The following is a 60,948-nucleotide window of genomic DNA, read 5'->3' on the forward strand; positions in this document are numbered from 1 at the left end:
ATCGGTCAACTAAAGGATCCCTTTCAAATTGCACTCAGAACAAATACTAAAGAGGACCGGAAAAATTAAATCCAGGGGTACAGGTGTCCCTTCTATGGCCTCTCACTCAGTAGTGATTGCAGTTAAAAACATCTTTAATAGAACCATGATAATAACACAAAAAAGTTGCAATGAATAAAAAACAGGGGGAGGAAGCTGATCCCAGGTGTAAACGGCGTTCCACCTCAAACTTAAATAAATAGGTGAACACTTTACATACGGGTATAGCAGTTTTCTAGTTCTGGTTTATAAAGAGTTTAACCAGAAATGTACTATTCAATGGTGAAATGGATAACTGCTAGTAGCAGTTTAGCAATTATATAGCTATTATATATAGCTATTAGCAATACTGATGTAGCCAAGGTTTGTAACAACTGTAATATGTATCTGACTAATTGCATTGATCCTTAGTTGCTGAAAACAAACTATCCACCACTTGCTATGGATTGCCTCTAATTCAGTGAAATTCACAGTGTATATTAAAGGGTACAAAATAGATTGATTTCCCAGGTAGATATTTATAACCACTAGGGAGCAGCCTTTGTGGATTCACAAATCATTGCCCACCAAATATAGGCTGCATATTATAGCACATACACAAATGAATACTGTGGATACATGGTCACATAGTATATATTGCTGACAGGTAGCCACCAATCCTATCCACAGAAGGGATAACCTCAATCACGATAAATGTATCAGTGAGGAGGTACATAACAACCGCCATACAACCAGTTTTACAATCGCCGTATTCCCCGATCAGCAGCTCCCTCCACCAGCGTCACATGGGTGACGTCATAAAACAGACAACTGCCTGTTTCGCGTGAGTGTCACGCTTTTTCAAGGGCGGAGTCTCATTTTAAATATACTCTGCATAGCGATTAGCATATCTCCCAGCCAGGTATCTCAGGTGTGCTCCTTTTTCAGCATAGGCATGTTTCCCTAATTTCTTTGGAGGGACATATAAGGAGATATACTGTACAGTAGAGGCAGCGATTATTCTAACAAAAACCAGTGGCAATTCCCCAAAAGACCCAGGTACACCCAGGTACATTCTGAATACATGCCTTAAACTTTCCTTAAACTAGCCCCAGCATTTCTGCATTGATTAATGGCCCATCAGATTAACAGCGGGGGTCCCTGGCAGTCCCATTCAAACTGAATTGGACTGCCAGGGACCCCTGCTGTGTTAATCCTATGGGTCGTTAGTCAATGCAGAAATGCCTTAAACGTGCCTCAAACTAGCCCAGAACATACCCAGCACATACCCAGAATGTAACCCGGCTAGTTTACAGCAAATGTTAGAATAAACGTTGCCTCTACTGTATATACAACTGGTGACACATATGAAATATAAAAGTCTCCCCTATCTCCCCTTAAAGTTCTGTCCAGATTGTATTCAATGAAGAATCTGTCGGGATTTTTTTAGTACCCAATCCGCAGACTGATTTTAGTGGGGTGGGGGACGGATTTGATCAAAATGATTTGTGGAATTCAGGGAAACGGATTTGGACTATTCCACCCAGCCCTAGAACAGATAAGATAGCCGAAGTCCTTATTTCTTATAAAAACTAGACAAAAAATGATGATAGTCAATGCCTCCCATTGATGAAATTGTTTAAGTGCTTCTAATTTATGATTTCTAATCATTTTTATAAGGGGCCGCATGGCCACAGAAGTCCAGGAATACCCCTGTTCTTCAGAGATTGCCTTTCAAACTTCCATGCCAGAGAGTCAACCAATAACTCCTACAGTATGTTGCTGGGATGCGTTGGTGGAACTCACATATATTTCAATCCCATCTCATTTCAAATACGGCAGCGCTATTGATTGACTAACTATGAAATTGTCCTTTCATTTTTTTTGTCCGAGCTTCGAACCTTCTATTAAAATGAAATATTTGAAATATCCCTCCGGCTACATGAATTACTGAGTGCAACCAACTATACATTTTTGCCTATTGAAATTGAGATGTTGTTGACGGATTCTCATCCGATTGGCCTTCACCAGGCACCAGAATCAAGTTGGCATCTTCAGCATAGGTGCACCATGAGCCCCACTTGCATTTCTACTTCATAACTTTGTATATACATATATATCCCCCCCCCCCCAAAAAAAAACAGAAAATAGATGCGCACATTCCAAAAATAGGAAGTCCTAAGTCCTGAATAACAGAGGTTGAGTGGGTTTAACTTCTGATCCCGTTAGGTTTGACACCATGCTCCATTCCTAGGGTGCCTTAGACTTGTTAACCCCATAACACTTTGTGTGCTGTGGGAAGCAAGTGGAATCACATCCTGCAGTTTGTAGAGTTTTATTTCTTTTCAAATAAAGTATTTCAATTCAGTATGTGTCTGGCACTCTGTCAAATGGCACAGTGAATATCTCTGTCCCTGTTCTTTTATACCGTAGCCACCTTTGTACACATCATTCATGTAGCACCAAATTGAGTGCATATACCTCCCCCTGCTTCCTTTAAAAGCAGACCACTTCCACTTCCTGGTTGATAGTTTAATGTTCCTTGTGGAACACACCTGAGATCCCTCTGAGATATGCTAATAGCTAGATTAGCTACATGTGTGAGCAGTGAGCAGCTCAAAACTAAGGATATGACAGTGCAACTACCCATCAGCTGGTTTAGCTCACACTGCAAGAGCTGTGGGCAGTGGCGGATTTCCTAGGGCGGCAACATTCTGGGGCGGCAAAAATGTCCGTCCCCCATATACTTTTGCCGCGCTCTCGAGCCTATAGGACCTAATAGGAAGTCATTATGCTGTTGCGGCCGCCTCTTTACCTGCTTCCCGCAGTCTCCTTCTTAATTGCAGCGTGACGTCGCATTACCATGTCAACGCGGCGCCGTTCGACGTCACGTTGGTGACGTCCGTGGCATCATTTGAGCTGCGGTTCAGATGGAAACGGAGGACGGCAGGTAAGGAGACGGCCGCAACAGCTAAGTGCCGAGGGGCACTTAGGGGCTGGCTGTGGCCTAGAAAAGCAGCGGCGTGCCGCTAAGGTAATGAAGCTGTTTTAATGTTAATTTTAAGAACAGAGTATTGAAGCAGGGAGTCTCCTGACGTGAACCTCATTAATTTCTGCTTCGGGGTCCCCCTGCTTCCTGAGTTACAAGCCCCAGTATGGGGTGCCGGTATCTCCCTGCATTGTTTAAATCTCCTGTGTCACTTGACCGGGACATTTAAACGCAGAGGAGATACCGGCACCCCATACCGGGGCCTGTAACTCAGGAAGCACGGGGTCCCCGGGGCTGAAATTAATGAGGTTCAGCTCAGGAGGCCCCCTGCTTCAAAACCGTGATATTAAAATTAACATTAAACATGAGCAATCTCCTGTAAGAGCTGTGCAGGGAGATGCAGCTCTCTCAGTGCTGCTCTTCCAGGCTACAGTTTAAGCAAACACAAGTATTGCGATAAGTATTGGGATTTACACAAAAAATAAAATTAATGCGATGTTGTATTTTTTTAACGCCCTATAAAAAAATCGTGATTTTTCTTAGTGAATACCGTTTTGACACACATTTCTTATACTGTGGTAAGAAAATGCAAACCCGTTTGGCAGTACACTGAACTTATCAAAGTTTTGTGAATAAGCCCCTAAGGGAGCTACTAACAGTCTAAATAGCTTGATGAGAGTCTAAAACATGGGTCGCCAACCTTTTTTTCAAGTTTGCCAATAAATGGACACACATTTTTTGCCAGCCCACTGACCTACTGCAAGTTTAAATTAAATTAATAGCTAAACCTAAACTAAATACGGCAAAAGTAAACAAGGATAATAAAAACATTCAAATAATACAAACATTTTTTTATTTAAAAGAGAAGAAAAAACTTGAAATCTTGTGTAAGGGGGTCACTCCCGGTTCCCCTGATCTTCCCTTGCCCCCTGCCTTACCCCTGTGGCAGTGGGGGAAGGGAACGGTGTCTTCTCCCGGTTGGCGCCGCCATGTTGGGTGGCGTCGCCACGTTGGGGATGCTTGCGCATGCACAAAGGGTTGCGCATGTGCAGATAGCCGCGGCGGCCATCTTAGTACCAGTAGGAGAGGAGCGGAAGAGCGCGCGCGGCGCAGCGGGCCCCAATAGTTCGCGCAGGCGCAGGGAGGCAGGCGCAGGGAGGAAGGCGCAGGGAGAGCTAGAGGCGGCCATTACATTGTCGCGCGTGCAGTACCCATAGCACACGAGGCCCTAATGTCAAAGAGGCCCCTAAGGGACTACAACTCCCAGCAGCCTCTGGGTACTGCCCTTTCACCCAGATCACATGCAGCCAGACAGCCAGTAGAGTTTGCAGCTTCTCTTGCTGGAGAAGGATACATTGTTGCGCACAGACCATGCGAGTCACTTGGATCCAGGAAGTGATTGGGGAAGGTTGTGTACATAGAGCAGTGCTCTGCTGTACTAGGCCAGAGAAACCCCAGGCCCCAGGTAGGCCCCACTCCCCACTAGGTTTAGTGGGTAAGTTCATAGGGACGGCCCCTTATGTAGGGACCCTGCCCTTAGCTGAGTGTGAGTTTAGTCAGGGACACAGCTGCAGTGCTGTGTGCTCTGACAAGAAGGGTCAGTGTTGCAGTGAGTCATTCTCTGCAGAGCAGAGACAGAGACTGTCTGAGCGGTGAGTTTGCTCAGAAGGAGACCCCCATCGCTGAGGCTTCGGCGCTGGACACAGACGGGTCCTCTTCCACAGTTCTGCGGTACCCGGTTGCAGGAGAGCCGGGCAGGTATTATCCCAAATCACCAAGTGCACCACCTATACACTTCATCTTAGTGGGCAGCGCTGCCCCACACGTGGGTGGGGTTGTGGGACTCTTGGGACATTTCTGTACAAGGACTTTGGGAATATAGTGTGGGGTTAAGGTCCTGCGAGGTGTGTGGATAGTTGTGCTTAGTAGTGTTACAGGGTGACACTGATGTTATGCACTGTTGATGTCATATGGTTGATGCATGTGTATTGTGTGATGTTATTATCTGCATATAGTAAATTGTTATACTTATACTCCTGTGTATGTGGTTACTATATGTGGGTCGTCTGTAGGGAACATTCTACACTCCTAGAATCCTACACAGGTGGAGGCGCTGTAAGTAAGATCGTTCCAGAGGATTCACCCCAGGCTCTCACTGGCGGAGGCTCAGGCCTCCTGTGAGCCTGACAGGTATATTGCACCACACCTGGTAACATATACATTCCCCCTCACATACACTCTATATGCGATTGGGTGGGGGAACACTTAAAAAATAAAAATAAAGAAGAATCTGGATTTAAAATGTCTCAATGTGATTTCTGAACGTGCATTTCAGTCTCTTAATATTAGGATTGATTTTCGAGGTTGATAACAGAAGAAGATGGTGCTCACATGAGCGTCTGTCAATAAAGGAAAGAGAAGAATAAAAGACAAGCACGGCCTTCTTAGAAAAATACAAAGATATATTGTGAGCCTCATTAGCCCCAATTCTCACTTGCGTCATAGGCAAATTAGGGCAGCATCAGAGAGGGACAGATAGGAGAAGAGCCTTTATAGTCACCACTGAAATGCAGGCGAGTCAGACGTTACGGTGAGTATACAGTATGCAGTGCTGCAGTTGCCGGCACATGGCAGGGCTCCAGGCGTTTGCATGTATTTCTCCGTTCACTTCTGGACTCCTCACGTTGGCAGTCTGACATCACGGATGACAAATTGCCAAAGGCTGGTGTCTCCTCACACCTCCTCTGAATTAAAAACAGCACAACCTAGCAAACCCTACGCGTTTCGCTTGTCCAAAAGCTTTGTCAGGGGAAGGTGGCTGTGAGGCTTATCCCCTTATATACCTTTGCCAATAATCCTTACAATATGGCCAATCATACCTACAATTACTAAAGTATAATATCAACTATATAATGAAATGCATCTAAATAGAAATTTGACTAAACACATGCATCATATGATGATATAACCCATATTGTTTTAGAAGATGGAAAGTTTTTCTTTGTAGAAAATTAGCATAATATCAGACAAGTATTGTAAGGAGAGTAATTCATTGATTATAAGGTTTACATCATAATGCATATATTTCAATAAAAAATAATAATTTTAATAAACACAAATTACAATTGTAAAAATACATAATAATAATAGCATGTTGCGGTATAGCGCTGCTAGTTGTACGTAGCGCTTTAGAGACATTTTGCAGACACAGGTCCCTGCCCCGTAGAGTTTACAATCTATGTTTTTTTTGTGCCTGAGGCACAGGGAGATAAAGTTACTTGCCCAAGGTCACAAGGAGCTGACACTGTGAATTGAACCAGGCTCAGTGCCAATTAGTGTCTTTACTCACTGAGCCAATGTGCAAACATATAACTGTAACTATAATACATTAGATACTCTATTATAGAAAAGGGACAATATCTAAATGTTCATATACAGTAATCCACAGGGTACTTTGGTGTGCAAATCATAGATTCACTGCTGTCCTTTTTGCAGTAGTACTCTTTTTCGATCTCCACCTCTAATATGAGGAGCCACTTGCTCCAAAACCCATACATTTAAATTGAGCTAAGTCACAATCATGGGTAAGCAAAAAGTGCCTTGGCAAATTATGTCATTTTTTTGCTTTGTAGCAAGGGCTTTTGGGCATTTTTAATGTTTTTAATGTGTTTTTTTTATTCTTATGTGAAGTTCTCGTTTGGTTTTACCTATATATTTCAAAGCACAGGTATTTTTATATACTATAAATTATGATCTACAGTTAATAAAAGCATTAATTATATTAATCTTGCCCGTTGGTGACAAAAATAATTTTTTTGTGTCCATGTATTTACATGTGACACATTTGTTACACCTAAAGTTTCCTAATGGTTTATTGGTTAACCAGTTTGTAGACTAAAAGGGATGTGTGTCTAGAGAACACACGGAAAGATCCCCACTAGGGCGCACCGCAGGCCTGAGTATTATTAAATCCTGGTCCTTAGTGCGCTAGACATACAACATAAATAATTTTATTAAATCACTATTAAAATTTGTTTAAAAACCATTGAAGCTCCTAGTGTCTCCAGAGTGTTCAAATTCTACGTTAGGCGAGATATAGTACTTATGTTTTGATATATTCCCTTTGACTGATTTTTGGCCTCTTATGAAGTGCCCTAGGTGAGGTATTAATATACCTTTATATATGCCTAATTTTGATAAGAGGAGGTGAATCAGTGATATTAACTTCTTACGTATACAGAGACCTGCCAGATCTATCTACTCTATATTCAGAGTGGGTATACGTAATATTTATCAGGGAGAAATCATGACTAAAATGTTTGTCATGATATCAAAACATGGTCATATAATAGTAATGTTAAGAAAATCAAAAATCCAATGGGTAGTTAGTATATGTATATATACACTGCATCCGTGTAAAGCCGTAACCCATATAGCCGTACTGCTATTTTCAAAGTTTAATCCAGTTTTGAACTTGCCTTGTTGATACTGATATTTACATTCATACAGAGTTGAGCTATCCCCTGATATTCACTTGGACACTGTGGATAGTATCCCAGTTTATTGCCAGATAGAGTTGTTCTCTTCTGACCTACTTGAGGTTACCAGGTATGTGGGGATAAATAAGAGTATAGATAGTAACACTGTAATTCCAGCAGTTGGCAATATCACTTATTTGTTAATATTTAATAGCTGTACACTTAGGTATGCTAATATCTAGTGCAGTAAGGTGTATCTTTATACACACTGCTGATGCTAGGTATATGTCTGTGATGTTGAATAGTTGGCAGTGATCATGTGGCCTATGATTCTAAGTCACTACTGCCTGACTATAACTCAGTAGAGATGAGATGTATATATACTGTTCTCACATTGATGCTTGTGCCTATATATAGTGTGTTAGTTTTACTTTTGTATATTTTGATGTTAATGTCATCTGTTTAAACTTGTCACCAAGGTCACGTGATACTGGCCGCCCATATACTCCCGTTGCTAGCTCCAAGACCAGCGCTGATGTAAAGTCTGTCTTATGCCTGTGCTCAGTTATTCAGACAGTAATAGTGTATTGAGCTCGGTGAGTACTTCAGCTGTATTGCTGTTGTTAGGACCCGTTGCAATTATCACGTGTTAATAGCCGCCTGCGGTTCACCGTCGTTGGTGCAGAGCTCGGCGCTAAGGTAAAGTGAATACTTTTTTCTTAACCATGGGCACACATCCGGCCATATGTTGTGGTTTTACTATATTATGACAGCGTATCGTTTGTTAGGACTCGCGACCTAGGTCACGTGATGCTAGCCGCCTGTGTATTACTATCGCTGATTCCAAGACCATGCTACGTTATGTAATATGAAGCAGTCCTAGTGTCCCGCATTCTTAGATAGGAATAAAACATTGATTTTGCTGTAGTGCCGAGTGATATACTAGTCACGATGCCCCACAGGCAGCTATGAACATATGTAAATAGTAGCGCGTTCCATCAGTAGCTACACCGCCATTGTACTTACTGAGCATAAAATACAATGATTGTTGGAGTTATCGAACACTAACACAAACTAGCTCCTACATCAGCGCTGGTCTTGGAATCAGCGATAGTAATACGCTGAAAGTACGATGGGAGAGGTAGGATGAGATCCAGGATAGAGCTTTGTTCCGAATACCAAGAGTATGGGAAATGTGAAGGAGAAGAGGGTGGTCCACGGTGTCAAATGCTGCAGAGAGGTCGAGTAATATGAGCAGAGTGTAATGACCTCTGTCTTTGGCAGCATGGAGGTCTTCAGTTATTTTAGTGAGGGCTGTTTCCGTGGAGTGAGCAGTGCGGAAGCCAGATTGTAGAGGGTCTAGGAGAGAATAGGTGTTGAGAAAATGGAGCAAACGAGAGAATACAAGACGTTCAAGGAGTTTAGAGGCAAAAGGCAGGAGGGAGACAGGTCGATAGTTAGAAAGACAGGTAGGGTCAAGCTTGCTGTTTTTGAGTAATGGTACTGCACCGACACACTTTATTCGAGCAAATACCAAGTATGTACCTGGCAGATACCTGGAATGCGCCGCTCCTCACCTCTGACAAGCCCCGTTGCGTTTGCCTTCCCAGCCTGGGTTCATGCCTGGCTGACGGGCGGCTGATCTGTTAAATGATAATGATTAGGATTTAATAAGCTGCAATGCTTCGCGTGTCTACCAGATGGCATAAATTCATGAATTGTAATGCAGTATATATATATATACTGTGCAGTATTGCAGCCAGCGGGAATAAAATGCTTCAATCCCTGCCTGGAAAATACCTCAATGCACTCGGGCAGAAAACAGTCACAAACCTCAATACACCCGGGTATACCCGAATTCGTGGGACTAGCCGAGCTCGAATAAAGTGTGTCGCCAGTGTATGACTGTTGCATGTTTGAAGGAGGATGGAAAGGTTCCAGAGCAGAGTGAGGAGTTAAAAATGTGTGTGAGCGTAGGGATTATAGTAGGAGCAAGAGGTTTTAGGAGATGGGAGGGAATGGGGTCAAGAGGGCAAGTGGTAGAGGGAGAAGAGGCGATCAACAGCGACACATCCTCCTCTGAGACAGTGGAAAAAGAGTCAAGGAAGGCAGGAGGCGAGTTAGGAAGAGGTGTAGGATGGGAGGAAGAAACAGAGGGGATGTTCTGCCTTATGGATTCCACCTTTTCCTTAAAATAGTCAGCAAAGTCCTGAGCGGAGATGGAGGAAGGAGAGGCAGCTGAGGGTGGTTTGAGTAGAGTATCAAAGACAGAGAACAGTCGTCGTGGGTTAGACTTGTGCATGTTGATTAGTGCACCAAAGTAGGCTTGTTTAGCTTGCGAGAGGGCAGAGCTGAAACAGGATAGCATAAATTTGTAGTGAAATCAATGTGTTTCTTACCTTTTCCGTATTCACCCTTGTCCTACACCAACTCTTTACCCTCAACGCAATGCTCAACAGCCTGATGCGAAGAAGTCCATGATCCTCTGTTGATTTAAGAAACATCTCCGGTAAATTCTTTCCTTCTCTTCTGTCTTCTCTTCTTCGTAATCCAAGGGGGCCAGGAGATGTTTCCCCAACATCTCCTTGGACGCAAATGAGATGGGTACAGATCTTGTATAAGGCTGGAGACGGCACATTTGAGTGTCAAATAGTACACACCCTATCCGATTGATTGGTGTACCATATGACAGTTTAAATTTTTTTTAAGGATGTGACATCATCATAAAGAGAGGGAAGCCAGCCAATCAGGCTTCGCTCCCTTTAAGATAACGTCAAAAAAAAACCCAAAAAAACCCATCACATGGTACATCAATCAGTTGGATTGGAAGATATACCATGTGATGCCTTTCCTTTTTTGGAGTGCTGTGACATCATCAAAAAGGGAAGGAGGCATGCTACCTGGTTGACTATCTTACGTCTGTAAGAGATGTGTGCAGAGGTATGCAATGGAGACCGTTTTTAAGGTGAAATTAAAATAAGGCTTTATTGCGCCTGTCCCTTTTAACACAGCAAAACATATGAAAACAACAAATGCCTAACCCTGTTTAAGGGCTAACTTACCTCCCCAGTCCCTTTCTCCAGGGCTGGAGGGATAATCCCATTACCACCCTATTCCCCAAAGTCTCAAGAGATACCTTAAAGCAGGTGTCCCTTCATGTCAGTCTCTGGTAGGTTCCTGGGTCCCCTGTGTCCAGGAATATAGGTCTTTGGGTGTCTTGATCTCAGCAGAGCCTTTCTGCTCAAGACCTCTTTCCTCTTGTCAGCACCCTTGTGTACTGAGGAAAATCTCCCTTCTTGTCAGCGATAGTAATACACAGGCGGCTAGCATCACGTGACCTAGGTCGCGAGTCCTAACAAACGATACGCTGTCATAATATAGTAAAATCACAACATATGGCCGGATGTGTGCCCATGGTTAAGAAAAAAGTATTCACTTTACCTTAGCGCCGAGCTCTGCACCAACGACGGTGAACCGCAGGCGGCTATTAACACGTGATAATAGCAACGGGTCCTAACAACAGCAATACAGCTGAAGTACTCACCGAGCTCAATACACTATTACTGTCTGAATAACTGAGCACAGGCATAAGACAAACTTTACATCAGCGCTGGTCTTGGAGCTAGCAATGGGAGTATATGGGCGGCCAGTATCACGTGACCTTGGTGACAAGTTTAAACAGATGACATTAACATCAAAATATACAAAAGTAAAACTAACACACTATAGGCACACGCATCAATGTGAGAACAGGTTATATACATCTCATCTCTACTGAGTTATAGTCAGGCAGTAGTGACTTAGAATCATAGACCACATGATCACTGCCAACTATTCAACATCACAGACATATACCTAGCATCAGCAGTGTGTATAAAGATACACCTTACTGCACTAGATATTAGCATACCTAAGTGTACAGCTATTAAATATTAACAAATAAGTGATATTGCCAACTGCTGGAATTACAGTGTTACTATCTATACACTTATTTATCCCCACATACCTGGTAACCTCAAGTAGGTCAGAAGAGAACAACTCTATCTGGCAATAAACTGGGATACTATCCACAGTGTCCAAGTGAATATCAGGGGATAGCTCAACTCTGTATGAATGTAAATATCAGTATCAACAAGGCAAGTTCAAAACTGGATTAAACTTTGAAAATAGCAGTACGGCTATATGGGTTACGGCTTTACACGGATGCAGTGTATATATACATATACTAACTATCCATTGGATTTTTGATTTTCTTAACATTACTATTATATGACCATGTTTTGATATCATGACAAACATTTAGTCATGATTTCTCCCTGATAAATATAACGTATATCCACTCTGAATATAGAGTAGATAGATCTGGCAGGACTCTGTATACGTAAGAAGTTAATATCACTGATTCACCTCCTCTTATCAAAATTAGGCATATATAAAGGTATATTAATACCTCACCTAGGGCACTTCATAAGAGGCCAAAAATCAGTCAAAGGGAATATATCAAAACATAAGTAGTATATCTCGCCTAACGTTGAATTTGAACACTCTGGAGACACTAGGAGCTTCAATGGTTTTTAAACAAATTTTAATAGTGATTTAATAAAATTATTTATGTTGTATGTCTAGCGCACTAAGGACCAGGATTTAATAATACTCAGGCCTGCGGTGCGCCCTAGTGGGGATCTTTCCGTGTGTTCTCTAGACACACATCCCTTTTAGTCTATGTACTTATCCCTGGCAGCACGCGACCAGAACTATTTATTTGATAAAAGAGTTAGAGCGAGGTTTTCCACTTCTATGTAACCAGTTTGTATCAATATTTTTTTTAGGGACTTCTTTTTGGAGTGATGTGACATCATCAAAAAGGGACGTTGTAACAGGAGACTTATCCCTGTTCAAAAATGTGCCTCTAATCCAGCAGTGTGGTGGTTAACTGCTGGTAGACAATTAACCAACACCACCTGGCTGATTAGAGGTGTCAGAAAAAGCCTGCCTCTGAGACAGGAAGGGAGATTTTCCTCAGTACACAAGGGTGCTGACAAGAGGAAAGAGGTCTTGAGCAGAAAGGCTCTGCTGAGATCAAGACACCCAAAGACCTATATTCCTGGACACAGGGGACCCAGGAACCTACCAGAGACTGACATGAAGGGACACCTGCTTTAAGGTATCTCTTGAGACTTTGGGGAATAGGGTGGTAATGGGATTATCCCTCCAGCCCTGGAGAAAGGGACTGGGGAGGTAAGTTAGCCCTTAAACAGGGTTAGGCATTTGTTGTTTTCATATGTTTTGCTGTGTTAAAAGGGACAGGCGCAATAAAGCCTTATTTTAATTTCACCTTAAAAACGGTCTCCATTGCATACCTCTGCACACATCTCTTACAGACGTAAGATAGTCAACCAGGTAGCATGCCTCCTTCCCTTTTTGATGATGTCACAGCACTCCAAAAAAGGAAAGGCATCACATGGTATATCTTCCAATCCAACTGATTGATGTACCATGTGATGGGTTTTTTTGGGGGTTTTTTTGACGTTATCTTAAAGGGAGCGAAGCCTGATTGGCTGGCTTCCCTCTCTTTATGATGATGTCACATCCTTAAAAAAAATTTAAACTGTCATATGGTACACCAATCAATCGGATAGGGTGTGTACTATTTGACACTCAAATGTGCCGTCTCCAGCCTTATACAAGATCTGAACCCATCTCATTTGCGTCCAAGGAGATGTTGGGGAAACATCTCCTGGCCCCCTTGGATTACGAAGAAGAGAAGACAGAAGAGAAGGAAAGAATTTACCGGAGATGTTTCTTAAATCAACAGAGGATCATGGACTTCTTCGCATCAGGCTGTTGAGCATTGCGTTGAGGGTAAAGAGTTGGTGTAGGACAAGGGTGAATACGGAAAAGGTAAGAAACACATTGATTTCACTACAAATTTATGCTATCCTGTTTCAGCTCTGCCCTCTCGCAAGCTAAACAAGCCTACTTTGGTGCACTAATCAACATGCACAAGTCTAACCCACGCCGACTGTTCTCTGTCTTTGATACTCTACTCAAACCACCCTCAGCTGCCTCTCCTTCCTCCATCTCCGCTCAGGACTTTGCTGACTATTTTAAGGAAAAGGTAGAATCCATAAGGCAGAACATCCCCTCTGTTTCTTCCTCCCATCCTACACCTCTTCCTAACTCGCCTCCTGCCTTCCTTGACACTTTTTCCACTGTCTCAGAGGAGGATGTGTCGCTGTTGATCGCCTCTTCTCCCTCTACCACTTGCCCTCTTGACCCCATTCCCTCCCATCTCCTAAAACCTCTTGCTCCTACTATAATCCCTACGCTCACACACATTTTTAACTCCTCACTCTGCTCTGGAACCTTTCCATCCTCCTTCAAACATGCAACAGTCATACCATTACTCAAAAACAGCAAGCTTGACCCTACCTGTCTTTCTAACTATCGACCTGTCTCCCTCCTGCCTTTTGCCTCTAAACTCCATGAACGTCTTGTATTCTCTCGCTTGCTCCATTTTCTCAACACCTATTCTCTCCTAGACCCTCTACAATCTGGCTTCCGCACTGCTCACTCCACGGAAACAGCCCTCACTAAAATAACTGAAGACCTCCATGCTGCCAAAGACAGAGGTCATTACACTCTGCTCATATTACTCGACCTCTCTCCAGCATTTGACACCGTGGACCACCCTCTTCTCCTTCACATTTCCCATACTCTTGGTATTCGGAACAAAGCTCTATCCTGGATCTCATCCTACCTCTCCCATCGTACTTTCAGTGTCTCTTCTGCTAACACCTCCTCTTGATCTCTCTGTGGGGGTACCCCAGGGCTATGTCTTGGGACCTCTACTCTTTTCTCTGTACACACTCTCTCTAGGTGACCTAATAACATCTTTTGGGTTTAAATATCACCTCTATGCTGACGACACACAAATATACTTTTCAACAACCGACCTTGCACCTGCTGTACAAACCAAAGTTTCTGAATGTCTCTCTGCTATATCATCCTGGATGGCCCTCCGCCGCCTTAAACTCAACATGGCTAAAACAGAGCTCCTCATACGTCCTCCCAAACCTGGCCCTACTACCTCCTTCCACATTACTGTTGGAACTACGATCATTCACCCAGTAGCCCAAGCACGCTGCCTAGGGGTCACACTCAACTCCTCTCTCACATTCGCCCCTCACATTCAAAACATTTCTAAAACTTGTCGCTTTTTCCTCCGCAATATAACAAAGATACGCCCTTTCCTCTGTTGCTCGACTGCTAAAACTCTGACTCAGGCCCTCATTCTCTCCCGTCTTGATTACTGTAACCTCCTGCTGTCCGGCCTTCCTGCCTCTCACCTGTCTCCCCTACAATCTATCCTAAATGCTGCTGCCAGAATCACTCTACTCTTTCCTAGATCTGTCTCAGCATCTCCCCTCATGAAATCCCTCTCCTGGCTTCCGATCAAATCCCGCATCTCACACTCCATTCTTCTCCTCACTTTTAAAGCTTTACACTCTTCTGCCCCTCCTTACATCTCAGCCCTAATTTCTCGCTATGCACCATCCCGACTCTTGCGTTCTGCTCAAGGATGTCTTCTTTCTACCCCTTTTGTATCTAAAGCCCTCTCCCGCCTTAAACCTTTTTCACTGACTGCCCCACACCTCTGGAATGCCCTTCCCCTCAGTACCCGACTAGCACCCTCTCTATCCACCTTTAAGACACACCTTAAGACACACTTGCTTAAAGAAGCATATGAATAGCACTGTGAATATTGTGAACACATGATACATAAAGCTTGGCCCCCTGCAGACGCACTTACCAGAACTCCCTCCTACTGTCTCTGTACGTTCTCCCTACCTACCAATTAGACTGTAAGCTCCTCGGGGCAGGGACTCCTCTTCCTTAATGTTACGTTTATGTCTAAAGCACTTATTCCCATGATCTGTTATTTATATTATCTGTTATTTACCACATGTATTACGGTACTACTGTGAAGCGCTATGTACATTAATGGCGCTATATAAATAAAGACATACAATACAATACAATACAATTTAATTGTGTATTTTTTTTTAGGCTGCCCATTTATTGCCAATATGCTAATCTATGCCCTTTCTTGGTATAGATAAGCACAGAGACACTCAATGCATTTTTTGGCAAATGTTTGTTTAATTTCATTGTAATGTATTGTATTTTTTGTAATTTTTTTTAGCTTGCTTGTTTTTATTTAAATGTCATGTGTGTTATTTTGTCTATTTTTTTAGCTTGCCCATTCATTGCCATTGTGGTAATCCATTCCCATGTTTGGGGCATGGTTTACCACTGTTATAATCAATGGGTAGAGGGGGTGCGGGTAGTTGCCCTGGGGAGGGTGATTAGGCCTCCCAAATGGGTAGTGGGGGAGGGGTGTTAACCCTTTAATTACTATAGTAATTACTAACCGCTAAAGTGATCGAGGAGGATGGGGATTAGGATGGCCTTCATCCTGGCAGGGGTAAATCCAACTTTCATTTACTTTATGCTGGCTGGCTAATGTTTTATTTTTAATGGACAAATGTGCTATTATCCATATCTGGGTAATAGGAATTTTGCCCATTAAATTGTGTGTCGGGGCGGGGGGGAGATGTATTTATTTTTACTGTAATGCACTGTAATGTTTTTTTGAATAGGGAAAATAACTTTTAGCCATCTTTGGCTAATAGCACTATTACCCATTTTGGAGTAGTATTGTTGGTACAGGGGGTGGGTGAAGGTGGTAGTTGCCCCTGTTTGGTGTTTAGGCCTTTTGGGAGGGTAGCGCAAGAGTTTAACCCTTTCAGAACCTTAGCGGTTGTAACCGCTAAGATAATTAACTGGTTAACTTCTACTGCCGCCCTCCTGCAAGTTCTAAACACCCACCATGGGGCAACTACAAGCTTCACCCACCCCCTCTATCAACAACAAAGCAGTTTCTGCCATTTAACCCCTTCAAAACCTTAGTGGTTAGCTGCTAAGGTAAAGAAACTGGCTTTAATTTTTTTATAAAGGATTGAATCTGTGGGTCTCCGGAGCTGAAATAAATATGCGGGTCAGCTCCAGAGACCCCCAGATTCAATCCTATGCAGTAAAAATAAAAGAAACTCCTTGATATGCAAATCACAATTCTGATCTCGCCATCCTTTGGGTCGCAGGAAAAGATGCAAGTTTTTATAGTACAATATGCATATCGGCGTTTAGTGAATAGTACAGTAGTTGTTGGCAAAAAAAATACCGCACTACTTGTTATAGCCAGAGTGTTTTAGTTTTAGTACGATATTGCCCTGTTATCAAAGCATTATGAACAGCTACACATGCAACATCGCTCTAAAAGGGCACTTATCGTGCATTAATGCCCTTATCGAAGTTTAGTTTTACTGCTGTTGGAGATATCAGTTGCTCAAAATGGACAGTGCCCTTCATACTCCTTAAGACAGCAGGAGAGGTTGCCAGGGTAGCATCTTACACCAGTGAAATAATACACAGGGCAACAAACTCACAAAATAAATGAAATAATGAAAGAAAATTAGACAGATTAGCACAACATGGACTACTGTACCAAAGTTATCGTATGTCTTAATTTCATTAGGGGACTCCTGCCTTACTGGGTTAACTGTTCCTTATTCAAGTCTGTAATGATATGATGGTAGAGTGTTTCAGCTTTGACAACATTATAGTAGTTTCATTTTTTGTGCTACTATGTGTAGGATCCAGTTGAACGTAGCTTCCTTTTTCTGTGCTTTGCCCCCATTGGTATGTTTATACTTCCCCCTGGCTGCGGTTACTTTAGAAGTGCACATTGCTTATATCATGTCATAGTATAGAAGAAAACTCAGACCCAGCATCTCTTTGGAGCTCACACACATTTCATTTGGCTCTCTGCACAATGCTAAATCGTGCCGCTGTTGGAATTCTGATCTTTCTTGTTCATTCAACTCTTGAAGAAAGTGGTTATCCCCCAGATGGTGAGTGGTGGCAAAAATTAATGTCAATGAAAATGGTTTGTTTTCATCACAACATTTAACCCTCTTAATGCAATTGTTTCGATTTTATTGCACTGCTTATTCTTTCTACTCTTAAATCTACTTCTGTGCACTATTTTTTAATATGGATTAAGTCTCATTATAATGCTTAATTATAAAGTCTGAGTGAAAATATGCATTATTATAAAATTGCAATGATGCGCTTTCCATGCCATTAATTGATTAATTATATATATATATATATATATATATATTGTTGTTGGTTTTTTTTTGCAAAATTGAATGTAACGTTTAGCTCATTCTTTTTAAGTCATCATTTATTTTTGTTGTTATTTAACATTATCTTACATTGGAGTTCTTTTGAGTTGAAAATGACCAGAAATATTAATTGAGAAACATTTTATTCTCATAAAAAATTAAAAAAAATGACAAAATACAAAAAAGGATGAATAGATATTTTGGTAAATGATCATCTTAAAATCAGCATGAAGTAAGTATTGATTAATCTAATTACATATCGACCACAAACTCTCACAAGCTACACTCAATTTAAAATCTAAATTGTGCAACAGAATTAGGCTACTACTGTAGCTATTATTTTTATTTGTAACGCTGACCTTGTGCAAAATGATCCATTGTTTAGTGCATTACACTAAAAAGTCACTGTGATCTTCATCAAAAGAGATCAGTTGATACTATATTTAGCAATGTGTGAAATTAAAAGTTCTCAGACAGCATTGGCTCCTATTTATGACAATGATAACGTGGATCAAAGCTGTTTCTGAGGGGCAATTAACTATGGTTCAATAGCTGTGCGTACGCATAGTGCAACGCGGAGTAAGTCAATAGCAGATACCACCATATCGAGTGCGATATCCCGCATCGCGTTTTGATGACTCCTGGCCCATTTTGCTCATAGTCATAACTTAAACTTTCTCTTAGTCATGTCATGGCTCATAATAAGCTCTTCCCTCAGAATGACCAATGTGGACAGTCCTATGTTTTTATATTAGTGAAAGGAATAACAGTAGGGTTTTTTTTTAACATCCGGTTTTTAAATGCTTTAGTTTAATGTAGAAAAAAAGATGATACAGTTTGCTATATTAGTGTACGGTGCGTCAATTAAATATAATAATAATATAGTGAATTTGCACTGGGTATTATGAAATAAATAATTGGATTGTGGAACTAATGTGATTTTATTCCAATGTGTATCATAAAAAAGTCTGATGTTTCCACTGGGCATTAAAACAACTATTATATTGTGAAACTGACCTCAGGTGGTTAGTGAGGTTTCCACAAAATATTCAGTGTGTTAAAGATCGCCTGCCTGTCAGACAACTGACTCATGCATCATTTAGGTGTCATGTCTAACAGTTTCCCCGAGTGGGAGTTTACAATCATTATACATAAATAGAAACATATTGCCAGTAAATACAGTGTGATCCTGCCCTAAAGCTCCCTCTCTTTCTCTCCCCTAGGAAAAAATATCAAATTAACTTAAACATATCAAAGTTTTGGTGCACTATGCAGCCTTTTTAAACTCTCTATATATATATAATATATATATATATATATATATATATATATATATATATATATATATATATATATATATATATATATATATATATATATATATATATATATATATACTGTATACTGTATATATATATATACTGTATATATATATATTCAGAATATAAAAACTCAGGAATGGACCAACCTTTCCAAGTTACCTGAAGATATTCATGAGCCCTAAAGCTTTCTTTATATGTAACCTTTGGGGGGGGGGGGGGTTGCCAGATACAGTATGAGAGTCCCCGGGTATTTCTCTACATTCCCACGCGATGTACTTGTCTCAGTTTTTGCATCATATATCCCAGTATTGTCTTGCATACTATTGTCTTTATTCGGTGGATTTAGTATTGAAACTTTTCTAACATGCAACCTAAAGTTTAGACATGTAACTTGGCTTCTTCGAGAACTTAAAATGTAGGTTATTATGAACCAATGTGTACATTTTTGGTATGCAAGACAATAATGACTAAAGAAAGGAAGAACTGTACTATGAACCCAAATCAGAATGGTAACTGAGAACACTGCATGTACTTACAAGTATAATCAATACATTTTTCTCTTACGTCACCCAGATGATGAAGAAAATGAAGGAGAAACACTGGTTGAATTTGACTGTGTCGCCCAGTTGAAAGTAGAGAGCAGTCAATTAATTTGCTTTTTGACCGGCAAACATGTTGACATTACAGGAAATATAGTATTTACTGCATGGTAAGAAACCATTTGCTTACTGTTAACAGCAGAGCAATTCATCATAACACAAATCCATATACAGTATATTACAACTGTATTAAATGCACAGATGTGATGCAGATACAGATAACAGCCGCGTTCGATGTAACAGGATATTTACATAGCTTCAGCGAGTTTTCGTGTGGACGGAAAAAGGTATCCTTCTGGTATTGCGTGCTACATTGCAAATGCTACGTGAAGTACTGTAGTATTCCAAGAATGTGGCCCATATAATGCTGAGATTGATGAGGACCTTTATTTTAGCTCACAGAAATATTACAAACAAAAAGTGCCCATCCAGTGACAAGCGTAATAAGTGCTTACATCTAATCATGTGCGATAACATGCAATAAATGACTTCCGGCGCCCTAGAGTTAATTAAAAGTCCAGATAACAAGGATAGGCAAATATGGATCAAACCATGTATTAGAGTCCAGTTTGGTAGATCCGGATAAGCCTCAGATGACTATGAAATGATCCTCAGGACATGTGAAGATAAACAGACAGAGAAATCATAGTGTATACTGCTAGACTACTATATAACTAACCAAACATAAATGAGAATCAAGCAATACACCATCAACAAACTAGACTGACCATACTAGACTAACAAACATATACTGTAGACACATAAATGCTAGTGAGCTGCTGAAAATGAAGTACAATTTAATAAAATATAAAAAAGTTAAATAGTAACATTGTCACATCCAAACCAAAACTTATACCTCTTTTTCATTGAAACAAGAATTCCATTTTCAAGTACAGAGATGACCACCCAGTATCACACAGAGTATTGTATCATTGTTCCAGGCGGGAACTGAATTCACAAGCTTGTGTATTTCAGGCCAACACCTTTAACAAGCTAATTGCACTTCCTCCCCATTCTTGCTAAAAAACTTAAATGGACTTATATAACAAGATATCAAAAAGTATTGAGATGTCTTAATTTTCTTAACAGGAATCCAGATGTGGCTCTTTTTAATTGATGGTGTTATTTGTGATTTATAGAAGGCTGGAATGCTTTGAGAATAATTTATTGACCCAATCACAATGACTTCTACTTCTAGTTCAGCACAAGCTTGCCCATTGCTCATCTTCACCTTACACTTCATATGCCAACAGTGAGGAAAATTAAGGTGTGTGCTGTTGCAGGTGAAGCAATAGCCAAAGTGATTAGTAATCAATCTGAATGCACTTTAGCATCCCAGTATCAAAAATAACAACCCAAATTAAACATCCTGACTCAAGGGAACAAATTACAGACCCCCTTACTTTATTACTCAAAGGTAATTTCATATAGCTCCTGCAGGGCCTTTTTAAACATTTGAATGCTAAGTTTTTTAAGAAATACTGTTGTAGATGTAGCCCCTTGTAACTGCAGGCAGCCGACACACTTACACTGCCCGTTGGTTGCAATAGGAAACTACAACTCCCAGCTTGCTGAGCTGCAGCAGGGAGCCATGTCCGAGGTAGGACGTGACTTGTGGTTGACAGGGCCTCAGCCAATGTTATTGGACCCTGGAGAGGTGGGGCTGAGAGAGGGGCTTTAGGAGTCCCTATCATCAGCTGCAAGGGGGTATAGTAGCTGCTACAGCAGATCTGCATGAGCCTGGATGACTTCAGGCTTGATCGAATGACCCGCTAAAAGAGAGCAGTCATTGACTGGAGGGAGAGCAGTACAGCGTGCAGAGAGTACCAGCAGTTCATCACCGGGTAGCTGTATGGAGTAGCGATTGCCGTCGGAGGGGACCCTCAATGGTTGAAGTTAAAGTGCTAGCTAATTATTTTGTGAAGGCCTGCTACACTTTGTTGCATTAAAGAGCTCCGATGGTGTGGCGACACCATCACATAGACCTAGATACCCAGGTATTGGGTAGCCGTATCATCACTAACACTGACATACACCTGCGCAGCGTTTAAGTGTAGTGTTATGTTGATGTGCTCTTAAATGACTGTGCTGATCCTTTGTTAAGGATCAAGAGGATCTCTAGTATCTATCTTAAAGTATCTATACAATCCGTTATATTACGCCCGCATTGTGTTTGTTTAGCCATTAAGGACTCGGGCCCCACGTCCGCAACAGGCATCAGTCTGGGGATACTAAAAAGAGGTGTTGCATAGTTACATATAGTTACATAGTAGATGAGGTTGAAAAAAGACATATGTCCATCACGTTCAACCTAGGCTAAATTTAGACGACAGATACTTACAATATCCTATATTTTTATTTACAGTATATTACATTAATATGTGAGCTTATTGAAAATAAACTTATCTTCTGTGTGAAAATACAGATTCCTTGTCTGAATAAATTGGTCTTGCAGTTTCCAAAGGATTTATTCTACTAGAGGCAGTTACAATAAGCTTCAAGCCAATTCCGTCAGGGGCAGGTTAAAAATGGAGAACAGTCTTGGGCTATGTATTTCTTTTCTGTTCTGACGCATATATTCTCAAACAGGATTCATATAGTAATTCCTAGCTACTAATTTATCCTATACATACATAGCTTGTTAGGATGAAACAAAAATATAATTAAACGATCCTTGGAAAAGTCTGGGCACAAAGACTATACTCTTATCTTGGCCTTGGACAGACTTCATCATGTACCCAAAATGTGCTATAAACAATTCACTTGATCGAACTTTCCTACAAATCAATTGTCTTCCTTAAATGTGTTTTTCTTATATTTCACAATCTTTCTCAGTTCAGTCTGAGGAAACAAAATGGATTCTAACAGACAACATGGATTCCGAATCATTTGATTTCCATTTACACTCATTCTGTTTGTGTAAAGTGCTGTTTGGCCAAGCTCTGCAGTGTAGGTTACAAATCCCTTAGCGTTTCATGCTTTTATTCTATTTCCCTGAAGTGGTTTTCATGACTTTCAATGAGTGTGCTTCAATCCTCTGTAAAAAAAAAAAGAATAAATGCTTTAAAAAAAAGCACTTGGATTGCCAATTTAAGAAGCAGCTGGTAACATCTACATACACTGACAATCCAGGAGTTTATTGTGTTATGGAGTAGATTGTAGTAACGAGACTGTCTTTGAAATAGGTGAACTCGGTTGAAATCCTAGTCTAAGCTGTCTATGTGACTTTGGGCAAGTCCCTGTATCTTCTTGTGTCTCAAGCAACAACAAATCTTTAATATATAAAATTGAAATTTGTGGGGTTGTTGCTAGATGTGGTGAATCTGATTGGTCCGTGGGTCTGTCACTCAGCCTCTGGCCAATCAGATTGGTCCGTATCCCCGCCCCGCACGCCTCTCATTGGCCTGCGTGGCTCTATGATGTCACCCAACTGCCACTCTCTTCTCCTCCTCGCCCGCAGCTCACCTTCCCCCTCGGCCTCCCCCAACTGCCACACACACGCACAACCACCCGGCCACTGCCCTCTTCACCCAGCGGCCCGGACCACCGGCTCCCCCCCATCCATCACCCCCCCAGCTCACCTCCCCGCCGTCTCCCCCCATCACCCGCATCTCACCCCCACATCTTCCAGCCCGTACCCTCACAGACTCCTGACTTGTGGCAATGCTCTGCGCCAGCACGGGTGCAGGGCTGATTCCCACATTCCGCTTCCTGACTGGGCAGTCCTTCCACTCCTCCGTCCAATCGTGCAACGGCGGCCAGCGGGGGGGGAGTAGATAGGAACAGGGCAATGGCGGCCGCGCGGGACATGCCCTTCCCTCTGGTCCTCTTCCCCACGGCGCTCCCTTGCTTGCCCGCATAGGGAGGGAGATGGGCGCGGGGGGTGGGGTGGTGGTGCGCAGTCACGGCTGGCGGGAGGTGGGGTGCCGCCTGTTCGGATCGCCGGACATTCCACTCTCCCTACCCCCCCACCTCCTGTCCACTGTGTGTGTGTGTGTGTGTGTGTGTGTGTGTGTGTATGGGAGACTGTGAGTGTGTGTGTCTCACTTTGTGTGTCACTGTGTGTGTGTGTCACACTGTGTGTGTGTGTGTCACACTGTGTGTGTGTGTGTGTGTGTGTGTGTGTGTGTGTGTGTGTGTGTGTGTGTGTGTGTGTGTGTGTGTGTGTGTGTGTGTGTGTCACTGTTTATGTGTGAGACACTGTGTGTGTGTGACACTGTGTGTGTGTGACACTGTGTGTGTGTTTCACACTGTGTGTATGTGACACTGTGTGCTGCGCAGAGGGGGGGGACCAGAGCTGCGCAGGGGGGGCCAGAGCTGCGCATGGAGCGGACCAGAGCTGCGCAGGGGGGGGGGTCCAGAGCTGCGCAGAGGGGGGGGGCACGAGACTGGAGTTGCGCTGGGGGGGGAGCGGAGAGAGAGGGGAAGCGGAGAAAGACTGGGGGAGCGGAGAAAGACAGGGGGAGTGGAGTGAGGAGGGAGCGTGAAATTTTAATCCCGGGCAACGCCGGGTCTCTTAGCTAGTAGATTATAAAATCATTGGACCTGCAAAATTCTATGCACAGTGCTGCATACACTATCAGTGCAGCTATCCAGGATGTTTGTGGGGAGTGCAGATAAATATATATGTGGAAAGAAAAACACAAGCAAAATACTGCAAATACAGGCATACCCCGCATTAACATACGCAATGGGACCGGAGCATGTATGTAAAGCGAAAATGTACTTAAAGTGAAGCACTACCTTTTTTCCACTTATCGATGCATGTACAGTACTGCAATCATCATATACGTGCATAACTGATGTAAATAACACATGTGTAACAGGCTCTATAGCCTCCCCGCTTGCGCACAGCTTCGGTACAGGTAGGGAGCCGGTATTACTGTCAGGACGTGCAGACAGGCGTATGCGTGAGCTGCCGTTTGCCTATTGGGCGACATGTACTTACTCGCGAGTGTACTTAAAGTGAGTGTCCTTAAAGCGGGGTATGCCTGTATGCCTTTCAAAAAACTGGATATTCAGTGAGTTCTTAGTAGAATCCAGATAAATTTGTACTTACAAATTTCCCAAAGTACACATGTACATAAAGGTATCTTTTATCCCGAAACAGCAGCTTTCACCGAGATGTATGTATGTATTTATGTATGTATGTATGTGTGTGTGAGTGTGTGTGTGTATATATATATATATATATAGTGACAGAAACCAGGATATGGTAATAAATTCCATATATAGGTCTCCCAGGATACTGAACAGTTTCTATCCTGTTTAGGCTGAAAAGTGCAGCCTCAGAATGCATGCACTCCATCCCACAGTTTGGCAAGTGCTGGAACTGAGGGATGAGGGATCCAGACCAGAGTTTGTCTGCTGCCTGATTTCTGTCAACTGTCCTGCTAGTTAGAAATCAGGTATTTAAGACTGATTTCCTGGTTCCTCTTCCCTTTCCCCAAGAGCCTGGAGGCAGGAAGGCTGCTGGAAGCAGAGAGGGGAAACGCCTCTCACCAAACAGGTTAAATTATTCTGTTCCTTTTTTCTAAAACTGCAAAGTTACTTATTTTTGTTGTTGGAAGTGGATAAGCCATTCCAACCCCAGTCAGGGAAAACCTTAAGTTAAGTTATTGCTCAGGCGAGCAGGTTTTGGTTTGCTTATGTATTATTTTGTATTCCCTGTGGCAGTCTCAGTGCCTGGGACTGAATAAACCAGGCAGTAGCCTGTTTAAAGGAACAGCACGTCACGCCTCGTTATTTAACCTACCCTAAAAGACTGTGTTCTAACAGTCCCGGACAGACGGCGGAGCCCCAGGAGTAAGCCGGTTGTCACATATGGTGGAGAATGCGGGCAGAACACTAAAAGGTCTGCGGGTTAAAGAACTTTAAAAAAAAAAAAAAAGTTTTTTTTCCCCCAAACAAGATGGAAGACGTGGTGAGTGCGCTGGTACGCAATGTCGCTGCCCAGAAAGACGCGAATGAAACCCAGCAAAAGCTGTTAATAGCCCAGCAAGAGACTAATGCAAACCAGCAACAGACGAATGCAGCCCTGCAAGAGGCGAATGCAGCCCTGCAAAATGCGAATGCAACCCAGCAACAGCTGCTAATAGCCCAGCAAGAGATTAATGCAAACCAGCAACAGGCGAATGCAAACCAGCAAGAGACAAACCGCTTGCTGAGAGAGGATCAACAACAGTTCGCCCAGGGCTTACAGCAGGAACTCGAGATCCTGAGAGGGACTATCATTAAGACTCTACTGGCAGAGGCAGGCCCAGTTCCGAAAATGACCAGGGCAAGCCACTACCTTCAGAAGATGGGGCCCTCGGATGATGTTGAAACCTATCTTCTCACTTTTGAACGCACGGCACAGAGAGAGGGTTGGCCAGAAGCTGAGTGGGCCAGTCTGATTGCACCCTTCTTAAGTGGCGAACCCTAGAAGGCTTACTTTGATCTAGAACCAGCCGAAGCTAACGTCTATACAAAATTGAAGTTCGAGATCCTCGCCCGCCTCGGTGTAACCACGGCCATTCGCGCCCAAAGGTTCCACGCATGGTCCTTCACGTTGGATAAAGCCACCCGATCCCAGATGTATGACCTCATCCACCTCGCTCGGAAGTGGCTACAACCCGAGATCAACTCAGCAAGCCACATCGTGGAACGGTTGGTCATGGACCAGTTCTTGAGGAAACTTCCCGTTGCCCTACGCCATTGGGTCAGTCAGAGTGACCCCCACAATGCAGATGAGCTGGTGGCCCTCGTAGAAAGGTACAATGCAGCAGAAGAGCACCTGCAACCCACAGTCATGGAGCATCCCCACTACCCAAGGTTCCAGGACTCTTCCAGAGATGGTAAAAGGGTACCAGGGTTAAGGGGGACTGAAGAGCGACGACCGCCTTCACACAGCACCAGCAACAGTGGCTCGCATACTAAGGGCAACAGCTAACATGGAGAACCGAAAAAGGGCTCTAAGTGGGACACAGACTATGTACCTAAATGTGTAAATTGTTATGAGAGGGGCCACACCGCGAACGTCTGCCCACTAAATGCTGAACCAATGCAATGCAACAGCGTTGAACCTTATTCGTTGTGGTATCAATGTATGGGCCCTAGCCCAGAGGACCCCTTGAATAACCATCTCTGGGCATTTGTAAACACGAGGTTACCCCATACAGAAGTGTAATAGAGCATGTTGCCCAGATGCAGGACCGCATAGCTGCAGTCCTGGCTATAGTGAGGGAACACATGGAAAAAGCTCAAGAGGCACAGAGGAATACGTATAATAAGGGTGCTAGGGTCAGAATTTTTTTCCAGGCGATAGGGTGCTAGTTCTGGTCCCCACCGTAGAGAGTAAATTCCTTGCTAAGTGGCATGGGCCATATGAGGTCTTGGGAAGAGTGGGAGAAGTAAATTACAAAGTGAGACAGCCAGGTAGGAGGAAAAGCCCTGGAAATATAGAGAGGTCTTGTTAACCCTAGTACCCCCAGGTCCGTCAGAGAATCGAGAAATTGACCCAGAGGTTAACATAGCTGAAACCCTGTCCGTTCATCAGAAACGAGAGGTTACAGAATTTAGTGTGAAGAAACAAAGAAGTCTTCTCTACACAGCCAGGTAGAACTAGCGTAATTGAACATGACCTAGTCTCTGAACCGGGGGTCCGAGTTAACCTTAAACCGTACCGAATCCCAGAGGCCAAAAGAGAGGCTATAAGTTTAGAGGTTAAAAAATGCTAAAACTAGGCGTAATTGAGGAATCCCAAAGTGGGTGGAACAGCCCTATAGTTTTAGTCCCAAGGCCAGACGGTACAACAAGGTTTTGCAATGACTACCGTAAACTAAACGCGGTGTCAAAATTTGATACTTAGCCTATGCCCAGGGTTGATGAACTGGTAGAGAGACTGGGCAAAGCCAGATATCTCACGACCCTAGACCTAACAAAAGGGTACTGGCAGGTTCCCCTCACAGAAAGGGCAAAAGAAAAGACGGCCTTCTCAACCCCAGGCGGCCTCTTTCAGTATAGGGTGCTGCCTTTTGGCTTACATGGAGCTCCCGCCACTTTCCAAAGAATGATGGATAAAATTTTAAAACCACATGCTCGGTACGCTGCCGCCTACCTGGATGATGTGGTAATCCATAGTGAAGATTGGCAATCCCACCTTCCAAAGGTCTAAGCTGTGCTTGACGCAGTTCGGTCTGCTGGACTAACTGCTAACCCCGCTAAATGCACTATTGGTCTGGAGGAGGCCAAATATCTGGGGTATTCTATTGGCAGAGGTTTACTCAAATCCCAAACACTCAAAGTAGAGGCGATACAAAATTGGCCAAGGCCAGTTACAAAAAAACAAGTAAGGACCTTTTTGGGATTAATTGGTTACTATAGAAGGTTTATTCCCAATTTTGCAACTAAGGCAACCCCACTAACCGACCCCACAAAAGCAAGAGGGCCGCTAATGGTAAAGTGGTCCCCCGAAACCAAACAGGCCTTTAGAAGCCTGAAAGAAGCTCTCTGTGCCCAACCAGTGTTGGTCACACCTGACTTCTCTAAAGAGTTTTTAGTCCAAACCGACGCATCTGAGGTAGGGCTGGGGGCGGTACTCTCCCAGGAGTCTCAAGGGGAGGAGCACCCCATCCTTTATTTAAGTAGGAAACTAAATCCCCAGAAGAAAAATAACTCCATAGTCGAGAAAGAGTGTCTCGTAATAAAGTAGGCTGTAGAGACGCTCAAATACGATCTGTTGGGGAGAAAATTTTGGTTGGTCACAGATCATGCACCCCTCACCTGGATGTGTCAAAACAGAGAGAAGAATGCTAGAGTGACCAGGTGGTTCCTAAGCCTACAACCCTTTAAATTTTCTGTGGAACACAGGTCAGGGCACAAACATAGCAATGCTGACGGGTTGTCAAGGATTCACTCCCTAATATCCATGGTCGCTCATCCCTCGAGGTCTGAGCTGGGGGGGAGGATATGTGACAGAAACCAGGGTATGGTAATAAATTCCATATATAGGTCTCCCAGGATACTGAACAGTTTCTATCCTGTTTAGGCTGAAAAGTGCAGCCTCAGAATGCATGCACTCCATCCCACAGTTTGGCAAGTGCTGGAACTGAGGGATGAGGGATCCAGACCAGAGTTTGTCTGCTGCCTGATTTCTGTCACCTGTCCTGCTAGTTAGAAATCAGGTATTTAAGACTGATTTCCTGGTTCCTCTTCCCTCTCCCCAAGAGCCTGGAGGCAGGAAGGCTGCTGGAATAAATCATTCTGTTCCTTTTTTCTAAAACTGCAAAGTTACTTATTTTTGTTGTTGGAAGTGGATAAGCCATTCCAACCCCAATCAGGGAAAACCTTAAGTTAAGTTATTGCTCAGGCGAGCAGGGTTTGGTTTGCTTATGTATTATTTTGTATTCCATGTGACAGTCTCAATGCCTGGGACTGAATAAACCAGGCAGTAGCCTGTTTAAAGGAACAGCACTTTACGCCTCGTCATTTAACCTACCCTAAAAGACCGTGTTCTAACAGTCCCGGACAGACGGCGGAGCCCCAGGAGTAAGCCGTTTGTCACAATATATATATATATACTGGGACCTTATCGGAATAGAACAGGAATACAGGACATAGCGCAGACTGTTCAAATTTTATCTTCTTAAAATACAAAGTATAAAAATGCACTCACATTTTACAAAATATAATCACGCATTTAGGATATGATATCCGCACCAACAGAACTCTGCTTCCACAATCTGTATGGCGTGTGACGCCTGCTCTCACGTGTCTGGAAGGGAATCCCTCGGGCTGACTGGAGATCGAGCTGCAAGCAGACAGATGTCCTTGGATACGCCCACCTCTGACGTCACTCTGATCGTCACGTCTCCAGGAGGCGCCATCCAACAGCGTGGAGTCAGGAAAGGTAGTGCAGACCGGTCTCAGCTCATGAGTCCCTCTGCCCACCAATGCTGGATTACACTCTACGTGTTTCACCTATGCAGGTTTCATCAGGAGTGTTTCATGATGGTAATTGCACACTATAAGTACCCTGTCTCTGCTTTTCATTGGCTGATAATAAACCAATGGAAAGGTGTGTTATTTACCTTACTATAAGTGCCCTGTCTCTGCTTCTCATTGGCTGATAATAAACCAATGGAAAGGTGTGTTATTTACCTTACTATATATGCTCAAAATCGAGGATGTAAACATTGAGTCATAAATGTGATAGCACAAATTAAAATTCAATGTAAGACATACAAAGAATTCCAAAAATTGGTGGACATTATAATAACATATCATATTAAAAATAATTATAAAATATTAATTATAAACTATAAACAATCTCTAACTACTTGAAGTTTTTATGGATAAATAAAAAATAAAATATTTTGAAATCTGGAAGAACAGAAGGAAACAGAATATTAGAAAACATATCAATATTCAAATGAAAACACTCAGATCAAAATTGGCATTTAAACCAGCGGGACTGAGGATGTTTAATTGATAGATCCAGAATGATTCTCTCCTAATAAGATCTATATTGCGATCTCCACCTCTCCAATGTGGTAAAACTGATTCTATACCCATATATCTTAATCCGGAAGGGTCAGAGTCATGGAACTTGAGGAAATGTTTGGAGACACTATGGGGCCTATGCAGAGAGCAGCGCTATTTCAAAACTCGCCATTTTTTGGAGAAAATCGCGCAGAAAACAGCAGAAAATGGCGAGTTACGAAAAACGCGCCAATTTTTTTTTTCTATTTCTAAAACTCGCCTCGCGGCTGGCGAGAACCTCCATCTCGCCAGTTTTAAAAATATCCTTATGCAGAGAGGCGCGAACGGCATCTAGCGGCTGTTCGCGCCAATAAAATGGCGCGATTGTCTCCTTTTTGCCTCGCCAGGAAAAGTTGGCAAGAAGCTGCCGCTCGCGGCCATAGCAAAGGAAAAAAAAGGCGCAATTTTTTTTAACACATTTCTGAAGCGCGCATCTCGCCAATTTAAACTCGCCACACGCATTCATGTTAAACATAGCAGAATTCGCACATTTCTGCATATGGAGAATAAAACTCTCCAAAAAAGCTACTTTTTATTAAACTCGCCAAATTTAAAATTCGCTGCTCTCTGCATAGGCCCCTATGTGTCTCCAACGTTCTTTTGATATTTCCCACATGTTCCAAGACTCTGGTACGTAGCGGTCTGATGGTCTTCCCAATGTATTGCAGTCCACAGGGACAAGTCAAAAGGTAGACAATGAATTTAGATCTACAAGTGATATGTCTATTTACCTTATAGCTTCTCCCCGTGGTATGCAACATAAATGAGTCTCCTGAAACAGCACTAGATGTGCAAGCTAAACAACTCTTACAACTAAAAAAAACCCTTAGGAAGATTAAGCCATCCTGTTGTATTATCTTTCTTGGATCTCAAGGCACTAGGGCTATCTTTCCATTAATATTAGGTGCTTTTCTAAAAAGTACTTGTGCTGTGTCGGGTAAGTGATTTCCCAACACTGGATCGTTTTTTAGCACATGCCAATGTTTATTTAGAATTGTTTTTTATATTACCTGCTTCTTTATTGTATTGGGTAATAAATGGCACATTGTATTTTTTTGCACTTTTGTTATTTTTTGGTTTTAGAATTTCATTTCTTGACAGAGACATAATTTTTTGCAGCTCGATCTCCAGTCAGCCTGAGGCATTCCCTTCCAGACACGTGAGAGCAGGCGTCACACGCCATACAGATTGTGGAAGCAGAGTTCTTATGGTGCGGATATTACATCCTACTGTCGCGGCCGAGTTTATTCTAACACTTACCCGGTCTCGGCCGCGACAGAAACGGGCGCGCGCCGGGGTGTCCCGTGCGCGCGCCGAAGCCTTGGAGGAGCGGCCCTCCGATCGGGGCTTCCCCCTCCCCTCTCCGGGTCCGCCGGGTCCCCCGGAATCCCCCACCGCCATCCCCCACATCGCGGAACACCAGGGCTCCCTCGGCGAGCCCTGGGCGAGCCCTGGGCACGCGCGCATGGCGCGCACGCACCCGATGAAGCGTGACGCGCCGAGGGAATTCATTTAGAAAGCCGGGAAACCTCCCGGCTTGCGGCTCTAGCCCAGTTAGAATTAAACGTGTCGCCTCTGTAAATGCGTGATTATATTTTGTAAAATGTGAGTGTATTTTTATACGTTGTATTTTAAGAAGATAAAATTTGAACAGTCTGCGCTATGTCCTGTATTTCTGTTCTATTCCGATAAGATTCCAGTATATATATATATATATATATATATATATATATATATATATATATATATATACATACATCTCGGTGAAAGCTGCTGTTTCGGGATAAAAGATACCTTTATGTACATGTGTACTTTGGGAAATTTGTAAGTACAAATTTCTCTGGATTCTACTAAGAACTCACTGAATATCCAGTTTTTTGAAAGGCATATTTGCACTATTTTGCTTGTGTTTTTCTTTCCACATATATATTTATCTGCGCTCCCCACAAACATCCTGGATACCTGACACTTTTGGATTGAGGAAAAGCAATCTACATGAAGGGTTGAAGCTGCACCTTATTTTATATATGTATTCACTATATCACAGATTCACCTTAAGAGTTTGAATTTTCACTATTATTTAAGCACTTATTACAAGTCACTTACCATTTAGTAATAGATTTAAGTGCCAATTGTCACGGGAATATAGGAGTGCTCCCCACAAACCGGACTGGACCGCGAGGCCAAGGTGGGGATACAGGAAAACCACCGCCCTACAGCCGCGTGAGCGGGTCCGGTTAGCAGAATCGTGTAGATAGCCTGGTTCGGGACAGGAGAGTGTAGAGTGGTAGAGGTACTTGCCAGATCCGGGGTAGGAGAGATCAAGAGTAGTCGGTGTCCAAAGCCAAAGTCGAGGAGAGGAGAAGGTAGAAGTCCGTAGGGCGAGCCGGGGTTCGAGGGTGCCAGAGATCGGGAGTCCAGGTTCAAGCAAGGGTCTGTAACGGAAGACAAGAGCAGACTGCGAAGTAGCTTGTAGCAAGCACAACTAGAGACTGACTATGCTCAGCAATCAGCTCTGGGCTGGTAGCACTATATACTGACAGGAGCCAATGAGAACCTCCAGCGGTGATGTCAGATGAAGGTAGAGCGCTGATAGGCTGAGGCAGGATGCAGGACAGGTGGGGCCGGAACAAGTAAATTGGCAGCAGTGGAGATGGACATAGTAGCGCGCGCAACGCGCGCGACGGAAGGGGCGGGTTGAGTTCGCCGGGCGGAAAAGCAGGAACAGTAGGCGCGCGCGCGGGTCTACCACGGCGGCGCGCATGGGTAGCAGGAGCTGCCGGGAGAGAAGGGAAACCACGTGAGCGGGTGCTGCATGTCCCGACAGCGGAGGTAAGAGCCGCAGCGGGCGCCGTGGGTAGCGGCCTTGCAGTACCCCCCCCCCCTTCAGGGTCGGACTCCGGACGATCCTTACCAGGTTTAAGTGGAAATTTGAGATGAAATGACCGGACCAGCCTGGGGGCGTGTACCTGGACTTGTGGAATCCATGCCCTTTCTTCGGGTCCAAAACCCCTCCAATGTACCAAATACTGGAGCCCTCCTCTTGAGATACGAGAATCTAGGATGGATTGTACCTCAAACTCTTCTTGTCCATTGACAAGTCTGGGGGAAGGTGCGTTGTTTTGGATCTGAGGATTGGGTATAAACGGTTTTAACAGAGAACAATGAAAGGCAGAGGGAATCTTCATAGTAGCAGGTAGTTTGAGTCGGTAGGTAACCGGATTGATCCTCTCCAATATAGAGAATGGGCCGATAAATCGGGGTGCCAGCTTTGGGGATGTGACTTTCAAGCGTATGTTCTTAGTAGATAGCCCTACTTTCTGACCTGGGGCATAATTGGGTGGTCTCCGACGATGTCGATCAGCCTGCCTTTTCTGCATGGCCGTGGCCCGCTTGAGATTATCCTGAATCCTAGACCAGGAAGCTTGAAGATCCCGAATCCTCTCTTCTGCGGCTGGAACTCCTGTACTCGGCCCAGACTGAGGGAGGGTGGAGGGATGAAAGCCAAAATTAGAGAAGAATGGAGACTGTAGTGTGGACTCATTCCTGAGATTATTGTGAGCGAATTCTGCCCAAGGGAGTAGGTCAAGCCAATTGTCCGTAGAGTCCGATATGAAACAACGAAGGAACTGCTCCAGTGACTGGTTCGTTCAGTTTGACCATTGGTCTGTGGGTGGTATCCAGAGGAGAAGTGAAGCGCCACGTTAAGTTTCTTACAGAAGGCCCTCCAGAATCTTGAAACAAATTGCGACCCCCGATCGGAAACTATGGTCTGAGGTGATCCATGGAGCCTGAAGACCTCCTTGACAAATACCTCAGCAAGTTTAGGGGCACTGGGTAGACCTTTGAGTGGGATAAAATGTGCTTGTTTAGAAAAGCGGTCGACCACTACTAGTATAGTGTCCATACCCCTGGATTTGGGGAGGTCAACAATAAAGTCCATCGAGAGATGTTCCCAAGGACGATCGGGAATAGGAAGGGTTTGCAGGAGTCCTGGAGGTTTATTCCGTGGAGTCTTGTTCTGTGCGCAGGTGGAACATGCTGAGACGAAATGTTGAATGTCCTTGCGCATGCCTGGCCACCAAAAGGTTCGTTGCAAGAGGTCAATAGTCCTTTTGATCCCTGGATGACCTGCCGTTTTAGCGGCATGCCCCCATTGCATTACCTTCTGGCGGAAGGTAGGGGGTGTGAAGAGTCGTCCAACTGGCACCCTGAGACCCTGAGGGTTTTGATCTTGAATCTTGATGATCTCCGACAGTGCGTCAAAGGTACTGGCAGACAGGACACATTTCGGAGGAAGGATAGTCTCTTGAGAATCTTCGGTTTTGTCCTCTACAGAAAATTGACGAGATAGTGCGTCAGCTTTAGTGTTTTTAGAACCCGGGAGGTATGAAATAAGGAAGTTGAATCGGGTGAAGAAGAGGGACCAACGTGCCTGCCGAGCACTCAGACGGCGGGCAGTCTCAATATATAAGAGGTTTTTATGGTCCGTAAGGATGGTGACGGGGTATTCAGCGCCTTCCAATAGATGCCGCCACTCCTCTAAAGCCATCTTGATCGCGAGGAGCTCACGGTTACCCACGTCATAATTCCGTTCTGCTGCGGAGAATTTTTTAGAAAAGAATGCACAGGGATGCAGTCTGGCCTGTGGGTTCTTCCTTTGGGATAAGATCGCGCCTGCCCCTATGTCCGAAGCATCCACCTCGAGAGTGAAGGGTTGTGCTGGATCAGGATGCACCAAGATAGGTGCTGTGACAAAGGCTTCCTTGAGAACCTGAAAGGCCATGATGGCCTCGTGGGACCACAGTGCGGGATTGGCGTTCTTCTGAGTGAGGGCTGTGATGGGTGCGACCAGCGTGGAGAAATTCTTTATGAACCTGCGGTAATAGTTGGCAAAACCTAAGAACCTCTGTACCGCTTTCAGAGAGAGGGGGCGGGGCCAATTCAAGACAGCTTCCACCTTGGTAGGATCCATCGCGAGTCCTGTGTCAGAAATTATGTAACCCAAAAATGACGTGGATGACTGATGGAACTGGCATTTTTCAAGTTTGGCGAACAATCGGTTCTCCCGTAACCTCTGAAGTACTTGTTTGATGTGCCGAGTATGTTCCAGGGGATTCTGCGAGAATATAAGAATGTCGTCTAGGTAGACCACCACGTGTTGATCCAGCAGATCTCTGAAGACGTCGTTAACGAAATCCTGGAAGACGGCTGGCGCGTTACAGAGACCAAAGGGCATCACGAGGTACTCATAGTGCCCATCACGCGTGTTGAAGGCCGTCTTCCACTCATCTCCCTACGAATCCGAACCAGATTGTAGGCTCCACGGAGATCCAGCTTGGAGAAGATAGTGGCGCCTTGTAACCTGTCGAAGAGTTCGGCAATCAAGGGAAGAGGATACCGATTCTTGACAGTCACCTTGTTGAGACCACGATAATCAATGCAAGGACGAAGTGTGCCGTCCTTTTTCTTTACAAAAAAGAAGCCTGCTCCTGCCGGAGAAGAAGACTTACGAATGAAGCCTCTCTGGAGATTCTCCTGTATGTAAAGTTTCATCGCCTTGGTCTCGGGGGGGGGAAAGCGGGTAGGTACAACCTCTGGGGGGAATCGCGCCAGGAAGAAGGTCGATCGGGCAATCGTAGGCGCGATGGGGTGGTAATTCCTCCGCCTTAATTTTGTCGAAGACATCTCTGAACTCCCAGTAGGCGTCCGGAAGGAGGGGATTCTTGGATTCCGGATGTGTGGCACCTACTAGGGCTTTAGGCGAAACCAGACAAATGTCTTGACACCGATCTCTCCAGGTGAGGGGTTGTGACTGGAGCCAGTCGATCTGGGGATTATGGTGCTGGAGCCAGGGAAGACCTAATATCACGTCTACAGTCGGCGTGTGAATGGCATCCAACAGAATTTGTTCGGAATGGTGTCCTGTCATCTTAAGACGGAGGGGAATGGTCTGATGAGAAATAAATGCGGGTTGCAAAGGCCTACCGTCAATGGCTTCTAGGCCTACGGGCCAATCCTTGGCTACCAGAGGAATCTGGTTCTTCTCCACAAAAGATTGATCGACAAAGTTCCCACAGAACCGGAGTCTAGGAAGGCCCTCGTGGTGATGTCCCCAAAGTCCCCCGATAGGGTTATAGGAAGAAGTATCTTGGATGGTAGTTTGGGAGAGGAAGGAGAGGTTACCATGCCCAGTGTAGTTCTCCCAGTACTCACTGGGGGCTGGCGTTTCCCGACTTGGAAGGACAGGTACTCACCAGGTGTCCACTATTTCCGCAGTAAAGGCATTGTCCCGCCCGACGGCGACGGAGTCTTTCCGTTAACGAAAGGCGAGTTCCACCCAGCTGCATGGGTTCTTCGGAGGATACGGCGACGGACTCCCCTGGAGCTGTATGTGAGGAAAAAGTAGGTTGAGTACCTTTTTGGCGCTTTCCCTTCTCTGCTCTTCGCTCCTGGAGCCGCTGGTCCATACGGATACAGAGCGCGATGAGTTCCTCCAATGAGGTAGGGCGCTCCAGGGCGGCCAGCTCGTCCTTGAGGGAGTCATTCAGACCCTGCCAAAACACTGTGGCGAGTGCTTCATCATTGCACCTTGTTTCTGCCAAAATAGTGCGAAACTCCAGTGCGTAGCGAGCCACCGAGCGATTTCCCTGCGAAACATTGAGGAGAGAAGAAGCGGCAGTTACCCTCCTACCTGGTGTATCAAACACCTTCCGGAATTCAGCACAGAACCGATCCAGGGTGGAAGTCAGATCCGGGCGATGCTCCCATATGGGTGTAGCCCAGGCCAGGGCGTCATCGGTCAGCAGCGAGTAAATGTACGCGACCTTGGAACGAGGAGTAGGGAAGTGAGAGGGTAGAAGTTCAAATTGGACAGAACACTGCCCCAGGAAGCCACGACATGCTGAAGGCTCTCCCGAATAGCGACTGGGAGAAGGTAGACGAGGTTCAGGAGAATGAGTCAGAGGTACCGGCGGGGAGAAGATAGGAGCAGGAGGAGCGGCAGCAGTCTCAGGAGAGGACAGAAGGGATTTGAGTTGCTCTGAAATGGTACCCAGGGAGTTTTGGAGCAGTTCCATACGCTGGTTATTTTGGGAGAGACAATTCTCTACTTCCTTGAACAGGCCATCGTGTTCGCTTAAGCGTCGACCCACCTCGGCGGAGTCCAGGTCTGTTGGGCTGAGCATAATGTCACGGGAATATAGGAGTGCTCACCACAAACCGGACTGGACCGCGAGGCCGAGGTGGGGTTACAGGAAAACCACCGCCCTACAGCCGCGTGAGCGGGTCCGGTTAGCAGAATCGTGTAGATAGCCTGGTTCGGGACAGGAGAGTGTAGAGTGGTAGAGGTACTTGCCAGATCCGGGGTAGGAGAGATCAAGAGTAGTCGGTGTCCAAAGCCATAGTCGAGGAGAAGGTAGAAGTCTGTAGGGCGAGCCGGGGTTCGAGGGTGCCAGAGATCGGGAGTCCAGGTTCAAGCAAGGGTCTGTAACGGAAGACAAGAGCAGACTGCGAAGTAGCTTGTAGCAAGCACAACTAGAGACTGACTATGCTCAGCAATCAGCTCTGGGCTGGTAGCACTATATACTGACAGGAGCCAATGAGAACCTCCAGCGGTGATGTCAGATGAAGGTAGAGCGCTGATAGGCTGAGGCAGGATGCAGGACAGGTGGGGCCGGAACAAGTACATTGGCGGCAGTGGAGATGGACATAGTAGCGCGCGTGACGCGCACGACAGAAGGGGCGGGTTGAGTTTGCCGGGTGGAAAAGCAGGAACAGTAGGCGCGCGCGCGGGTCTACCACGGCGGCGCGCATGGGTAGCAAGAGCTGCCGGGAGAGAAGGGAAACCACGTGAGCGGGTGCCGCGCATCCTGACAGCGGAGGTAAGAGCCGCAGCGGGCGCCGTGGGTAGCGGCCTTACACCAATAGATAACTTTTTTTGTTTGTACTATCAGTGCAGCGCTACATGACAATGAACATTATTATTATAGTGCTGTGAGCAATAACTGGATAAGGTGAATGGTGTGGTGGGTGGGCGAAGGTGACATCAAAAATACCTATATGCAGCTGGATGACCATTGGCAGAAGAGGCAGGGGGAAGTGATAGAGGCTGGCAAATCCTAGTAATTATCCAGATTTTGGTAAACACGTTGAGGAGTGTGGTGAAGAAATGGCATCACTTGATTAGACTATAGAAAACTAAGGATACAATCCAACCGAGGCAGATTGTAATGGCCAGGATTTGAATGATTAAAAAAGTAGAGAATACCATCTGCTGTTGGGATCATTAAACCCGACAGCCACTTACGGTATTTCCCAGTTGCACACGCTCAGCAATGTCCGGATCGAGTAGACTGATTATTGGAATGAGCAGGGAAAGAACCCGCAGTCTTGGTACATGTCACCAGCAATGGCAGCATTTAAGAAATATTTCAGGATGTAATGGGAGCTAGAACATACAACGGAGGTAACAGATAAATCAACGTAAAGAAAGTGAGTAATAGATATAACAGCATTTTCTACATGTGACACAGGTTGTTAACCAAAAAAGTTTGTCACTTCAGACGTATCAATGTTCATGAATTAAAAAAAAAAAACGAAAGAAGTGGAAAACAGACAGGCAATTGTGAGCTACTTGAGGCAGAATAGCTATGTGATAGAGATAGATAACTATGTGATCTGGAAGAATAGCAGAGAGGATGGATAGTTAGTAACGAGAGATGTTTTACAGATATGATACTGGTCTGTAATGCCGTGTCGGACCATCACATCCAGGGAGAACATTTTATTTATTTTTGGTTTATATCATGTATACTGTGGTCTTTTGTCTTTTAATCATTGTTATTGCTAACATTTTTGGGAACTTCCTAATCTTACAAGTCTGCTCATGTAAACATATTGTAAATGATAAGAAAATGTTTGTAAAATGATAAGGGTAACAAACGATGACAAGACATCTAAAAAAAAAAAGTCTAAAATCTAAAGATTCCTGGGCTCCATTCCCCTTCTGGCCTCCCCACCATAGCGTGCCACTGCAAAGCTATGGATTGTGGGTCGCTGCAAGCAGTGAATCGTTGCACCCCAGAATTCCTAGCGGCAGCGATGGCGCTGAACAACTAGGACCACCAGGGATAGTAAACATTTTTGGCAAATACCAGTCAGATGGGGCCTGGACAATGGGCCATCACAGGCCATGGGTCCCGGCGCCTGGCACTGGCTGCACCGGTTATTCTTCCCCTGGTATTCAAAATCTACTAAGAATAACTGGAAAAATGATGTACTGTATGTTAAACCTTTGCCTTGTAATTTCACGTTTTTCTTTGCACTCACAGCTCTCTGCATAAAAGCCCGGGCGAAAATTCTAAATGCTACAAAATGACGAGAAAAAAAGACGAGTTTTGTATTACAGGCATAAATATAGTGCAAACATTTGATATCTGCCTGACGGCGCTTGGGAAAAAAAACTGCAGAAGTTATAAAGCAAGAGATGTAGGTAAGACAATATTAAGAAAAAATATATTTCCCTTACTTATGTTTAGTCGACCATAATGATATAGTCTAGAAAAACTATATTGTGGTGCTACACTGAATGTTTAGCATAATTATGTTGTAATTATTGTTGATTTCAGGTCATGAAAGAGGAATATCAATTGGGGGACAGTTTGATAAAGCAGCAGTCCATTATTGCTTTTTTTTATTTATTTCAAATACAGTTATGTTTACATTACCTGAACCAATGGGCCCCTGCAGTCCTTTGGAGCTGTTCCTGTGGTATCTGCCTTTTATATTTCCTAGACAAGTTTATTGTCCAGATTAACAACATGGCCGTTGGAATCAAAAGAAAGCTGTGATGTGAACAGGAGACGATATTGCAGGTTTCTGTTGGTGACCCCCTGTGGCCAAGAATGTCAAGATTCTGACTAATGTACCCCTTAGCGTCCACTGAATTCTAAAATATTTGTGAATTCTTCTAGAGCTTTCCAAGAAATGCTGCTTTAGCTGCCTTTTTACACTGTATGTCCCCATTTGAGCTATCTTCAAAAGGCGTGCTTGTGTTTAATTACATTAATGCTCAGAGAGATAGATATTTGTTCTTTTTATTTTTTACTTCAGCTGTAAATAATTAACTTCCAAAATGTATATAATCTTCCACTTTCTGAACAGCTGCCATGCCTGAAGAATCTTTTTAGACTAGATTATGAAAGCTTTTATACTAAAAAAAAAACGTGGCTGGCCCATTAAACAGACCATAGTACCTATGCTTCCTGACTGGCCAGATTGGGAAAGGATTATGCCATCATTGTTTTATCCTCCTCTAAACTGTTTAAATCTATCACTTCCAAGACCAATAATGTTTAGAGGAACAATGCTACTGTATGCACACTTCATACTATAACAGTTTCTGTAGCTGTGCTGTGCAGTAACACGGCTTGGTAAAAAAATAAGTAACATTATTATAGTGTTTCTCAATCCATTCCTCTGGGATCTCCATCCAAAACAGGTTTTGGGAACCACCAGTGAATTAACAAGAGCACATGCACACACTTAGTCCACTGGTCAATGTGTGATGATGGTTTTTTTGTGCTCCAAACATGGCATGGGTGGGATTCCTCAAAGACACTGCCCTAGTCTTACAACATAGCCAGGGTGAAAGACAGGGATAGCCATGGCCTGCTTTAACAGGCCGGAGAGGTACAAATTGCAGGTACTCATAGAAATAGGCCTACATTACCATGAATTTTACTATTACTACAGTGTGTTACTACTAGCATTAAAAAAAAATGCTTTTTTATTTCTGTTTAAAAGGTGGATGTTTATTTTACGTGTTGTAATTAAACATCATGTTGTTTTACTGCTTTCTTTACAGTTCAGTCTCCCACTCCACTTAATCTAACAATTACTTACCACAAGCCTGGAAAGGAATTTCAGATTGCATTTCAAGTACCTTTTAAAAAAAATGACTACCTCGAAGACAAGTTAGTTTATCAAATAGCCCTACGCAAGGAACGGGATGAATGGCCAGTAAGTGCACAGATTACAACTGCACCGTTCTTATTTCAAAAAGTAAAGCAGAACGTTAGGGTGAAGCTCTTCAATAGTGACCACCTAGTGTATAGAGCGTGGCAATATAATCCTGTGACAACAAGCATCCTGTTGCTGCCATTCTTCTTTTTTTAAAGCTGTGATACCTTTAATTATACAAATCTGAGACTTAATTCTAAATGTTGTTATACATGATACACACACACTTACTTATCCAGACACACTTACACACACATACACACACACACACTTATCCACACACACACACACACACACACACACACACACACACTTACACACATGTCCTTACCTTATTCCGGAGACGACATTGCGCTGCAGCTACTCCTCTCTCTGATACCTGCCAAACCGGGACAGCTGAAAGATTGTTTGGCCTCGTGACAGTTACTTAAAACCCGGGACTGTCCTGGCTAAACCGGGATGTCTGGTCACCCAAGCATTTGGTAACACAAAAGACTTTCCACATTTTTTTAGTATCTCAGAACAATTTTGTATGAGCTCCATGTTTCACAAATTATATCCATTCTCATTGGTTTTTCAGGCAGTCCTGAGTGTAGACACTCTTCCTCTCCATCTTCCTCTCTACTTCATCTTCCCCTCTCACCATCCTCTTTCCCTCCTCTTCCCCTCTCCCCTTCCTCTCCCCCTCTCCCCTTCCTCTCTCCCGTTTCTTTTCCCCTCCCCCTCTCCCCTTCTTCTCACTCCCCCTCTCCTTCCTCTCCCCCTCTCTCCCCTCAACCTCTCCATGTTGTCTATAGATCACGCTTTGGAATAAGTGAAAGGGAGTGATTTTGTTTAATAGATTTCTAAATGTGATGTTTTTGTAATTACAGGGGTGTGAAAATGATACTGTTTCAAACCAGGTAACTATTATTTAGGTTTTACTTGTATAAGGTTCTTCTATTATTTTGAAGCCAAATGTCTTTCCTGGTTGTCCAAATCTATCACAGGTTTCACTTATGGAATCTGTACATTTTTCACAATGTCCAATATTTTGTTAATCTTTGGAGGAGATACAACACCCTACTAACAAATCCAAGTGTAGAAATGTAATCAGGTAGTGTACTGTAGTGTAGCAGCTTACCGAATTATACAAGGACTAATCCAGGGTATACAAGTCTGTAAGAATGCAATAAGAGGAAAGTACCATCAGATCTGTGGTATATTTTTTATCTTCTATCTATATTTTGTATCGACACACAGAAACACTGAGAGGTTAATAGCTGGCATAGGTTAGATAAATAGCGGGAAAACATTTCTTAAGTAATGTATATGTAGCCCTGTTTCCCCTTCCCCCCCCCACCCCACTCTCTGGAAGATGTACTGCTGGCTACTGCTGTTTGTGGTGTGGTCATACCTGTGAGGGTCCAGGAGAGCTGAGTGTCCGCGGTGTTGTGGGGTAACAGGACAGGCTTTTGGTGATCTTTAGGTTCCACTTAGGGTGTCCGCGCCACCAGCTCTAGCGGGCTCCAGGATTCCCAGAGACAGTCCCCGCCAGGGCAGACTTCTTCCATGCCCCTCCCCAATAGACTGTAGACTCAGGCAGGGGTATCTAAAAAGGTTTGCTTTATTTAGCAGCTACTGCTGGTGTTGTGCAGCGGATATAGATAGATTGAGATGTGTCCCAGACCTCTGGGTGATGTTTGGCCCTCTGATAATATTGAGGCCATGTTCTCAGTTCTGATCTCTCTTTCTCACAATCAGCCCAGGAGGGACTGACTGGCATGTCTCACCCCCAGCCGGGAGGAAACTGCACACACCTCCTCTCCCTAGGAGGAGTGGAAGAGAACTCTCTATAATTTAGCACTTCCTCTCTGAGACACCAGAAGGGGAGGGTCACACGGTCTGCACCATTATGGGCCATACACAGACCCTTTATCACCACCACTCCTGCCAATCAGAGAGTCAGCATGTTCAATACCCTTAGGATAGCCTGCCACAGCCTGTAGCTTCTAAGGACTGATGTGACAGGAGGCAGAGAGGCAGTTTGGACTAGCCATGGCTACATATATATTTGTATTTTATTGAGATGTATGAGAATGGGATATATTACTTGGCTACATAAACTGGGATAAAATGAGTGCAAAACAATTACACCAGATATATCAAAGGGAAAATTTGCATTGCTTTCAATGGGATTCCTTTTGTTTGATAAATATGCTGCTGTTTTTCACACTGGGTTTGCCTTAGCTTTGCAGCCGGGTGACTATTATGTATCAAATTTCCTGGCTACAAAAGTGATGCAAAACTGGTGCATAAAATTGCACCAAATTTATCATAGAAAAAAACTCCATGGGAAACAATGTGATTTTTGCCTTGATAAATTTGATGTCGGTTTTTTGCTCCAGTTTTGCCCCATTTTTGTAGCCGGGAGACTTTGAAACATCAGCCGAGCAATTCTATTCTATATCTGTATGTATTAAAGAAAAATATCCTATTGATTTCAATAGTATTTTTTCCTTCCTGGTAATTTTTCACCACAATTTTAAATTGACATGTGCAGTAGGGATTATAAATGAGGTTACGGGGATTGCTACATATTTTTTTTTTTTTAAATGTTTGGGACCTAGTAAATGGAACTGCAGTCCTAAATGTTGCTATCGCAATACATGCCCCTAACTTTAAATATCCTATTACCTCTCACAATTTAGTGCAAAACTACTAAAAACACTGACATGCAGATTTTGGAGAGAGAGTTTGAACCCGGGACCAAATATGATGCCAAAGTGAGAGCAAAGCCAAATGGAAACTATTTCAAAGGCCAATGGAGTACGTGGAGCCCAACTGTGCACTTTGAGACCAGCTCAATGCAACTCCAGCAAAATGAAGGTAAAACATACCGTACATGTAGATTTTACATTCTTCTGAAATGATGTGTAGTGAAGCTATGTCCCTCAGCTACTTGTTAGTCCCAAGTAAAACAGTGGACAATGTTCCTTTCCTATTGCCACAAGTTAGACAGTGCTGCCACTGTGTAATATTATTGAAAAAGCAAAAAATTCTCAAATGAACACAGCACTCTGTTTACCAACAGGGCTTTTAACGTTGTAACTGTGAAAACATGAAATGCCTTGGGTTTGTGTGCACCAGTATCATACTTGTTTTGGTGATGCATTTGAATGCAAAATCTTCTGATATGCGCAAGTAATGTACTGTAAAGGTGAAACGTGTTGGAGCAGCGTAGATTTATAGATGACACACAGAGTCTTGTTTTCTAGATTCCATATTAAAATAACACAACTTTATGCAGCAATTTTGTTGTGTCAAATTATCTGTAGCAAAACCATATCCACATCATTTGTTTTAACTTTTTTTTTTAGAAATTAGTTTGAAATAATTCAATTATGAAAGTAGTTTCAGTGTGAATATTGGACCCCATTCAGTGTTGCCGTGAGATGCTCGCTAATCCTGATTTTGCCTCTAAATTCTTTGGAGGTTTTGGTTCTGTTTTCAGCAAAAGTCCTTTGGTTTTGTTTCTCGTTTTTTATTTTGGTTGGAATATGTGAATTTGAGCCTTTTTATTTTTTACAATTAGTACTTATATGTGTTAATGTAACAGGAGTTGTTTCAAATACCACGTGTGAGGATGTAAGTTATTTCAGACAGCACCTGGAGTATGTCTTCAAGTAGTAGTCTATATATTGTACAAAACCGTGTCACTCTAAGAACTGTTTCAGAAAGGCATAGAATTCATTGCTATCCTTCTGCCCTGTCTATATTAAGATACAGTATTAGTGGTGTTTTTTTACATGTGGCTTTCTGTGTAATGCCTAAATATTGGAATTTTAAGTGAGGTTACAGAATAAGGTTTTGTTTTTTTCTGACTTTGTGATAATAACTTTTGATGAATTATACAGAATTGTGGGAATCCCCCAGTGGTCATAAAATCGGAAACACATCTGCACTTCTCAAGGATATGAACTGAACCTTGTTGGAGAACAAGGAAGGAAGAGAAAAAGCCCCTATGCTAGCACTCCTAGTTGTGTAATGATGATATAATAAAAAATCATCTTTAATAGATAACGAAATGATAAAATAAAGTTGGACTGAATGACACAACAAACAAATAACACAAAATCTAATATGATATACAGTATATAAGGTTCCCCCAAACGTAGGTATGAAGGGAGGAATCAGACCTTAATGGTGGTCAGTGGGATGTTACTACAGAGAGGAAATCATCCCATCTGCAAGAGACCACTTTTCTCTTCCTCCCTTGTTCTCCAACAAGGTTCAGTTCATATCCTATTTAGCCCTAGCACCCAGTTTTCCTCAGTGACTGTTGCAGTAGTTACCTCCCACTCCCCTTTCCCTTTGATTTTTGCACATCTCAAGGACTAATACATCTACTGGAATTGTGTGAATTTATCAATAATAGAAAATGTAAGTGTGACAAAGAACATAGCATTATTTCCCAGTATTAACCATGGGGTGAATATGATTTATGCCCTTATTAGCTTATTTGAATCACATTTAAAATAGTAGGAGTAAAAAATAACATTAAAGATTTAACAGGCGTAAAACGGGCTTAGAGCCATGTTGCTTTAAGGAATATTGCATTAATTTTTACAATGCGTAGACTAAAAGCACATCAAATAGTCTAAAGCTGCTTAGTGAAATGAACTAGAAACTATTGGCCTAGTGCAGAAGATACGTACCCACCTAGAAATTCTGCTTTGTCTTTTATTTTGTTTATATTGGGTAACCCATCCTGCTCGTCTTCTAGGGAGATTACATCAGTGTATTATATATGGCTACTCCACATGGGTTACCTTCACTCAGGGCCTGGATTCGGGCAGCTGGGCGATGAGGTAGCAAGGTTGTAGAATAAGGGGCGCTTGTACATTTTGTAGTACAACTGTCATTTATTCGTGTCCCCAAGCACAGGGATCGCTCATACACATTTTGACAACGTTGCACTGTATTTTATATCAGACAACGTGAATATGGTTCTTCCATTAGTGCCCACTCTTAACACTCGAATGGAGGTACATTTACTTGGTTGCTCTACGTAGATGTGGGACACGGTTGCTTTGGAATATCATCAGCATTAATCCGATTTCAATAAGCTCTTATGGGAGTCCCGACGGGCCTTTCTCACGTGACCTGATACCTTCCATACAGACTGATGAGGAATATTAGTGCCGATCCATAGTTAGAGCTGATCTGCTAAAATCTGGGAGCCCTCTTTCCTGAGACCCTCTCCTGAGACCCTCTGTGGCATGCCGTATTCCCCTTTCCTGTAATATTCAGGACTCCATGCCTTCTTTTGCAGATCCTTTCTTAAAGGATACTCTCCCTATCTATAACACAATACACCGGGGGACCTAGTCTGTACTATTACTTTATAAATATTACTTATCTATTCTCCCCGAGGATCCTCTCCTCTTATCCTCCTGGAACCTAACCTTCTCGAACTTTCCCCTCCCCTTATATATTCTCTGTGATGTCTTAATTCCATGACAACACAGGGTGGGGCCCGGTACACACTAACCATAATAGTAACCCTTTAGAGGAGGGGTTACCATTGTCTTTGTTCATATTCATGGCAGCACATGTAGGCTTTTTACATTTCCAAATGAGAGAACAAAACAGATTTTTGTGCAATATAATTATTGAAGTTATGCATAATTTTTCTATATACAGATGCAGCACTATGGTTGGTCATGCTGCCACACCTAAATCCGCTGCGGCTCTGTGTTTTTTTCATCTGTGCTCGGGTGTGCTCGCTGTCTCAGTAAGGAGACTTAATGACCCATCAGGATTAACACAGCGGGGGTCCCTGCGTCTGAATGGAACTTGCGCTGTGTGAATCCTCCCGGGCTGCATCAGTCTGTAAGAGACACGCAGTAAGAGTGAGACTGAATCAGCCTCTTACAAGCGATCGTGTGGCTTTATTTTATTTTGATAACGCAGTATTGAAGCAGGGGGTCTCCGGATCTGAACCGCATTTATTTCAGCCTCAGGGACCCCTGTTTCCCAAGTTACAGGCCCCGTTATGGGGTGTCAGTATCTCCCTGCATTGTTTAAATGTCCCGGTCACGTGGGCCGTGACACAGGAGAATTTAAACATGGCGGGGATACCGGCACCTCATAACGGGGCCTGTAACTCGGGAAGCACGGGGTCTCTGGGGGCTGAAATTAATGCGGTTCAGCTAAGGAGACCCCCTGCTTCAATACTGTGTTATTAAAATAAAATAAAAGCTGTGCGATCGCCTATTAGAGGCGCGCAGGTGGAGTGACTTCAGTCTCACTCTTTCTGCGCGGTTTTTACAGACCCGTGCAACCCGGTAGAAATCACAAAGAGTGAGTCCCTTTTAGACGCAGGGACACCCGCTGTGTTAATGCGATAGGCCATTACCGACTGTTATGTGGTGCGCAGCGGACTGTCAAGGCGTTGCACACGGTTGACCAGCCCATTATCGCAGCCGCGTAACTGACCATAGCGCTGCATCTCTAACACATGGCTGGCACACTTCTAAGTACTGTTATTGATCAATTACCTCTGTTTTCAGATACAACATGAGTTCAATACTAGAGCTGGGCAAAACCAGGTGTGTGAGTTTAGAACCTACGGAGTACCACCATCTTACATTCCAACACCAAATACAAAACCCTTAAGAGTTTTAGAACCAAAACCAAACAAATCAAGTTTTGGCAAAACCAGAACCAAAGCCAAAACACACAAAAAAAATGTTTTAACCAAAAATACAAAACATTTTTTAGAACCATAATCCAAACGCATCTCTTATGAGGGCACGAGACTGTTGCTAATTGATCGTGGTTCTATTTTTTTCTGGACCATTATCTGTTCACTCTACAGCGTGATGATCATCACGTTATTTGCTGTAGTGAATGCTGCGTTATGAATAAAGGGCATTAACTTAGATTGTTAAACATGTTAAAATAAATGTTGCCATGTACTAGTGGCCTCCATTGGTCTCTGATGTACTGGAGGTGCCTTGTTGCATTTACTGCAACAACAACAACATAAAGGATTCTGGATCATGTGTATTTGTAGATCCATTATAGTAAATACTGTATACCACTAGTGCCCATCATTGTATACTGAGATAGTGCTTATAGCATATATACAGTACAACATGTCAAACATAGGTGAAGCATGTGAAATATCTTTCAACTAAAGTATAAATCTGATATCTATTATTAGGAGCAAGTACTGGACCTTTCATCCCCTTGACTGTTGTTGGCTGCCTTGTATGTTTATTTGTGATTACATTAATCATCATTTTTTGGAAAAGCAGGTATGTACTTTAAATAACAAATTCTAATATTTTTGAACAATTGTTTTTTTGTTGTTGTAAATATGTTGCCTATCTTGAGGCTTTTAGGTGATTAAGCAGATAAGCATTCAAATGAAATAACATAATATATAATAATAAGAGTAATTTGTCACCCATGAATACCTTTTTGAAATTCGCATAATCCAATAACCAATAATCAAACTCAAATCTCCCATTACACACATGCAAGTTGGGGAAATAAACAAACAAACAAACGTATGTGAAGCTCACAAGGGCCGGCACATCTGTGGTCCTTACAACTTCCGGATAAGGTCATCCTGAGAGAGATCGGGCTCACCACTCTCCAGTACCCAATCTTCCCACTCCCATATGCATCATCAGGGGGCTTGTCGCGACTTAGTGATTGCTTAGTTCTGGCAGCAAAAAGGGTATATCACTGATACCTTAAGCATTTTATTTCATTTGATATATGCAATTGCTTGCACTTTTAAAACATTTTAAAACATACACAAGTTCATAGTGTATTTTCTGATCTTGTTTACTACTGTTTAATCTATCATGGCCTTTTCTTTAGAAGCTTATTGGTGAATAATAGTATTTTTATTATGATCAACATAAGCATTATGGTTTAATGTGTTTTCAAATTTCAGAATAAAGCCGCTAGTGTGGCCGGAGATTCTAGACCCCAAAAGTACATTAGAACAACTATGTAAGAAGCCAAAAGAGGTATGTGTCCTAATATACTGTATTTTATGGTGTAGTATGGTATGATAGTAGTGCATATTGTTAAATAATAAAATGCAATTTTACAGAGTGAGAGCGAGAGAGAGAACAATGGAAAAAGAGAGCCCTATTTAATAGAGTACCAATTGACTTAAATATCTCACACAATATCCATCTTTACAACATAAAGTATGGGGGCTTATTCTGGAAGTTGTGATAAGTGCGGATAATGGGCTATCGCATAAAAAGTCCCATTAAAGTCAATGGGACATTTCATGGGATAACACACCATCTGCGCTTATCACACCTTACAGAATAAGGCCCATGGAACGATAACTATGAACGCACCTGAGATAGCTGGGAAATACGTGTAAACTAATTTATATACGGAAATAATCTCATTTGAATATACAAATAGTATTATTACCTATGGTATCTAAGCTGTATTCACAGGTCCTATAAATTAGTCTTTTTTGAGATATATAAGTCAATGGGTACGTTCTGCTCCAGCAAAACCCATATTTCACTGTATATTCTTCTCTAGTGAAATTCGAAAGTGTACTAACTTTTTTTTTAAAGTTTGAAAACATAGTAAAATCATCAAAGGGACAAGTTCACACATCGCTAACATCAATAATGTCCTTTCTTCCCTCAGAGGGGCTATTGATAATGTAATACCTTACCTCATGGGTTCTCAACTCAGGTCCTCAAGACCCCTCCAACAGGTCAAGTTTTCAGGATATCCCTGCTTCAGCACAGGTGTCTTAATCAGTGCCTCAGTCTTCAACTAATCCACTGATTGAGCCACTTGTGTTGAAGAAGTCTTTGACTGAGCCACTGATTGAGCCACCTGTGCTGAAGCTGGCCTATTCTGAAACCCTGACCTGTTGGGTAGTCTCGAGGACATGAGAACCCCTGCCTTACTGATTTATTCTGTTCTGTCTTCCCCTCCTCCTCCACCTGCAGTCACGTATCTCTTCAAACTTTGGCAGCTAGTCGGGTGCCGGCATTGTCCCCTTCCTGTCCACTGTACTCACAATTAGAGATGTGTGAATGTCCTCAAATTTGCTTCACCACATTTTCCCCCCTATATTTAACATTTTTGTGAAATTAATAACATTGCTCTAATTTCATAAATTTTTATAGTGTTTTGATTAAAATGTCACTAATTCACCATAAAAATACTATGGGGGCTATGCACTAAGCTCAATGGGTTTGCGTTCTGATGTTCCAAAAAAGCACGTCCGTTAAAAAGTGAGGCTGGGGACACGATTAACTAAGGACTTGAGCCCATTTTTTAATGTACCTGCTCAAAACACCCACAGCGTACAGTACGTGTTGCTTGTTTTCCCCCTGCTAGCGTTCTTAAACTTCACGTACGCTAGCTGCTAGAAAACAAAGCCGCATGGAGATTTGCCATCTCCATGCAAGGCTGTTACAGGCGATACTAAATAAATACATTTGAATAATAGTGTACATGAGCAGGGGGTCTCCGGAGCTGAACAGCATTGGTTTCAGGTCCGAGGACCCCCTACTTCAGGAGATACAGGCCCCGTTATGGGGTGCCGGTATCCCCTGCAGAATTTCAATGTCCCGGTCACGTGACGCGGACGCTTGAAAATGCAGGGGATACCGGCACCCCATAACGGGGCCTGTATCTCCTGAAGTAGGGGGTCCTCGGACCTGAAACCAGCGCGGGTCAGCTCCGGAGACCCCCTGCACATTTACACTATGTAACACATGTATATTAAAAAAAGATTTAACAAACATCAATACACGACCCCTCCCTTTCCCCCTCCGCCCTAACACATACAGTAATGTGCAAAATTACTATTATCCAGATATGGATAATAGATTATTTGCCCATTATTAAACATTGCATTAGCATACCTAAATAAAGTAAATAAAAACAGTAGCCAGCTAATCCAATGAATACAAGCAATAACAACATCAACAATGAATTAATTAAACCATTAACCAATGAAACCAATGAATTCCTAAACCAACTCAAAATGAATAGTAACACTAACAAATCAAACCAATGAATTACTACAACATTAATGAATGTAAACATTAAAAGACAAAGAAAAACATTCAAACAATCTCTGAAATAACCATAAAACGCATTAGCTAACACAATACAACATTAACTACAAACGAACACCAATCGCAAACATTTTATTACCATTAAGCAGGAAAAAAACAAACAATCACATCCACAAAAGAAACTGACATTAAAAACACCAACAGCAATACCAAGCCACAAATGCCCCCCAAATATTGTCATAATAATGTATTAATCTGTACCCTAAAGTGGTACAGATTAATATATTATCAGTCAGTGTGCCTCCCCCAAAAAATCAAAAAACACATTCAATGAAAAAACCTGTAAAAAGAGACATTTACAAACATTCAATATACAGGTGAACCCCGTTATAGCGCGACCCGTTATAACGTGAAATCGGTTATAACGCGGTTTTCACGTGGCTCCCGTTTAAAAAAAAAAAAAAAATTGAAATTTAAAAAAAATTTTTTTTTTTTTTGCACACTGCACACACTGCACACTCTCAATGCACACACTCTCACTGCACACACTCTCACTGCACTCACTCTCACTGCACACTGCTCACAGCACACTGCACACACACTCTCACTGCACACACTCTCACTGCACACACTCTCACTGCACACTGCACACACTCTCACTGCACACACTTCCAGCACTCACTGCACACACTCCCAGCACACACTCTCACTGCACACACTGCACACACTGCACACTCTCACTGCACACTCTCACTGCACACACTCTCACTGCACACACTCTCAATTCACACTGCTCACAGCAGACTGCACACACTCCCAGCACACACTCTCACTGCACACACTCTCACTGCACACACTCTCACTGCACACACTCTCACTGCACACTGCACACACGTCCAGCACTCACTGCACACACTCCCAGCACTCACTGCACACACTCTCACTGCACACACTCTCACTGCACACTGCACACACGTCCAGCACTCACTGCACACACTCCCAGCACTCACTGCACACACTCTCACTGTACACACTCTCACTGTACACACTCTCACTGCACACTCTCACTTCACACTGCACACACTGCACACTCTCACTGCACACACTCTCACTGCACACACTCTCACTGCACACACTCTCACTGCACACACTCTCACTGCACACTGCTCACAGCACACTGCACACACTCCCAGCACACACTCTCACTGCACCCACTCTCACTGCACACACTCTCACTGCACACTGCACACACTCTCACTGCACACACTTCCAGCACTCACTGCACACACTCCCAGCACACACTCTCACTGCACACACTGCACACACTGCACACACTGCACACACTGCACACACTGCACACACTCACTGCACACTGCTCACAGCTCACTGCACACACTCCCAGCACACACTCTCACTGCACACACTCTCACTGGACACACTCTCACTGGACACACTCTCACTGCACACACTCTCACTGCACACACTCTCACTGCACACACTCTCACTGCACACACTCTCACTGCACACACTCTCACTGCACACAGCACACACTCTCACTGCACACACTTCCAGCACTCACTGCACACACTTCCAGCACTCACTCCACACACTCTCACTGCACACACTCTCACTGCACACACTTTCACTGCACACACTCTCACTGCACACTCTCACTGCACACACACTCACTGCACACACACTCACTACACACACTGCACACTGCACACACTCCCAGCACACTGCTCACAGCACACACTCTCACTGCACTCTCACAGCACACTCTCACAGCACACTCTCACAGCACACAGCTCACACAGCACACAGCACAGCACACAGCAATCACAGCACACTCTCACAGCACACAGCACTCACAGCACACTCTCACAGCACACAGCACACTCTCACAGCACACAGCACTCACAGCACACAGCACTCACAGCACACTCTCACAGTACTCAGCTCTCACAGCACACAGCACACAGCACTCACAGCACACTCTCACAGCACACAGCACTCACAGCACACAGCACTCACAGCACACAGCTCTCACAGCACACAGCACTCACAGCACACTCTCACAGCACTCACAACACACTCTCACAGCACACTACACCACACCTCCCACTCCCCCTCCCTACCTTTTTGTTTTACATGACGTCACTTAAAGGGAATGATGCCAGCCAATCAGAATGGCTGTGCTTCATTTGCCTTTAAGATGTGGATGTTATTGTTTGTTTTTTTCCTGCTTAATGGTAATAAAATGTTTGCGATTGGTGTTCGTTTGTAGTTAATGTTGTATTATGTTAGCTAATGCGTTTTATGGTTATTTCAGAGATTGTTTGAATGTATTTCTTTGTCTTTTAATGTTTACATTCATTAATGTTGTAGTAATTCATTGGTTTGATTGGTTAGTGTTACTATTTATTTTGAGTTGGTTTAGGAATTAATTGGTTTCATTGGTTAATGGTTTAATTAATTCATTGTTGATGTTGTTATTGCTTGTATTCATTGGATTAGCTGGCTACTGTTTTTATTTAGTGAAGTATGTTTTTTGGAGTTAGGTTTTATTATTGTGTATCTGGTGCATTAATGTATTGTAATTAGGGTGCTCATTGAGTGCTATAGAGGCTTATCATGCCCATATTATTATTATATGGGTATGATGTACCACTATACTACTCAATGGGTACAGGGTGGGTATAGTCAGTTCAGGGTGGGTGCTTAGGCCTCCCAGGTTTGTATCGGGGCAGGGTGGGTTAACCCCTTAATGACTATAGCGGTTAGTAACCGCTAAGGTGATTAAGGGGTTAGGGGCCATTAGAATGTCTTTATTATGTATATACTGTGTATGCTTTCTTTCAACGGAGGACAGAGGGACCTGCTGTTGTGGTAAGTATAACTGTATTTATTTACTTTATTTATGTATGCTAATGCAATGTTTAATAATGGGCAAATAATCTATTATCCATATCTGGATAATAGTTATTTTGCACATTATTGTACTGTATGTGTTAGGGGGGTGTATTTAGTTAGAAATAATGTTTAGTATTATTGTAGGCACAACATTGGTACCGCAGGCCCGCAGGTACCGCGGGACGGCCGCGGGGTCAGCCGGGGACACCCACGCGACCCCCGGCCTCCCTCGGGGACCCCCGCAGGGTCAGCCGGGGACACCCGCCGGCCTGTTGTATGGGTGTTGCGCATGCAAAAATGTAAAGCAAGAAATTTTTCAAAGTCCAGCTTTTTTTGCATCAACCTTGAGCTGACGTGTTCTGTTGAACGCAACTTTCGCGTACGCTAAGGTTACGTAGCTTAGTGCATCCCGCTTAAGGGCAGAATTTAACGCAAACAGGGTTACGAACGAGCAAAGTTGGACTTTGAAAAATTTCCTGAAAAAAGTCACTTTTAGAGCGCAAAGTGCCTGTTTGCGCAGCTTAGTGCATCGTGTTCAGCGCAACATCACGCTCTAAGAGCACTTTACGCTCTAAAAACGACTTAACGGAGCTTAGTGCATGACCCCCTACGACCTTTTTTGCTGAAGTTTTCCTGGAAAAAAACAATTGGTACACTTTGCCTGGTTTGCAAACTCCAGCAAATATTTTGCACATTGCTATTCACAATACTCCTCATGCTCTGCTGCTTCTCTTGACTTTCCAACTTGCAATTCTGAACATTCTTCTCCTTTGCTCTTAGCTGCAAATCCCGTTGTGCTTTCTATCCTGCTCTCTACTGCAGGCAAATATCTTTTTAAAAGTACACTTAACACATTGAATGTGTCCATTACTTTGAGATGAAAAAGGCAGCAATTAAAATACGAGAAGTAATCTGATAATCCTGTAAAAATGAAGAACACCCTTTTACACAAACTACAAATCGCTGCCCGTAAACCTTCATCTAATAATACTATGTGGCACAGAGGCGAGGTCTGCAGACATACAGTAGCAATCAGTGACTCCATAGTGTCGTGCCAATGACGTTAGTATGACTGCACGATATAAAAGGTTTGTAGTTACAATACAATATGCTAGTATATCAGCATTTAAACCCTCAACACAGCTAAGAAAACTCTTTGAGATTTGTAAATGTATTTGATTAAGAGGAAGCATTAAAAGTGAAGTTTTATATCTTCCAAAGGTGCTCTAGTGGGTAGATACACAGAGCTCAGTTAAATATGGGCTAATAACGTGACATTACCTAAATAAGTAACGTCCGTTAGCTGTAATGAGGTTGACGGGCATCCACAAAGCTAAATATATGCAAAAACAATGGACGTTATGCCGTTCATTTGCATAAGGCTAACACGTCATTAGCTAGCTGGGAAAAGGCTGCCGCATTAGCCATACTGTATGCTAATGAAGATGCTATAGTGGGGAAAAAAAAGATGCCAGGTATATCTTACAATCCAATACATACCTGACATCTGCCCTCCCAATAACAATATTTTATAAAGCCCTTGGAGGCCATACATTATTCATGCCTTCATAGCCACTAAGGTAACCAAGGGGTTAATACAAATAGCCTAACTACCTTACTACCCATCGTATGTCATAGCGGTACAACCACTATTGCATACAAGGGGTTAATACACAAACACACCGTTCCCCCATAACCCCCAGGCTGACCTAACATCCCTCTTCGTCGTAACCTCCTTTGCCGGTCGCACCTACCCCCATAACGCTCCCTTCCCGCAAGACTAATGGATAAAAAAGCCCTATTAGCCAAATGTGGCTTTTGGGGCTTTTGCCTATTGAAGATCATAGATAAATTAAAATAGATACATTAAAATAGATACATTAAAATAGATACATTAAAATAGATCTATCCCCTGTGGGGGCCTGGATACATAGCCACATTGACAATTAATGCTGACCATTATGTTTTTTTTGTATTACTTACCCCAGCAGGTATAAAGGCATCCTCCTCATCTTCGGGGCGGGAGCCCCATGGAAATAATCCAATAAAGGGCCGATGCCCAACCATAAAAAACTCATAAAAACAAATCCTAGACGAACAAAAAAAACATAAAAGTAATCGTACGGGGGGTGGGGGGCGGATTAGGTTTGTTGGGGGGTAGGTGTGGTTATGGGTTTAGCTTCCCCTGAGAGGGAGGTTAGGCAACCCGGGGGGGAGGGGGGTTAACCTCTTGTAGGCCATAGTGGTTATACTGCTTTGACATACAATGGGTAGTACGGTAGTTAGGCTATTTGTATTAACCCCTTGGTTACCTTAGTGACCAATGAAGGCATGCATAATGCATGCCTTCGTTGTCACTAAGGCTTCCAAGGTGTTAATACACAGGTCTTGGGCACATTTTTTGGCTTACTCCAGGGTATTCACTTTGACTCTCTTCAGAACCCTGGACAAAGCCAAAGAATGTTCTGCTACCTGTCAATCCATGACAGGAAAACAATGTGTTAAATCCTGCGTTAACTTTAAGGGACTGCTGTGTATATGCGTTGAGATGATCCACACCTGTTTTGCATATCATCTTAGCTTTGAGATGGCACTTAACAGCTCGTTAGTGAGCTTTGAAAAACCCTGTTAGCACTTAATGAGACATTAACTGGAGTTAACATCTTGTTAAGTCATTAACAGACTACTGAGGATCTGCCCCCAAGTAGCTAACAGGGCTCTATCTTTCTAGTAATTAGGTGCAATATTTGCCTACTTCTAATTTGCTTTACAATGATTTGTGTTCTTTGTCATTTAGGGTCTCCACATAAATTTCAACCCCGACCATTATGAGAATATTCAGATTAATACAGTAGATGATATTAAAGTAAAAGAATCCACAGAAGATGTTTTCAATCCACCTCCAGCTGATGCTGCAGAATTTCAAAAATCAGAAACGGGAGAAAACATATTGGAAAAGAATATGCCTTTTGCCACGGGCCATATGAACTCACTACCAGCTGTAACTCATGGAGTATTCTCTTCTTGGGACAGTCACAATGTACAACATAGCGACCCCTCTGATCACATGACTGCTAATGGATTAAACACGCATGCTGTATTTGCAAATCAAGATAGAATCTCCAATGCTGCAACACTGCCTTGTGGCTTTATCAGCTGTAATCCACCAAATGGTACTTCCACATTAATTTCCTGTTCCAGACTGGAAAACTCACTCGCTATGTACTCCAACACAGTAAAACAGACGAACAATGGAATTAAAGCATTATGTCGAGAAGAAGCTTACATTACAATGTCAGCATTTAAGACACCGAGCATTGCTGTAAAATGGGTCTAAAATATCTCCAAACGTATTACTTGACACAGCATTTCCCTCCCTCTCTGACCATAGAGGGGCGGTGGGGAAGCACTGGGTGACCTGATATTAATGTCAACTGGTGGACCCCTAATGTAAGGAGAAGTTCACTAATGTCATGTGGCTTTATTGTGGTGTAATGTGGCGTTCCTGTGCTGTCGCAGGAAACCATATTTGACAGACACCGATGGCAGTGGATCAGAAAGGAAAAAAATACGCAGGGTGCAACCGTAATCGTATTTCATAGCAGCCCTTTTTTTGACCTCACACCTCACAATGTGGGACTCTGAGACCCTATCTTTCTCGTTATTATGGAGATTTAATTAATGAATGAATCTGTGTATAATGTAATATTAGAAATATGGAAACGTATGCTAGTTTATTCATATTGTAACATGGATGCCTGAAAGATTAACCCACGTGCATGTTTTTATGTTCTTTTAAGATAATTAACTGGCAAACATATACGTAGATATGCTTCTCGTTTTCAAGAAAGTCCTGGGAAGGTACAGGTTAAAGATTGTCCCAAGAATATAACTGGGTCGATGGATGAAGGCTTATGCTTTCAAAATGAAATGAAAGAGTGCAAGCGTTAAGAATTAAGTTACCTGAAATCATTAGCGACATATGTCATTATTCATATACAGTAATAACCTATGTATGTCATTGTTCATATAATAACCTATGTATGTCACTATTCATATAATAACCTATGTATGTCATTGTTCATATAATAACCTATGTATGTCATTGTTCATATAATAACCTATGTATGTCATTCATATAATAACCTATGTATGTCATTATTCATATAATAACCTATGTATGTAATTATTCATATAATAACATATGTATGTATTCATATAATAACCTATGTATGTAATTATTCATATAATAACATATGTATGTAATTGTTCATATAATAACCTATGTATGTCATTATTCATATAATAACATAAGTATGTCATTGTTCGTATAATAACCTATGTATATCATTCATACAATAACATATGGATGTCATTGTTCATATAATAACCTATGTATTTTATTGTTCATGTTCTAACATGAATCCAATATCTTCCTAGTATTACATATACATAAATATGTTGCATGTGTTAATGTAACCCAATTACAAAGTGCATGTATTATAAAGATACATATATTTTTTACTCTTATCATTATCATCTTATCTTACCATTGATCAAAAGCACAGTTAATCAATTACATAAGCTGTTGACTGATGAAGCATTAACAGAACAACTATACACATACAGTACATATAGCACAAAGGGGACAAAAACAACACAACATAGTGTAATCTGTATAGAAGAGGGATAGTGCCCACTTCAATGAATAAACTCACAGGAGGGTAGTTAGTTCAAGCGTGTAACTGCAAATCCAACACGTCACATGGATTGGCTGCTGGGATCCTCTCTTCTTGATTGGTAGTTAACATTCGATATGGAAAGAGAAATCGCAAAGGGCAGACATAGTGTAATTCCTACACCAGAGGACCAGCTGTTCAGGTCCGGGGCACCGGTGAATACCGAGGAGTGAAGACCAGGTCGCAGTTGCCTGTCAGCCGGGTGAACTCTAATCCATGCTTTTTTAGTTACAAATGTGTGAGTGCGTTGTGCAACCCTTGTTATTAACACACATATATATATATATATATATATATATATATTTTTTAATGGAATTACACTATGTCTGCATGGAAATGAACCCACAAACATGAGCTTTCATTGCCAACACATTACATACAGTACTTAAGACTGAATTGCTTAATTAAATTAAACAGTGTATGGTTACCCTTTTTATCAGTTGAATTCAAATATATTTTTATATTTTTATAACTAGAACTATGATTGTATTTACATTAGGGCTTATTTAAAGCACCAATCCATGCTGCACTTTTTTTTCCTTCTTTTTATATATATATTGTATATATATAAATCTGTGTGTATATATATATATAGTTATACGTTACCGTTCCAAGGATTGGTAAACAAGAGACAGCACTCAATGTTGAAAATCAAAGTGTATTAGTGAAAGCAAAAATACATCCAGAAACCCAACGTTTCGGTCCTACAGAATGGGACCTTCCTCAGGGGGATACAAAATGTATCCCCCTGAGGAAGGTCCCATTCTGTAGGACTGAAACGTTGGGTTTCTGGATGTATTTTTGCTTTCACTAATACACTTTGATTTTCAACATTGAGTGCTGTCTCTTGTTTACCAATCCTTGGAACGGTAACGTATAACTACATTCTCTATATGGGACGTGCACCTGTGGCTTACCAGCACCTATTGGAGTGCCAACTGCCTTATCTGACTATATATATATATATATACAGTGCTCGACAAACCCGGTCGCCAACTCGCCAGCTGCGATCGGATATTGGCTCGTGGCCAGTAGCTTTTCTCCTGCTCTGCAAAAACAAAATCCCCTGCTCGGAAAAAAAAAAAATCCCTCTGGCTGTGACGCAGCTTGGAGTTGCCAGGACTTCAAACCGCCCTTCCTTCTCTGCACGGGTAAGTAATGGGGAGGGGGGGGGGGGTTGGGGGTGCGCGCGCGTCTGCTGCTCCTCCTCTTCCTATATATCCTCCTGTATAATTGTGTCACCTCCTACTTACAAGACCTGCACTGATCCGGTCATGGAGAGGATTGTGGACACATGCTTGAGGTGTGGGGAATTTAATGCCTTTAATAAATATTTATACTGATACATCCGGTCCCCGGCGCTCCCGCTGCCCGCGCGGGAGGTAGCAGAAGTGTTTCTCCCCCCTCCCTTCGGCGCTCCCGCTGCCCGCGCGGCTCATGTCTTTCTCTTCCCCCTCCCTCCCTCCCTCTGCCCGAGCGGCTCGGGTGTTTCACCCCCCTCCCGCTGCCCGCGCGGCTCGGGTGCTTCACCCCCCTCCCGCTGCCTGCGCGGCTCGGGTGTTTCACCCCCCTCCTTCTGCCGCACGGCTCGGGTGTTTCACCCCCCTCCCTCTGCCCCCGCGGCTTGGGTGTTTCACCCCCCTCCTTCTGCCGCGCGGCTCGGGTGTTTCACCCCCCTCCCTCTGCCCGCGCGGCTCGGGTGTTTCACCCCCCTCCTTCTGCCCGCGCGGCTCGGGTGTTTCACCCCCCTCCCGCTGCCCGCGCGGCTCGGGTGCTTCACCCCCCTCCTGCTGCCCGCGCGGCTCGGGTGCTTCACCCCCCTCCTGCTGCCCGCGCGGCTCGGGTGCTTCACCCCCCTCCCGCGTGGCTCGGGTGCTTCACCCCCCTCCTTCTGCCTGCGCGGCTCGGGTGTTTCACCCCCCTCCTTCTGTCCGCGCGGCTCGGGTGTTTCACCCCCCTCCCTCTGTCCGCGCGGCTCGGGTGTTTCACCCCCCTCCCGCTGCCCGCGCGGCTCGGGTGTTTCT

At 43.3% G+C, this 60,948-nt stretch overlaps 1 protein-coding gene across 2 annotated transcripts; it reads left to right on the forward strand.

The window, feature by feature from the left end:
• The first annotated feature begins 17,318 nt into the window (after positions 1–17,318).
• Positions 17,319–58,351, forward strand: IL7R (interleukin 7 receptor). Of its 2 annotated transcripts, XM_075588117.1 has the most exons (9): positions 17,319–17,459; positions 19,631–19,766; positions 39,510–39,670; positions 41,045–41,199; positions 42,072–42,101; positions 43,890–44,067; positions 48,410–48,503; positions 49,154–49,229; positions 56,983–58,350. In XM_075588117.1, the coding sequence occupies exons 1-9, from the start codon at positions 17,381–17,383 to the stop codon at positions 57,520–57,522; spliced, it is 1,449 nt and encodes a 482-aa protein (XP_075444232.1). In that variant the 5' UTR covers positions 17,319–17,380; the 3' UTR covers positions 57,523–58,350. The 2 variants fall into 2 exon arrangements, with proteins under 2 accessions (XP_075444232.1, XP_075444243.1); XM_075588128.1 differs by lacking the exon at positions 19,631–19,766 and having other exon boundaries at positions 17,321–17,459; positions 56,983–58,351.
• The last annotated feature ends 2,597 nt before the right edge of the window (positions 58,352–60,948 follow it).

Source organism: Ascaphus truei, chromosome 1 (assembly GCF_040206685.1).
Source record: "Ascaphus truei isolate aAscTru1 chromosome 1, aAscTru1.hap1, whole genome shotgun sequence".
Classification (NCBI taxonomy): Eukaryota; Metazoa; Chordata; class Amphibia; order Anura; family Ascaphidae; genus Ascaphus; species Ascaphus truei.

What these genes read in the sequence shown, in the direction of transcription:
- IL7R (XM_075588117.1), top strand. Translation starts at nt 17,381, where the DNA reads ATGCTAAATCGTGCCGCTGTTGGAATTCTGATCTTTCTTGTTCATTCA. An exon ending in AGGAACGGGATGAATGGCCA is followed by an intron (nt 41,200 to 42,071) that starts GTAAGTGCACAG and finishes TTGTAATTACAG; the next exon opens with GGGTGTGAAAATGATACTGT. An exon ending in GCAACTCCAGCAAAATGAAG is followed by an intron (nt 44,068 to 48,409) that starts GTAAAACATACC and finishes ATCTATTATTAG; the next exon opens with GAGCAAGTACTGGACCTTTC.